The sequence below is a fragment of the Sphaerodactylus townsendi genome, linkage group LG09, assembly GCF_021028975.2.
Source record: "Sphaerodactylus townsendi isolate TG3544 linkage group LG09, MPM_Stown_v2.3, whole genome shotgun sequence".
NCBI lineage: Eukaryota > Metazoa > Chordata > Lepidosauria > Squamata > Sphaerodactylidae > Sphaerodactylus > Sphaerodactylus townsendi.
The window spans coordinates 82,502,201-82,574,289 of record NC_059433.1 but is presented as its reverse complement, the minus strand read 5'-3'; the positions used below and the strand labels follow the sequence as shown (position 1 = coordinate 82,574,289).

The 72,089-nt window shown below is 41.1% G+C and overlaps 1 protein-coding gene across 1 annotated transcript; it reads left to right on the top strand.

The window, feature by feature from the left end:
• The first annotated feature begins 19,288 nt into the window (after positions 1-19,288).
• On the top strand, positions 19,289-71,267 carry EMC2 (ER membrane protein complex subunit 2). The gene is made up of 11 exons (XM_048507917.1): positions 19,289-19,390; positions 30,496-30,609; positions 35,239-35,303; positions 40,896-40,981; positions 46,962-47,019; positions 54,889-54,974; positions 55,158-55,217; positions 59,045-59,126; positions 61,194-61,304; positions 62,339-62,443; positions 70,959-71,267. Exons 1-11 carry the CDS (start codon positions 19,351-19,353, stop codon positions 71,043-71,045), a joined length of 894 nt encoding a protein of 297 aa, XP_048363874.1. The 5' UTR covers positions 19,289-19,350; the 3' UTR covers positions 71,046-71,267.
• The last annotated feature ends 822 nt before the right edge of the window (positions 71,268-72,089 follow it).

Below are 72,089 nucleotides of genomic sequence, written 5' to 3'. Positions count from 1 at the left end.
TTTTGTAATCAATCCATGTTGTATACAGGTTTGTTTTGCGGCTTTTGCAGTTCTCCAGTATCATTTTATCAATCAGAAGCTGATCTTTGGTGCCCCTACTTCTTCTTTATTACCTTTTGTTCTACTTGGCAAGATGTTATTGTTGTATCTCCAAGTAATATTGGATTTGATCAGCAATTATGCCTGTCAGCAGATTTTGAACATTGTAAGGCAAACACGTTATTGGTCTGTAGTTTCCTGCAAAGTATTGTCCGCTTTTGCTGGAATCTTTCTGTATCCAAATAATGTTTTTCCAGTTACCTATCCATTCACTTGATGTTTCCAGTTTGCGTAGCATTTCATTGAATTATTTAGAGCCATTTTTGGAGTGCAGGCTGGTCAGATATATTTGAGCCCAAAATCCATGCAACTGATCATTGCCAGTTGTAAGGATGTCCAATTTTGACTTTCTCTTCCATCTTTTACTGATCATTTTCTGTTGTTATTTCCAAGTTTCTCATCTTGTTCTTTGAAAATTTCTTTTCAAAGTCTCTTTTATCCACCCAGCATTTTTTATTTGTAGCCTTTTCTGTTTCCCACAAATCTTTCCAGATATGTATTTGTAGCTGGCTTTTTTCTGGTTTTTCATTCTGCACTGAGCTGCCTGCGTGATTCAGACTCTTGGTAGAACCGCTTCTTTGATCAGATTGAAAAAGTTGATTTTGTTTGTACTGGACTGATTTCCAGCTTCATATCGTTCAATTTTTTCTGGCTGTTATAGCGATGTGGATTTGTTGTTCTTAGCAATTTCAAGTGCTTCTTCAATTTTTTCTTGTGTTCAGCCAGTATTTTTTTTTTTTAATCAGGTTATTCTTTTTATTTTGACATTTTTCAGTTTTTGTTCCTTCATGTTCTTCAGATTGCTTCTGCATCTGATCGTAGGTTCTTGATTTTAACTCCAACCCTGATTTTCCATTTTGGTTTTTTCCAGTCATTTTTCTTGTTGGCTTCAGTTTTGTATCCCCAATTCTTGTGTTACAATCACTGCTGTAAATTGTATGCAAGCTGGATTAGTTTATCCTTCCATTGAGGTTATCTGGATGATAGATTCTTATGTAGTGCAGCGATTCCACATCTCTCCATTAAGAGGTGCCAGATGTTTTCTTGGTACCGTATTTCAATGTTAGCAGATCTCTTTGCCTTTCTTCCCTTTGATGCAGCATTATTATTATTATTATTATTATTATTATTATTATTATTATTATTATTATTTGACCGCCCTACCCCCGAAGGGCTCAGTGCGGTTCACAAAACAATCAAACACTTAAATACATCAGATAGTTTCAATTAAAACAATAGATAAATTAAACATTAAAACACTAGCAGCAGTAATCTTCCACAATTAAAATAAGTAGGTGAAGTCCGGCATTAACCCCCTGGGAGGGGACTGGCCGATATTCAATCAGCAGATGACATATGGAGCTGTAAAAAGCAACAAAGAATTTATTTATTATTTAATTTATTAATAAATAAATAATTTATTAAATGAGCAAGTTAAATGAGCACAGATTTATATTTGCCCATTTGGCCGGAACTGAGGAGTTAACTGTGTGTTATTGGGGAGATGTGTGCATTAGTCCAGCATCAGTGTTTTTCAGTTCATCCTCAATATCCTCAATACCAGGGCCCTGCGGGACTTGCAGAGTTTCCGCAGGGCCTGCAAGACGGACCTGTTTCGCCAGGTGTTTGGCCAGCCTAACTGAATCCATCACACCCAATTCATCTGGCCTTCCGTGGGTGCTGGGGGAGGGATATCTGATGCCATCAGTTGTTTTATGGTTCCTGGTTTTATTGTATATATGCTGAAATTGTTTAATCTGATTATATTGTTATTATGCTTATAATTTTGTTTCCTTCTGTGGTTCACCGCCCTGAGCCCTTAGGAGGAGGGCGGGTTATAAATTTAATAATAATAATAATAATAATAATAATAATAATAATAATAATAATAATAATAATAATAATTCGTGTATTACAACTTCCTAGGCTCACCCAGAAGCCTAGGAAGTTGTAATGCACGAATACTACGCCGATACATTACAACTTCCTAGGCTTCTGGGTGAGGCTCGAATTGTAATGAAGGCCAACAACCAGCTAAAGATCTGGCAGCTGTGAAATCTACAATAGTAATAATAATATATATATACACTAAAAACAGCCTCAAAACAAACGTTCCTTCTGAAGCCTCTTGATTCTGTGCTCAAATTGCTTCTGGCTTATGTTTTAGACCTGGTTTATGGGTAGGGGTGCCAGATCCAGGTTTGGAAATTCCTGGAGATTTGGAAGGTGGCGCCTGTTGAGGGACCTCAGCAGGGCATTATGCTAGGGAGCCCACCCTCCAAAGCAGACCTTTTCTCCAGGAAACAGAGCTCTGTTGTCTGCAGCTCAAATGTACTGCTGGGTGAGGTCCAGGCCCCGTCTGGAGATTGGCAACCATATTTATGGGAAAAACACTGGGCAGCTGATAAACCCAAATGACCCTAAAGGGGCCTGCTGATGAAATGATGGAGCTGCTCTGTAAACTTGGAAGGAATACTGAGAATCCAGATAAGGTGAAATCAGAAACAAAGTTCACTGAGGCGAATAGCACTCTCTACCAGTCTGCATACTCCAGCGATACAGATAAACTCAGAAATAATACCAACACTAACATGTCCATAAGAGTTAGATTGTCTAAATGGAACATGTTCCACTTAAGGAGCAGAGGCGAGTAGATCAGGGGAAGAGCAGGAGATAAGGCAGAGCTGACACTAGCTACCTATCTGCACGTGTCTGGGCCTACTGAATGTACAGTAATAGTAATTTCTAATCCAAAATGATAAATGCAAAGAGATGCAAATAGAGCATGCAGTAGGACTGAGCACAGCAGGCAGTGTTTCATGAACACCACACAGTTTGAGTATGGATTTTGGCTTTGGTTACAGAGCCAAAAGTGTAAGTAAATATTCTTTTTTTCCCACCAGGCTTTGAACACAAACAGGGACAAGGTGAGATAGCAGATGAGTTTCCAGGTCTGTTGAAGAGATCCTGACATCTAGGAAACATTTCAAATAAGAAACAGGAGGGGGACCTTTGGGCAGAGGCATAGCAAGGGGGGAAAGTGCCCGGTGCACTGGTGCATCCTCCGCCCCCACTCCATCCTGGAACACCCCTGTTCTGCTCTGGAACGCCCCTGCCCCGCCCTCCGGAACGCCCCCGCCACACCCCCACAGGGGTGCGCGCCCAGTGCGTCGTGCCCCCGTCCCCTTGGAGCTACGCCTCTGCCTTTGAGTAATGAAGGAGTGGGTTTGGTAAATCAGTCAAGGTACTTTTGGCTCCTTCCGCACATGCAGAATAATGCACTTTCAATCCACTTTCAGTCCACTTTGCAGCTAGATTTTACTGTGTGAAATAGCAAAATCCACTTGCAAACAATTGTGAAAATGGATTGACAGTGCATTATTCTGCATGTGCGGAAAGGGCCTTTGATGCCCAGGGGATTTTTGGTACAGTAGCATTCCACCCTTGCAATGAGAATCCAGTTTACTTCGGCATTCATTGAAATTTTCTCCTCTCGCTTGATACTAGACTGGACAGTTGGTATCTATTTCTACTGCTCTACTTTTGAGTCATGCAGCTAAGGTCGCTGCTAACATTATTTCGCAGGAAACACACACCTCTCCAATCCGAAAGCTTGCCTTATCTGTAATCACCTCCCTTCCCCAAATGTGAGATAATCAATATTTTGTGTACTCTGTTCTTTCCCACATCCCCAAATATTAGGGGAATTATGCACTGGGACATATATCATGAACACTGAACACCAGTGTATCAGGAGAAGTGTATTAGGAAAACTGTATGTATCTCCATATCAGGAAAACTGTGGTCAAAAGTCCTAAAAATACTTCCTTGGGAATAAGCCCTGCTGAATAAAATGGAAACAGTTTCCAACTTCTGGCTGGGAAATTCCTGGAGATGTTTGGGGTACAGCCTGAGGAGGGTGGGGTTTGGGAAGGGAAGGGAACTCAATAGGGCATAATGCCATAGTGCTCATCCTCCAAAGCTGCCATTCTCTCCAGGAAAACTGATCTTTGTCATCTGGAGACTAGGTGTAATTCTTGGCCATCTGCAGTTCCCACCTGGAGGATGGCAACCCTTAAAATAACCTAGATAGCTTTAAAAGGGGCTTGGACAGATTTATGGAGGAGAAGTCGATCTATGGCTACCAATCTTGATCCTCCTTGATCTAAGATTGCAAATGCCTTAGCAGACCAGGTGCTTGGGAGCAGCAGCAGCAGCAGCAGCAGAAAGCCATTGCTTTCACATCCTGCATTTGAGCTCCCAAAGGCACCTGGTGGGCCACTGCGAGTAGCAGAGTGCTGGACTAGATGGACTCTGGTCTGATCCAGCAGGCTCTTTCTTATGTTCTTAAAATGGACTGGGGTAGTATTTCTTCCTGCGTCAGTTTTGATCCAGCTTGATTTACGTTTGATTGCGCTGCTAGGCCATGGCAACATGGGCAGAATATCAAAAAGGGCACACGATGGGAAGGCACATAAAACAAATATATATTAAAGGAGCAGAACACCAGCTAGGCTGTATTTTGCTTGTTGCTTTAAAAAAATGAGATTGAACTACCTGGGAGGGCTCAGCTGTGGGAGGTAAAGCCGCATGAGGCGACCCACAAGTGCTCTGTTGGGCTGTGTAGACTTTGCCCTGTCTACATGAGAAAAAGGAAATTAAACTTCTGCTGTGATTTGCTTTTAAAGGTGCTGTATCATTTAAAAGACTCTACTCCATGTTTAATTTACTTAATACTATGTTACACTTTTATGGATCTCATTAGTGTCTGCTAAGTATAATGAACATCAAACGTCAGAAATGAGTCCCAATTTAAAGTGTTTCTCAGGTGCATGAGCTTGTGTGTGTGTAGACACACACGCACACACGCACATTTATTTGACTAGGTGGTGGGTACATGAAAGACACTGTCAGATGACTGCCAACTTTTAAGCTGATTCCTCTAGTTTTCTGTTTAACAGTTCATCTATAGCATAGGTGTCAAACTTGCGGCCTTCCAGATGTTATGGACTACAGTTCCCATCATCCCTGCCAGCATCATGCAGAATAATGCACTTTCAAACTGCTTTCAGTGCTCTTTGAAGCTGTGCAGAATGGCAAAATCCACTTGCAAACAGTTGTGAAAGTGGTTTGAAAACGCATTATTTTGCATGTGCAGAAGGGGCCCAGGTTACAGAGATCGCTGCTTTGGAGAATGAACTCTATGGTATTATACCCCACTGGGGCTCCACCCCCAAAATCTTCAGGAATTTCCCAACTGAGATCTGACAATTCTGGGGTCAGACATTAGGTTTCGTGTACAGTTGTCACCCTTACTCCCTCGTGGGCCCAAAGGGAAAGTGACTGTTTTCTTAACAATCTGCTTCAGAGCAACAAGCAATGGGACACAGAAATGCTTGCAGTAAAGTTAGCTGAAACAAACCAGCAATTACAAGTATACTCGGTCCCTTCCTGCTATTGATGAAAGTGGTGACAGTATGCTCATAAAGAGCTCTTCTCGTATATCAATCCTCTCTGGTGCCAGAAATGCATGGGTCCTCCTTGGCATTTTACATTTTAAACCAAGGACATTTTGTCTCCAGCAGATTTTGTTAAACATCTCCAACGAATTACCTCTAAAGTGTGAGAATCTGGGCATGCTCAATACGCCAATAATTGTGACGTTCAGTTTCCAAAGATTTAGGAAAATGTACAAGTTTAAAATGCCAAATTAAAAAAAAAATTCTGTAAATTAGGAAGGCAAATGACTAGCCACATAAAGGGATGGTAAAATAGGAGAGAATCCTGAGAATATGACATCCCAGCTACGAAGGCAGGTCTATTTGCACTGGTGTTACTCAGCATAGATGATTCCGAACTGATGCCACATTCAAACGTTTCATTTGCTGCTGCAACAAGTCTTAATGATATAAAAGTTGCAAACATCTTTTATATAAAACCAGTTTGGTTGATACGAACACCTAACAGTACTTGAAAGTTTTTTCCTTTTTTCATAGGTCTCCTGATGACAGTGCATTTACCTCCATGTTTCCACTAATCCAAATATGGTCTTGGATCCAGTAATGAAAAGTTGCAACATTAATGGTCTGAGGACAGTCCCACTGGTGCATGAACTTGTATAACATTTAGAGCGTCCCTTCTATCTTATAGTATCCAAAAATTGCTTGGGCAAATCAGGGGTGGAGCGAGGGGGAACTGCGCCTGGGGCACAAGCGTGGTGGCGCCCACCCCACCCTGGAACGCCCCCGCCATGCCTCTGTACCAGGGCACGCCCAGGGTGTTGCCCCCCCTGTCCTTTTGGCACTACGCCACCGGTACAAATGGAAAAACAGTTCAGGGGATTTTTGTTTTTGCTTTAAGGGGATTTTTGTTTTGTCAAGTTGCAGCTGATCCTGTAGGGGTTTTCAAGGCAAGAAATGTTCAGAGGTGGTATGCCTTTGACTGTCTCAGCGTAGCAACCCTGATATTCCTTGGAGGTCTCCCATTCAAGTACTGACTAGGGTTGACTCTGCTTATTGAGATCTGATGAGGTCAGGCTAGCGTGACCTATACAGGTCAAGGGCAGTACAAGGAGGATTACCAACCTCAGGTAGGGTTGGAGATCTCTCACCATTACAACTGACCTTCAGGCAACAAAGATCAGTTCTCCTGGAGAAAATAACTGCTTTGGAAGGTGGACTCCATGGCATTTTGCCCCATTCAAGTTCCTCCTCACCCCAAATGCTGCTCTCCTCATACTCCATCCCCAAAATCGGTATTTCCCAACCTGAGGCTGACAACCCTAAGTACAGGATATACCAGTGTTGGTGAACCTTTTTGAGACCGAGTGCCCCAATTGCAACCCAAACCCCACTTATTTATCGCAAAGTGCCAACCCGGCAATTTAACCTGAATGCTGAGGTTTTAGTTTAGAAAAAAAATGGTTGGCTCTCTCTTCCTCTGCCCCACCCGATTGAGCAGGGGCCAGCCTGCTCTAGCCTCCAGCAAGTCCCGTGCGCACCGCTCTGTGCCTCTCTAACATCTCTGCCTCCTCTGTGCCCCCTCCCCCCAGGCAGCAGCCACCCAGAGCATAGGCACCAGGCCCACCAACTGAGTCCTTCCTGCTCACCGCGGTGTGCTCACGTTGTGTTCAGTGGCCCAGGCCAGCCTAGATGTGTGTGTGTGTGGGGGGTGATTTTCCGCCCCCCACATGATGAACTCTGTGTGCGAGTGCCCACAGAGAGGGCTCCGAGTGCCACCTCTGGCACCCGTGCCATAGGTTCGCCATCACTGGGATATACTCTTTTTAACTTAGCACATAAGGGGATGGCATGAATGGTTCCCCCTGATGCCCATACCTCTGCTTCCCAAGTACTTTAGCTTTAGCACATGCTGAAATATTTTGCTACATACAAGCCACATTATTGATATATAATACTGCTCTGGTTTCAAGGCACTCTGCTTGTCTGACCTGTCATTTAGATCTACTGGAATTAATGCATCAATCATTAGGTGTCTAATTTTTCACTGATGTTTGTGGCAAAAAATAGTTAAAAAAATTAGTCTAGGATGTACAAGTCAACACACGAGATGAAACCCATATGCAGCGCTTATTGTAAACTGCTGTTTCTAAATGTCCGGAAGCATTTTGCTCTGGAAACAAAGTAGCACATCCAGCAGACCACTATTTAGTTCATAATGTGGGGTTTGTAACAGGAAGAGGGCGATCAGCTTGTCACTTCAAAGCGTCTGGTTCATGTCCTTCACTGACACTTTTCCTATACAGTGTACCTTGGCCATCACTCTCTGCAAGAAAGATTGAATGTACATGGATAAAACTGCAGTATGGACGATACAAACAAATCACAAGGATGGTACTTTTCAACAGGCAAGGACGCACAAGGTAAAGGTGTCTTTAATTTTTCTATTTTTTTTACCCTGGTTGTCCAACTACAGTCACAGAACCCTCCAGATGTTTTCCCCCTTTGAAGCCGAGGAGAATCAAAGGCAGAGGAGAACGCCAGCAAGATTTCACATACTTCCAATGCTACCGAAAAGCTGAGCATACTGCCATCATGCTCTCAGCCTTTCTGGTTTCTGGCACCGCGGATGCCTGAAGGTGGAGCTTGTAGCATTTCCAGGTGATGCAGCAATGTGCTAGTACTCCGAAGTTGGTTGCCACAAGGCAGAGTCTCATGCCCAACTGTCCAACCTGCCAGTAGTTTCAAAGTTATACGTGGCATGCATGTTGTCTTCAATTCCTGTCCTCATGGCTGTCACTCTGGGTTGGGACCATGAGGCATGCACAGAATGTACTTCAGCCAGGGGCGTACCCCCCGGGGGATATATGGGGTCAAATGTCCCCGAGCTGCGGCCATTTAGTCACGTGGGGGGGCAGAAAATCGCCGCCATACCCCTCCTCCTCCACCCCGGGTCTATACACTGACCTGGTACAAAGAAGCGTGGTGTGGTCATGGTGGGGGAGGGCGGCCTCAGACTTCGGCCTTTCCCCCCGTGTACTGTTATGCCATCCTCCACAATGGGAAGATTGCTATGCACTCTATACTTTTGCCATTTTGTTGTATTAAGCTAAATGAGAAATCCATATCACTTCATTGGATGCTGGGCCATTTAGTTTGCTGCCTGTTAATAACTGGGCATTCCTTCATTTGACATCCTAAATCTGCATCTGAGCAAGCTGTCAGCACTGATTGATAAGATAATTTAAATCCCTCCACCCTGCCAGTATACAGAAAAGAAGTTTTATATTCCATTTGGCAGAAGGGGAAATGTTGCACAACTATACCCAGAACAGAGATTTTGGTAATTTGTATCTTGCTTCTAATTTAATGCCCTCAATAGGTTTAATGCTGCTTGAAACTGAACATGCTGACAGAAACAACCAGCTGAGCTTTTATAACACCAAGATTCAATTCAGTAACCACGATCTGAGCCAAACCTCACATGCTTTTATCTGTTTAGCTTTTCAGTATTCTAGTGAACTATACCATGAGCTCATTTTATATAGAATTTGTCATCAGATTGTAAAATAACAGCCCCAGTTGTCAGTGAACCGCAAAAACAAATAATCTTTAAGGAGGAAAACAAAAAAGCAACTTAAGTTAAGAAATGTCCTTGATTGGTTTTAAAATAATTATTTCCACGTATTTTTTCAGGGACCAACGTATTTCTGTGCACTCAGTAATTTTGAATAGGTAGGACTAGTATATGTGTGTGAGATAGGATCCTCACGGCATATTTCAGTTCTATTTTGGATAACCACATTTTTATTTGTGGTTCACACAATGAAACAAGCTTTTATTATTTTAAAAAATGTATTTTCCAATGTAAAGATATGTTAGCCGTACTCTGCTAAAAAGCTGTGGTTGAATAAAAACTGCTACACCCTTGTTTCTTTTTTTTTACAGTACAAGTTTGGTCTTCGTGTTCTACCACTTCAACTCCCAGGACTCAATCCAAAGTCTGTGGGCTTGGGGAGTTCACCCCCACACTTACCATGGCCAGCAGATGGAGGTGACAGCTACCTGCCCCCCTCCCCAGCAGGTCCCGCAGTTTGGTTTCACCTCCAACCTGGTGCACCTCGAGGGAAGTTGACGGATCTTTGAGCAGCAACAGTACCAAAAAATGCCAGCAGTGCTTGTATGGCTTCTTTAAGGAGCCATATCTGGTAGCTGAGCCTGTTGCCACATGGTCACCAGGCTCAGAACGTGACCAGGGGAATTTCCTATTTGAGGATGAAGCCCCATCCCCTTTCAGGTTTTGTAGGAATACTCTCATGCAATTTTCCTAGGACTTATCCCCAGTGGTGGGATCCAAAAATTTTAGTAATAGGTTCCCTCACCAGCCCCCCCCCCCACCTCAGCAAAGGGGGCACAGGCATACCTAGGCAAACCTGAGCCCTGGGCAAAACCTGAGTTGGATGCCCCCCCCAAGGGCAGTCACCCCACCATGACCCCAAATTTTTTTTTTGCACCAGGTCATTTCTAAATCATCATCACATTATAGAAAATGCCTCAACTCACAAATCTGAACACAGCAATGGTGAAACACACAGGTTCTTTGATAGAGGCTGGTGAGATAAAAGGTACGAAAGGCTGAGAATCAATGGATTGCAGTACCTGAAAGGGATTAACCCAGTTCAGGGAGTTACATTATTAGTCGCAATTGCTATATGGAACTTTCACGTTCAAAGGCAGTATGCCTCTCGGGGAGGCGAGGGCGTGGAGATGGAAAAGCGGACCCAATTAGTAACCCCCTCTCGGCACACACAAATAATTAGTAACCCACTCTCGGGAACTGGTGAGAACCTGCTGGATCCCACCTCTGCTTATCCCCCTTGATACTGTTAGGAAGAGACAACTGGTATGAAAACTGGTTCCCTCTGTTGGACAATAGCTCCCTGCCAGGCAAATGCACCACAGAGTATCACAGGTCTGTTGTGAAGGTACTCCAAAGGGGTTGTCTGTTCATTTTTCCTTACGCGCACCAAATGTTTATGCACATCTGTTCTGGGTCAGCTGCTCTTCTCCACAAATGATGTCAGATTGTTATATGCAACACACATTTGGAGACCTGCAACCAAGGAGAGAAAGGGATATGATAAAGTGTCGGGGTTCTGCACAAAAGTCCAGCTTCAGATCTGCATTCTTGGAAATGTTCCATATTTGTGGGCAGATCCCATAGTTTATTCCAGCAAGCCCAGTTTTTAAATAAGAACCATCAGGGTAATATTGCAAAAGACAGTTTGATCTGTATGACTCTGGCTCTCCTCTAAACCTGATGACTGGGATTCTACCAATGTAGGGTAAACTGGCTGAGATAATGACAATCAGTAACTGTATCTTCTATCTCATTTAACTTCTGTAAATAACAGTTGTGTGTGGGGGTGTGGGGGTGTCTCATTTGAATTGGGATGCCATGTTAAGTAAAGCGTGAAGGTGAGCCTTCACCCCTTCCCTTTCCCAGTTTCAGTTCATCTTGTGCTGCTGTTTCCCCAGGAAAGAAGACATCCAATAAACAATTGGGGGTGGTGTGTGTGCGTGAAATAATGTGACTGATTTAGGTAGCATGAAGGCGCAAAGGTCCCAACCAAAGTTTCAGCAAATGGGAATCCCACAGGTCATTTAATTTGAATTCCATCTTGAATTCTACCCCCTTTTTTGTCACAGTAGAGACTGACTTACTGTCCTTCCCCTTCATTAAACAATGATGGTGTTTAATTATGGCCTAAATGTATAGTTTGGCTGAATGTGAAAACCACTGTTAAAATATTATTGGCTCCTTTTGTTGAATTTCCCTTTGGACTGCACAGCAAATCCTAGAGGAAGAATTGGTTTTTATATCCCGCTTTTCTCTATATTAAAGGAGTCTCAAAGTGGTTTACAGTCACCTTCCCCCCCTCCCCCCCCATACACACAATAAGCACCTTGTGAGGCTAGGTGAGGCTGAGAGAGTTCTGAAAGAACTGTGATTGGTTCAGGGTCACACAGCAGGCTTCATCTGGAGGAGTGGAGAATCAAACTCAGTCTACCAGATCAGAGTCTGCTGCTGTTAAACGCTATACCACCCTGGCTCTCAGCAGCTGAGTCTTTTTGTCATTATTGGTTTGGGTTTTTTTTATAAGGGGGATTTTTCACTTCATTTTTTTTTTTTGCTGGAAAGCTTTGCTTTAAAATTTCCATCTTCAGTTTTGCTTTCAGATGCCAGGAGATGAGAAGCCCGACTGCAAAGTGAAGGCTTCTGACAGGAAGAGCGTGCACGAGCCAAGACTGGCACACAGTTTGTAATCATAACCACTCCTCTGGCAAAGGATTTTTAACTGAAAGCATAAACAATTATTTTATGCGGTTAAAGAGGAGTTTGGGTTTATGAGGTCAATGTGGTCCATCTGCCACTGCCGAGCAGCTGTGGATTTCAAAAACTCTGTGGGGCAGAAAGAAAACTGACCGTCTGTCATTCATATTTATCCTTCTCGTGGCAGTCCGTTTTAAAATCTCATGCATCAGAGCTTTTGTTTATGATGTGTGGGGCACATGCCATCGTGTTGTGCTCTGGGCTGCCTTGTGCAAGATCTTTCCGGCCCACAGAGATTGAATATAAAAACAAAAATCAAGCAAGAAAGTAGGAATCTGCAGTTTGCAACATGAACCGAAATAGTACTGCCTTCCTTGATATTTTACTAGTTTGCTCAAATTATGAATGCAAATTGTGGCCCTGGATCTACAGATACTAACACATTAACCTCATTTTTCCAAAGGCAGAGCAAGCAGGTGTTTCTGAGTATATGTTTGGAAGGCATACCTTTGGATTTTTAAGGGCTTCCTGGGCCAAGTTTTTAAATGGAACCAAACTTGTTCATGTGTCTGTTTCAGGTATGTGCTATTATAACATCTTCTTCCAGTCCAGAATTTCTTTTTCCTGCAGAAGATGGGATTCATTTTGTCTCGTTTTCTGGCTGGGTGGAAATGGCCAAAGTCTAGACTCCAGATTACCCTTGGACAGAGCTAGTTCTTTATGTTTCCAATGAATCCAGCCCTTGAGCAGATGGAAAGAGCCATAATTCAATAACTGAATGCTTGTTTTGCATTCCTGAGGTCACAGTCTTGATCCCTGCCATCTCTTAGTGAAGGGTGGCAAAGTTTCTCTGTAGAAGTGGAGAGCTTCTAATGGTTCTGAGTTAATTTCATCCCACCTGAACGGCTTCTTATTTTTTTTCTACTATTATTTATTTATTTATTAGATTTATAGGCCGCCTCACCCCCAAAGTGCTTGAGGCGGCTCACAGTACAACTGTTTCCAATAACAGCACATAAAATACATAACTAAAACTTAACCCCAGTAAAACAAATTTCCAACAGCAGCAGTTACTTAAAATTTAAATAACCATGGCCGTTTCCGCACGGGCGGAATATGGCGGCCTGGGGACGGCAAAAACGCCGTCCCCTTAGTAATTGATACTTCGCACAGAAGGCGCAGCTGCATCGCGAGCCGCGCCAGCCCTCAGCGCCGCCTCGCTTTCCATCCCTCATCATCGCCCGGCATTTTCCCAGAGCGCTGGGAAGCGCTCTTGTTGGGGAAATGCCGGCTGGAAGCGGCTTCCCGGCGCTTCCCCCCCCCCTCGCTTCCCTTACCTGCTCTCCGGCCCTGCGGCCAGCTGTCGCTGAGGAGCCTGGGGACATGCCCCCCTGCTCTGCGACCCGGAAGCAGGCGCGCAGGGCAGGGGAGGCGTGTCCCCAGGCCCCGGCGACGCGCCGGAGGGCCAGAGAGCAGGTAAGGCGCCGTCTCCCCGGTTCTTTCTGGGACCATCCGTATGATCGCGTCCCAGTAATGTCGCTACGCGTCGAAGTAGTATCGACTGCCGCCTCCGCGATTCGCGGCGAAACGGCCAAAGTTAAGAGCAAGCAGAATTTAAAGACAGGCGCCCGATCAAAACATGTATAATTGTCTCCTGCATAGTTTTGTGTATCTTCTGATTCGGGGACTTGAACAAGACTCTTGCCCTAATTGAGGATAAAGACAGGATGTAAAAGAAGTAAAACAAAAAAGTAAAAAAAGTATAACTGGGGAGCTTATAACAAATGAAAGAAGAAACATAAATAGAATAATAGGTTGTGCACCAGAGAAATGTTTTAAAAGAAATCTTACACAACAGGCAAAAATTGGTTACAGAGACATTCTAAAGTACGAGTAAGCAACTGTAGCATAAAATGCTCCATAGAGACTAGTTACGCTTTGCTATGTCTCTCGTTGCCGTAAATCACCACTAAAATCAATATTCTGTAAAACCCACACACGAGACAGTAAAATGCAATACCAGAATTAAAATGACTTCATAGTTTACCGTTAGCTGTTAAAACTAGCAAAATGGGGATTAAAAATATCCAAAGAAAGCCTTGGAACGCAGGATCAGCTCTGAATATTTCTTTGCCTGTAAGACTGAAATCCCACACATGTAAGAAGGCTGAGTTGAGATTGTAAGCCAGCTTTCCCACATAGTACCAACCGGTTCGGAGAACAAGTGCATTTAAAATAGGGAGATCTCGATTTTCACCAGTAATGTGAAAGTGTTCAGGAATCAAATGCATCCTGCTTCCAATGCCCATTTCCATTTCTGCTTTTGTTGATGATTTAATCAACTGTTTGAAATGTACCGCTTCTATCCACCAAGCTCCTACTGATACATGCTTGCAATATACCAGATCGCCATGATCAAAAAAAAAACAACCTCAGATCAGCATGTGTTGGTCATGCATCATTTAAAACAAGCAACATTTTGAGTGCATATACAGCTTGGGTCTTTGTGCAGAATGAGACATTAATCAGTCAATGCCATTGATTATGTTGGCGCTTCTTAGAACTCACTGGATTAAATTACAGTGATCAGCAGGCAGTGAGAGTAATTCAGGATAGAGTACTGAAGGAAAATCCTACCTTCTATACTCTGTCTCAGATAAAGATGTTAGTATGGTCAGCTGAGGTGCAGCTGTTGAGAAAATGGTATGCTTCCGCATTAGAATATAGTCCAGAACAAATATGAGAATTAACATTCATTTTTATGCACCACCTTAGTCAAAACCATTACTTTGTGCATTACTGAACATGGCATTTTGATACAAGAGCACTTATAGTTAATTGAACAACTATTGTTCAAACTTTCAAATAGATGGGGGGAGTAGGGCTAAGTAGGCACCAGGTGCGGGGGTGGGGCAGCAGCGAGGTGGGCGGAGCCCCGCCCCCTGGGAGACAATTTGTCTCAGGTGCCATTTCCCCCTGGTATGCCTCTGACCAAGGCAGAGCATTCTGCAACAAAGAAGGTCCAGCATGTTGAGTTCTGTGGCAAAGGAATATAAAATAAGGTTTGTTGTGTGGAGAGGAAGTGAAAGGAGCTTGTAAACTGCTTTGAGGCTCCTTACAGTTGAGAAAAGAAGGGTATAAATTGAAACTCTCCTTCTTCACAGTCATTTGGGAGACTCTCAAACACTTCAGGGTTCACATATGCATCTATATTCTAAAGACATATGCATGGCATCATGTTATATCTTTGATACAGGAAATTCCAGTGTAAAATCCATGTAGCTGAAGCATTTGTGCCTGCTGTGTAAGGTGTGAAGGTCTTCTAAACAGCCATTACAGGCCTTTGAATCTAGCCACCCAATTAAAATCTAAGCTTAGGGCCAATTCACAGGAATGGTATGGGGCAAGGGTCCCCAACACGATGCCCAGCAACTCTTTTCTGGTACCCACATTTAGAAAGTGTGCATGGCTAGGTGAAGCTTTTGCCCAGCAAGGCCTCTGATCAGCAGTGCAGATTAAAAGGATCCTGTTAAGCAGATCCTTACATTCTGCCTGTAATGTTAAAGATTTACTATCAGAGTTATACATAACGCCCCTCCCTGATATTTTGTGGTAGGCTTGGCCTCCTGCAACACTGGGACTTGGGCCCCTTCCGCACATGCAGAATAATGCACATTCAATCCACTTTCACAATTGTTTGCAAGTGGATTTTGCTATTCTGCACAGTAAAATCCAGCTGCAAAGTGTATTGAAAGTGCATTGAAAGTGCATTATTCTGCATGTGCAAAAAGGGCCAGAGAGATCTCCCAGAATTACAACTGATTTCTAAATGTCAGTAACCCTGGGGAAAAAATGGTTGCTTTGAAATGTGGACTCCAAGGCATTGTACCCTCCCCTCCTCAAACTCTTCTTTCCCCTTCCCATCTTTCTACAATATATCATCTAAGAGTGCAGCTAGGTTCCAATTAGTTCCTTGAAGTTTGAAAGCTCATGCAAGGTTCTGGGCAGATTCCCAAATTACCTCACTAGCTAGATTTCTAATGCTGCAGGAAACTTATCAATTTCCTATAGTGCAAGTGATATGATTCTTGTGTGTGCTCATAATAATATGATTCATGGGTGTGATCATAATCAATTCTACTACACTATTCACTCATATGTGTGTGTGTGTGTGTGTGTGTGTGTGTGAATAAAATACATATTCTATTATCCTCCAAATCTTCATTTCATTCCTATAGGGGCAATTCTTCAGCTTCCCTCTAAGTTAATTCATAAGACTCTTTTCTCATTACCTCAGACCTCATTAAAAGTAACAACTTGCACCTGTTCATTCTGAACTCATTCACTTAGAGCAATCATATATTGGACAGAAAACAGAGGGAGTGTTTATCCAACACTGGTTTCTAGGCTGTCTAATGAGCTAAATCAATTCTATCATATGCTAAGATTCACTGACCTATCTTAAGACTAAGAAAACTTTGGTCAAGAAGCAAAGGCTTTTGGTAGTGTCTCTTATTCTTGAATTATGTTGCTTGTCCCGGTCACTACAACAGCAGAAGTAGAAGAGGACCATGGAAGGCTTCACCATCTTAGTTTTACAAGTTTAGTGAAGAAACTGTCTGTTGCCAGTTCTCCAGGCTGTGTGGCCATGGTCTGGTTGGTAGTTGTTGCTTCTAATGTTTCACTCACATCTGCAGCTGGCATCTTCAGAGGTATGTCACTGTCATGTGCCTCTGAAGATACCAGCCACAGATGCAGGCAAAATGTTAGGAACAAAAATTCCCAGACCGCGGCTACCCAGCATAGAAAACCCAATTGATTCTGGTAGTGAAAGCCTTCAACAATATACTGGTATTAGTGAAGAAAGTCAGTACTGATAAACAACAACAAAAAGAAGCCCTTGGCTTTGTTGTGTGAATCAGCGTCTCAAAAAATAACAAGAAAAGGCTTCTGCTTCTGTGGATTGGATCCTCACCGGCCTTTTCATTCAGTCCTGCTCAATTCCCCTCCCCCCACCATCACAGCCTGCACCTCCCCCCGCCCCCCCATGACTTTTTGGCCCCTTGATCACCAGCATAGCATTTTTGGGTGGTCAAAAGGGACCCATCATTCCTTTTTCAGCAGCTGAAAAGTGGAGCCAATCCATTATGTATATGTGTGTATGTGTGAGAGATATTACACAGCAAGTATAGGGACAAAAGTTAAAAGCAGCTTTATGAGACTACGGAGGTTTAGTAGGTTAGAGAATTGTGCAGTGGGATTTGGAAAGTATGCTAACAAAGACTTGGAAAATATTGAGTCCTATTTTGTAATATATTATGTGAAAAGGACTGAAGGAAGATACGCATGCAATATTGTGAAGTGGGTGTTAGTGTAATGGTAAAAAAGAAAAACTTGGGCTGGAATTTTTTGGTTTTGTATGTGACAGAGATAGTATGTGACAAAGATAGTTAGGTTACCATTAGGTTAAAAGCCCAATATCTTGCAGACCTAAAGTATGAACAAGATGTAGATAAAAACATATGTATGAGCTTGTTCCAAGTATGAAATCATTGCCAGTTCATATAGCTGGCTATGGAATTAGTTAAAGTGCTGGAAAATTTGTACATTTGTGGGACAGATTGTACCTCACTGGACAGATAAACTCACAGGAATAAATGATGGTGGTTTATCTGTGTATAAGCTCACACACAAGATGTCTCTTTTGTTTAATTGCAGCCAGTTATACATAGAGTTAAAAAAAAAGAAACATTAAGAGCATGGACCTAGGATTTAGTCTTTGGGTGTCAACTGCTGCAATGTGTATGCAGTGATATACTTATTGCAAACTTAGTAAAAGTGTGCATATGTATGTGCCGGTCTATGCAATAGTTTGTCTCTCAGTCCATCAGCACAATACATTTGACCTATGTAAGGATTGTTATGGTGTTAGATAGCCATGAGGGCTGCATGGGACTTCCATGTTTAGAGGCAAGTTACCTCTGATTGCAGATTGTCAGAGAAGGGGGACTCTTTTTCTATATATTGTTATATTTAATTACTGCATTGTGTTAATTTATTGATTTTATTGGGTATGATATATGGAGAAGTGGCTGTATAAAATAACTGAAAGGGTTTATTTTTAAGATAAAAGGGCAGTGGGGGTGAACTCCCCCCAAGGGCAGAACTAAAGTGGGGAGTGGAGAACTCAGCTATTTGTGCTATCCCCGTACTGCAGGTGGGTGACTCAAGAAAAGAGTGTGGTTTAACCTAAACCTTACAGGCCAACACATTTTAATTTGTTTAGAGCATTTTTATCCCATTCTTCTTTCAAAATTCTGACTATTGCACCACCTGACTTAGAAACATATGTGCCCTAAAGGTCTAGGCTATAAACTCTGTCTCAGAAAAAAAAGATGTTAGTACTGTCAGTTTAGGTGCAGTGGCCAAGAAAAATGCATGCTTCTGCATTAGAATACAGTCCTGAACGAATATAATTATAACTTATTTTTATGCTCTGCCTTTGTCAAAACCATTATTTTTTGCATTATTGAACATGGTACTTTGATATAAGTGCATTTCACTGAATGACTGTCACCAATACTTTGCCTGTTCTGTTCCCCAAGCGAACTAATATCAGGTGCCTTGTGCTTGGCCAGAACAGAATGTATGACCCGTAGACAAATGAGCAACAGTTTTAAAAAAAGGTTTAACAGTATTTGCATAGCACCATCAAAACACATTACGTTTTATAGCCAGATCCCTGACCTCCAAGAGCTTAACATTTGTGAATCGACTGTTAAGAAGAGAATGGAAGACTAGAGGCTGGCAACTAATTATTATACGTAGTGGATTCTGCAGAACATATTTATAACGGTTTGCAATCGTTATAAATGAGCTCATTTTCCATTTGAAAAACGAGTTCATTTATAACGTTTCAATTTGGAAAATGAGTTATTTACAACTCATTATAAACATGCTCTGCAGAATCTACCTCAGCCCCTTTCCGCACGTGCAGAATAATGCATTTTCAATCCACTTTGCAGCTGTACAGAATAGCCAAACTCACTTGAAAACAATCGTGAAAGTGGATTGAAAGTGTATTATTCTGCATGTGCGGAAGGGCCCTCAGATAGGAAATCTGCGATTCTTTTTTGGCCAGATGTGTGAGGGACTAGAACAATTTTTATAGATGGGCAGTCACTGGTAGTCTTTTATTCCCTGGAAACATACCCTACAAAATGTAATGTCTACTTTTGAAAACCACAACACAACGTCTCTCTAACGACCTCCACTCCCCACCTCAGACTCATTCAGAATGAGCTGGGTTTGAGCAAGGCAGGTTCTGACTACCCTCAGCCCGCCCTCCGAGCATGTCCATCCAATCAGATTCGGGCCAGTCACCGGCTGTTGGACGGTGGGCGTGGCTCGTAGCAGTCACGTGAGCCGGGCGAACGCGGTTGGCGCGGCGGCGGCAAGATGGCGAAGGTGTCGGAGATGTACGATGTGACTTGGGAAGGTAACGCTGCGGCCGTTAACTCCGGAGGCGAACGGGCAGGCTGTGGGGAAGGCCCGCCGCTCGCGGGGGAAGGGAGGAGGTGGGGGGAGCAGGATTGACGCCTGTCTTGGCCCCGCCCCTTCCGAATCGCACTCTCATCAACAACTTCATCCACCGTGAAGAGCGTTTGTCAAAGCTTGGTATTCTCGAATGTCAGTTACGCATTTTCCGGAAGCGTTAACCCTTTAATAGCGTGCGGGCATCCTTTGACTATCTTCCCCCTCGCCTTTTCAGTTCCTGTTTGTGGGTGAAGTGGCTGGTATGTTTCTCATCCTCTTTGACTGTACGGAAATAGGAACGTGGGTGGGTGGGAGTTAGTAGTTCCCTCCTTCCCCTTTCTTCGTTCGCTCTGTTGTACCTGATCCTCAAGCCAAGTCGATAAGTATATGAAAAACATTTGCTTAAATAATTTGCTGCCAGCCTCTTAGGCTTCCTCTCATTCTCTTCTGAGCAGTCACATGCATAAATGTTAGGCTCTTGGAGGTCAGGGATCGGGATGTAAAACACCAGGCGATTTGATGCAAACGGGCATCATCACAGTAGTTGTAAAAAAACAGAACCATCAATATGTGGTGGTTAGATGTCACTCTACGATCTGGGTCAGAGGTCTGCAACCTGTGGCTCTCCAGATGTTCATGGACTACAATTTCCATCAGCCCCTGCCAGCATGGCCAATTGGCCGTGCTGGCAGGGTCTGATGGGAATTGTAGTTCATGAACATCTGGAGAGCCACAGGTTGCAGACCCCTGATCTGGGTGATCTGGGTTTAAATCCCAACACCAGCCATAAAGCTCTGTGGATGACCTTGGACTAGTCCTATATTAAGTATGGTGCTCGTGAAAATGAAATGGTGAAAGTGGAACTATGTTCCTTGCTCCTTGGTGGATTAAAATTTACTTGATAGGTACAATAACTGCAAGGCAAGTGTGACTTCACAGTGCTTTTTTGTTTTAATCGGAGAGAGGCTAATCCCCAGCAGTGTCTCCTTTCCCTTTTAAAACACATGAATTCTGGGGAAAAAATGAGTCCACTGACACCTTTAAGACCAACAAAGTTTTATTCTTGGGATACACTTTCTTGTGCACCCACACGTCTTCTGATATGTGAAAAAGTGCATGTCCATGTAAACTTATACCAAAAATGAAATTTTGTTGGTCTTAAAGGTGCCACTAGGCTCAGACTCTTTTCTGCTGCTTCAGACTAGCACAGCTGCCCACCTGAATCTTGCATGACTGTTAAATATCTCCATCTCAAACCCTACTCTCTGATCCTCAGCTATGAAGGTGAAGTGGGAAACAAGCAGAAACAGGGCTTTTACAGTGCTGCTGTTCTTTCCAAAGAATTATCTCCCTAAGGTTGCTAGAAATCTGGGGAATAAATGTACTGCTGGATGTTGTGTGTTTTCTGGGGTGTATGGTCGTGGTCTGGTAGATCTTGTTCCTAACGTTTCACCTGCATCTGTGATTGGCATCTTCAGAGGTGTATCACAGAGAGAAATGTGTTACACCTCTGAAGATACCAGCCACAGATGCAGGCGAAATGTTAGGAACAAGATCTACCAGACCACGACCACACAACCCAGAAAATTCACAACAACCAGTTGAGTCTGGCCATGAAAACTTTCGACAAATGTTCTGCTCTTTAACCAATGGCCAGTGGAACGGTGTTTACCAGGTAAAAAAATAAACGTAATCCCCCGTTCAAGCATTGTGTCTTTAGAGACCTGTGAGGTGACATCACATCATGATGTTTACTAGGCAGATTGTGTTTACAGGCATTTGTGGTTTGCCATTGCTTTCCTCGATTGTCTACGCTTTACCCCCAGCAAGCTGGGTACTCATTTGACTAACTTTGGAAGGATGGAAGGCTGAGTAGATCTTGTACTGGTTATCTGGAACTGACTTCCCTCAGGATCAGACTTAGGTTGTGAGCGCAGAACTTGGACTGCAGTTCTGCATCTTAACACTGTGCCACAGGGCTCCAGGGGATTACCAGGGAATGAGCAAAAGCTACAGGTGCTCTTTTTTCACACATGATACCTCTATTAAAGAGGCAAGTCTTTTTTCTCCAGGTGCATGGCAACCAAGTTCTGCCCTCTGCAGTTCTCCTGGTACCTGTTTTGCTGTCCTTTAGGCTCCATATAAAATTATCTTTATTTGCTTGGATTTTTAGTTGAATCCCGCCACGCCTGTGGTAACACCTGAGAGCTAGCGTGGTGTACTGGTTAAGAGCAGGTGCACTGTAATCTGGAGAACTGGATTTGATTCCCCAATCTGCTGTGGAGGCTTATCTGGTGAACTAGATTAGCTTGTGCTCTCCAAAACATGCCAGCTCGGTGACCTTGCCTAGTCACAGTTCTTCGGAGCTCTCTCAGCCCCACCCACTTCACAGGGTGTTTGTTCAGAGGGGGAAGGGAAAGGAGATTGTCAACCCCTTTGAGTCTTCTTACAGGAGAGAAAGGGGGGATATAAATCCAAACTCCTCTTCTTCATCATCATTCTCCAGTATTTCAAATGTTTTCTTTAGATGGCTAAGCTCTGTATGTATTACTTGCCGTATATGCTGGTTTTAGGTTTTTTAATGATTTGATTATGTTTGTTCAGAGTTTTTAAAAAATGAATTGTTTGCTTTTGTTATGTTACATTGTTTTATACCTTGGGAGTGATCTGAATCAGTATTCTGAATTTAGACCGGAATCAGAATTTTAGCCGCGTGGGTGCCTTTCCAGTAACGTACTGAAACCAGGGTTCTTTCTCCAGATACTCTCAGTCAACTGAGGTTTAAAATTTTTATTAAAAAGAAAGAAAAAGAAATGATAAAATCAGCTCTCTTTCAGCTGTAGACAGTTCCAAGTGTATAACCAATACAATACAAGGCTATTCAGTCTAAGGCATAAGAATCCTTATGAATTAATTTCTTTAGAATGAATGAAATTAATGAATTTCCTTAGAAATGGTGTCAGGGGTCTTATGGAATTGGTTCATCTAATCATTTGACCAATCGACCAACTGGGTATCAAATGTACCAGTGCGAGGGCACACAAGTGCCAGCAGCCGCTTGTCACACAGCTCTGCCGCTTTCTTCTAGCTTAGTCTTTCTTCCAACTTAGTCTAGCCCAAAAGATGGCTTCTTACATTGAAAAGCTGATCTTGCCACGTAGATCCATGTAATTGTAACATTGAGACTAGACTGCTTCAATGCCCTGTACTTCCTTTAAAAGTCAACTGGGAAAATCCATTTGGTTCAGTTTGCAGTAGCTTGGCTATTATCAGGAATTAGATGGAGTGTGCATATTACTTCCGTCTTGTGGGTACTTTATGGACTGCATATCAGTCACAGGGCTCAGTTTAAGGTATTGGCCTTGGACTTTCATATCTATAAGATCTTGTAACTCCTTACATTCCACCACCACAATTTCACTCATCAGAGCAGGATCTTTTGTAGGTGCAAATTTGCAAATGGGCAAAATCAACACCTGCCCATACATTTGCCTTCTCCATTTTGGCTTCCATTTTATAAACTGGCCTTGTAGACTCGCCTGCTTGAGGAGGTCGGGAAGGATCTCACTCTCCTGGCTTTCTGCAAAACCGAATTATTCAAAAGAGCTTTTTTGCGCTAGAGTTGCATCATACTAACTACTTGGAAAAATTATTAGGGGATATGGTCTATACTATCTGTACAGCTTGCTGAAACTAGGATCCCACTATAGAATTTTGCATCATTTAATGTGCCGTGTTAATTCTTATGCTTTGATTCAGTTCTGATTTTATTTTTGTAGGAAAAAAGTTTATTTCATGCTGTAATTTATGCATAAGCATAAACATTATATTTTTACAAGAAACGTTTCCCAAATTCTTTACCATTGTGACATATCTTATCCTCTCTTTGGATTTCTCAATTTGATTAGGAAAAGTTTTCCTTAGTGTAATGACTGTATTGTGTGTGTGTATGTGTGTGTGAGAGAGAGACTTTAAACTGAGAGCTGAGTTGGACAGAGAAGGGGAAGGTGAGGGGGGATGAGAGAGCAATATGATTGATTGATTCTAAAGGGTTTTAGAGTGATAGGACTGGGAGTGTCAAAACTCTAGTCAGAGATAATTAAAGCTTGGTGTGAACATGGCAGAATGTGTTAGGGCTTCTGAGTGTCAAAGCTCTGTGAGAGAGTTAGTCAGGAAGTCAGAGCATATACAGAGAAAGTCAGCCTCAATAAATTGTTGGACAAAATAAAGACAGAATCTGTGATAATAGAGAGAGAGAGAAGCTCTCAGAAAGTGTCAGAGTGAATTTTTGTTGAGTGAAGTCCTCAAAGAATGGTTCTGCAGCTCGGTTGTCTGTTTGATTTTATTGTGTAAATATTTAGCTTGAAACTTTGACGTTACCTATCAGTTATAAATAAAATTTCCTTAGGACCATGTAGGCCATCCACTTTGCCTTATCATTATCAAAAAGAGATAAAGGTGTTTGTTTCAAATTTATATTCCTGGTGGCACCTACCTTATGGGGAACAAATATTAGTTGGTACTTACTATAAACTGATAGGTTTACATAAAGCCATAGATTGGAGGATGATCAAAAGATGATGCAGCTTAACCAATTTGAAACAGATGCACCCAAATGCCCGCTCTTTCTGTGTCAGTGGCTCCTGTGATGCCAGAGCAGTGTGGAAACAGCTTCCATGTGGCTGCTTTCTGTGCCGCCCTGATAACATCTGCAGGAACAACCATGTGGCTAGGGCAACTTGTCTCCCATCCACACAGCTATTGCCAGCCCCCAGCGAGGGGCAGAAGTGATATCAGAAGGAATCATCACTGTTAGAAAACCAGTTTTCCTTGTTTTTGACAGCTGCCTGAATTAAACCCTGCAAGAGAAGAGACTTGTTAATAGTTCCAAACATTCCAGGAATTGTTTCTTGACAGCCCAACTATTTATGTGAGGGGAAAAAACCTTGAAGTAAGCAAACGAGTTGCTCAGTTGATCCCAGTTACATGCAGTTAAGCAGTATTTAAAGAGCCAAAAGGGTTTCACTCTTAATCACTTTGCCTTTACAGGTTACCATCTAGCCACGCGGTGAACTTTTGTGCCCATCTGTACTATGAACAGTAAGGTGAAAGTTGTGGCCCTCCCCCCACCCCCGGCCCCACATTCTTCTTTTGCTAATTGGTGACCTCTGGAGACCATGTTTACTTTTTATATTGTGTTTTTGCAATAGTTACATATGAAAATATGAATAAAACTTTTGGAATTGGGGGGTTTCTGTTCTCCTTTACTGGAATGATTCCTTGATATTTCTGAAACAAGCTGGGCTTGTTTGTCTTTTCTGTGATGAATTAGATAAAATTTGTTTATGTTAAAACACTTGCTTTGTATTATAATGTCTAAAATTAGTCTTCCTTGGTTCCCGTTCCCCATTTCTTTTTTTCTATTTTGTGGAATGGGTACGCAACAGAGACACTATTTTTAAAAAAGCAAAATCCATATGCATGTAGTGAATGTGCATAATGTGTTACACCATGAGCTTGTTTCAAGTCTCTGTTCAATTACATCCGTAAGTGAAGAACCAGGAAATAGCGTCAAAATGCTGTTACAGCTTAGAGATGAGGCAATAGAAATGATGGAATGTTGTAAAACCAGCTAATTATGTCCCTATTGCAACACTTCAGTGCACATTTAAATAGCGCAAGAACATCCCTGCGTTTCCACATCTTGTAAACTGTTTTGATAATGGCCTGCCTCATGTTTACGCAGCCCCTTTACATTATAATGCAAGTTTCTCTTTTTCTGGGGTGCTGTGTGGTTTCCGGGCTGTATGGCCATGTTCTAGTAGCCTTCTCTCAAGGACAGAATGCTGCTAGAACATGGCCATACAGTCTGGAAACCACACAGCATCCAAGTGATTTCGGCTGTGAAAGCCTTCGACAATACATTGAATTTCTCTTTTTCACTTTTACCCAGTTAAGTTTTCAAAATATCACTAGGTGGATGCATGAAGTTAAATACCTTTTATTTGGCAGAGTTTGGAGAGCAATACATATCTTGCATGGGCTTTCCTGTTTTGTCTTATTCATTCAGGATAGGATAGCCGTGCTTGTCTTTTGTAGAACAGCTAGATTCAAATCCAGTACCATCTTAGAGACCAACAAGAGTATAAGCTTTCAAGAGTTAAAAGGTAGAGGGAGCTTCGAATCTGGCTGTTCTACTGCAGACCAACGTGGTTGTCCTCTGAAATGATCTCATAGGGTCATTGTAAGCATTATTATAAATGCCAGATGTTATAATTATTAATGTAATAGAGCACAGGTGTCAAACTCACAGTCCTCCAGATGTCATGGACTACAGTTCCCATCACCCCCTGCCAGCATGATGGGAACTGTAGTCCATAACATCTGGAGGGCCGTGAGTTTGACACCTATGCAATAGAGGGAAAGACCCACGTAATTTTCATGCAAACCATCTAGAAAGGAAGGGTTTGACTTCTGATATAGAGCTTAAGTGTAAGAAGAGGTTGACCATACTTTCTGAAAGCAACATTACATTACCATTTACCAATTTGTATCCATATTAAATTTGGATGCATATTAAAAAATACTACCTTTCAGTTAACTGGGATATTCGTTTTACTATAATGTTCACAGTCCCGGCATTAAAATATGGCACTCTAATAAGTCTCTTTTTATGATGGCTACAAGAGGAACATGATGTTAAGTGAAAAGTACATTACAAAGGGCGAGAGACTCAGAGCAGTTGGTTTGTGGGAACATTCATTATTAGAATAGGCCAGTATACAATAAAATCTGATTTATGCTGGTTGAGAGATTTTTCACACGGAAACCCTGAGGCCCATCATGGAGGGGATCTACCCGGGGGGACTTTGTGACATGTCTAGACCTACAAGAAACTTACCTTCATGTCCCCATCTTTGCAGGCCACAGAAAGGTTCTTTGCTTTGCTGTGAATACCAATCAGTTCCAATTCAGAGTATTACCCTTACCCTTTGATCTCTCAACCTCCAACAGTTTTCTAGAAGATTCTTCTCTCTCCCATAGTATTAAGGAGACGAGGGATATACAGTCATCTCTACCTTGATGACTTACTGATCAGGTCAGACTCCAGGGACAATTCTATCATTGACACTCAGATGACCATCCAGTATCTACAGAACCATGGATTTCTTGTCTACTTCCAGAAAAGCTCTCAGATACCATCTCAGAGGCTGTAGCATCTAAGGGTACTGTTAGATACCTCTCACTGCTCCCAACAGGGGAAAGTCTTGTACAAACTGGATCAGATCCAGGTATTCATGAATCCCATATTGTGAAGATGGGGTGTCATTCTAGACGACCATTCATTACAGTGTTGTTGGTCACTTGCGGAAATCAAGGCTTCCAATAAACTTACTGAAATTTGCGTTGTTCACTTATCCATCTTGCACTTCAGGAACATGATCCTGGGAAAACACATGCTGATCTGGACAGACAACAGCTCTGCCAAGATGTATCTCAAAAGTCAAGGAGGATTCCAGATCATCTAGACTCCACACTGATGTGATGAAGATCCTGAGATAGACAGCAAACAACCTAGTCTCAATTCAGGCAGGATACATAAAGCAGTCCTCAAACATCCAAGTAGATTGGCTATGCAGACAATCCATACAAGAAGCAGAGTGATCTCTTTAAAAAGAGTGTTTCAACTGATCGTTTCATGCTTCAAGGAATCCATTGTGGACCTCTTTGTGTCTGCTGCAAGCCACCAAGTGGAGAGATTCTTCTCCCAGTTTTTCCACCCGAAGGCCGAAGCAATGGATGCCCTGACATCTCCATGTTCCTTGGAAATCTGACTAAATGGGCCTGTTCTGCTTTCTCCTTCTTGTGTGTGCAGTTACCAGGCCACCACTGTTGGATCAGTGTTAGCGCTATAGGAGAGGTAAAGAAGAATTTAGTCCCATTTCTTCTCAGCAGCAGCCATTTGTATGTGGCTTATGCTGCAACTCATGTGAGTTGCAAACTCCATTGAAGAGAGTCAGGCTCTCTTTGAAGTACATTTGTACAGAGCTAGACTTGTGTCTACTCTGCCATCCGAAGAAAGGCTACAGGGAAGTTCTAGTTGGGTGCAATCAGTAGAGCTTTCTCCCAGAAAAGTCTTCTTAGGGTTGCAGTGCCATTTTGTTATTTCAAATAGTTTCATGGTCAAACATGACCTGTCTTGTCCTGTTCCCCCCCCCCCCCCCGTGTTTCGATATCAACACTGATCTGGATAGCCCTGGATAGCCTAATCCTGTCAGATCTCAGAAGCTAAGCAGGGTCAGTCCTAGTTAGTACTTGGAAGGGAAACCACCAGAGAGGTCCAAAATTGCGATGCAGTGACAGGCAGTGCCAAACCACCCCTGCTAGTCTCTTGTCCTGAAAATCCTATGGGGTCGGCTGCAACTTGACAGCGCCTTCAACTACCACACTTTGATATCGAATCGTTATTGAAAGCTTTGAAAGTTTTACTGACATGGGAGTTTTATTGGTGGCCATGTAAATTAATGGAGGAAACTTCCATTAATGGAAGTTAATTAGTGGAGGAAACTTCCATGATTGTGTGTGTACCTGTTTGAACTGCCAGTCTCCGCAGTACATTTTTGTTCACTCAAATTCCCTCTGATTTTTAATTTTTCAGGGGTCGCCCTGCGTCAGGAACCATTTAGATTTACTTATGCACGTGAAATGTAACACTGTAGTTGGTTGACCTTCAAAATATAAAATGGAGACAGTAACAGAGCAGCCCCCGCCCCCCGTTCGCAAGAGATCTGTGTTCATTCTTTGTGGATAGAAGCATATGTGGGGGATAGAAAGTTGGGGGGGGGGATAGAAAGTTGTTTAATCTAAAGCTGTCAGTTTTGTTAGCGGGTACGTGTTGAAGTGACAAGAAGACAAGCAAATTCAGAATTGTGTGTTTAAATAAAGATCTTGCATTTAACATGCTCGTAATAAACAGAAACTTTTTAAAAAAAAAAACCCAGGTTTGCTTTTTTTTTTTGATGCTTCCTTTATTTACAGTTGTTAGTTTGAAAACAAAAGAGTTCTCGGTCTGTAATGCACATGGAGATTTAAAGAATCCAGTTGGATACCTTTCAAGAAAGGCACTTTTCAGCTTAGAAAATGAAATCAGTTAGTGGTGATATAACATGTTCTTGCCGTTTGGTTTTGTATATTCTTAAAAATTATTGTCTCCAAGATCCTTGTAAGTTGGAAATTGGGAGGTTTAGAAAATAGGATGAAAGTGGTATTAAATATTTACAATTGTACATGTGGACTTTTTTCCTCATAACAAGATGATGTAGTGTTCATGAAGCGAAATGGCTCGCTGAGATACTTAGAACAGCTGTCCTATAAAGAATTCTGTAAAATATGTGCATAAATATTGTCATAGATTTGAGCAGTAGTACTGAATATTTGCATCCCCCCTCAATTTATAATTTGTATTTTGTTCAGAGAATAATGAAGAAGAGATTGGCATAACACTGGTGTTGCCCTGGTAGAAATAGAAATCAGGGAGGCAAACAGTAGTAGAGGAATGTCTGGTTTATAGGACTGCTGAAAAGAGTGAGAATTCCCACTAGAGGTTGTTGAGAAAAAAATAGGATGTTTTCTTTCCCAATCTGACAACAATATTCCTAGTCAGTTTCCAGTATCTGTAAGAGTTCCTTGTCTGCATTAAGAAGTTCTTTTCAGAGCTGTTCTAAAATGCGGCCAGATATGCCATGAGGCAGAGGTGAATGCCTCACATAAGCATTGTAGTGAGGGTTCTTGGACCAAATGTTTACTATTATGTGTTTACAAATGTTTACTATTATTATAGCAAAAAGGAGTTGAAATTGTAAAAACCTGGAAACCTAGGTCCTTGTATTTCTCTGCACTTTTGACCCCGCCCAGATCTAAATGCAGTATGTGTGAGTAATCTCCATTAAAAATAGGTGGGCACGTATATTAGGGTCCTCTGTCCCCGTATAGTAAATGTGCTCTTAAAACTGCAACTGATTTCAATTTGTGGATCTCCTCTGACATCAGTGCAAATTTAGAGAAAAAAAAGTGACCTTACATTTTCTTACCAAATAAGATTGGTGTTTGGACTATGCTGCCACAGGAGGTGGTGATGGGCCACTAACCTGGATAGCTTTAAAAAGGGCTTGGACAGATTTATGGAGGAGAAGTCGATCTATGGCTACCAATCTTGATCCTCCTTGATCTCAGATTGCAAATGCCTTAGCAGACCAGGTGCTCAGGAGCAGCAGCACAGAAGGCCATTGCTTTCACATCCTGCACGTGAGCTCCTAAAGATACCTGGTGGGCCACTGCGAGTAGCAGAGTGCTGGACTAGATAGACTCTGATCTGATCCAGCAGGCTAGTTCTTATGTTCTTATGATCTTAAGTAATTCAGCAGCACGAGTCTTCTATTAAATTTCTTTTATTATTGTATATAATTATGTATAGCATATATATTGAAATGGTGGAGGGATCAGGAGTAAGAATTCTAATAGATGGAGGGAAGAAGAATTCAATTTAGGTGTGCTTCTGACTGACTCATGATCTTGAGATTGGTAGACAGGCTGTTGGAGCAGAGGGTGAAGATTGACTGTTTAACTGAAAAGGTTTGTCTGTTGGCGCATCCTTGTTTCCTAACGTCACCACCACAGTTTTTACCCTAATAGAAAAGGTCATTAGTGTCCTCCAATGTTTTGATACCGCACAATCACTTTATCACTACTGATCTGCATTGGAAAGTAACAATAGATGCTTTGGGAGTTCAGTTCTATACACCTTGGGAGCTTGTTTACCAATTGAGTCTTTAGCCCCAAATCCTCAAAAATCCATGAATCCGACCAGAGCCCTTTGGGGGAGGGGCGGTATATAAAAATGATTATAAATAAATAAATAAAATAAATAAATCACAAGTGTGATTTCTGAATCTGAGTTCTGAAGCTGCAAAGCAGTTACCATCAAGGTAACTCTTGGTTCTGAAGGAGATCTAGATTACTTATCCCTTCCGGAACTGATCCTGTGGTATTTTATTATTTGTCTTTCAGAGATGCGAGACAAAATGAGGAAATGGAGGGAAGAAAACTGCCGAAACAGTGAACAGATCGTGGAAGTTGGAGAAGAGTTAATTCATGAATATGCATCTAAGCTGGGTGATGACAGTAGGTCAAATTCTTTCATGTCTGTAGCTTTCCTTTTTTTATTCTACGCAGCTGGTTTTGTTTATTATCCCATTAATCCCCTTATTAGACCCCTCCATATTATTTTACTTTTTCTCCATTTTCCTGGTGGTGTGGTGCGCACATTATTTTTGTAAGCTGAACATCTGCCAGTGTTCTTTGACTCTTGATCTGCTTTCCAATGGAAGGGTGTGGGCAGAAAGATGTATGCCTAACAGGACGTATAGCCCTGGCCCCACTACCCTTGTGAATACTTCTGAGAAAACCTTTGGCCAAATGCTGTTGGACACATTTCACTCAAAGGTTGTCTTCGCTCTTCTGAGGGATAGCTAGAGGTTGGAAACAGAGAGAAAATGTTATTCCTGAAACCATAACTTCAGCTACGTGGAATCGATATAAGGGTGGCTTTTATTGTAGTGTTGCGCGTGAGAATCTAGGGCGTGCCTGGATTTTCATTATATACAATATCCCTGCGTTTGAGGGGAGTCATAAGTGCACGGTACTAATTCTCCCTAGACAGAAACTTGGCACGTGGCATTCTATACCAGAAGGGGATAGTTTAAACAGAAAGTCACAATACTGCAATACCTCTTTTTTATATAAGCAAAGGATAAAACATCACAGTTTTTTAATGGCAAAAGAAAAAATTAACTGTAGAGGACTGAGCAAGGCCGTTATACAGGCAGGAAGGGAATAAGCATCAGTGATTTGTTTTTAATGAGCTCATTTCTACTTTCTCTTTCTTTCCTTTCTATAATTCAGTTAACCTAATTCAGACAGTATGAGGAGTTCGTTTCTGGCAGTAAGCTCAGCGTTCCAAGCAGGTTCCCGTCTTTATTTAATTTTAGGAAGTTTTGGTCTCGGTAACACTCCAGTTTTGTAAAAACCTGGAGGAATATTTTTGAAGTGGGCTCTGTTCTTTTAATACTCAACCTGAGGACTTTCACTTTTGGAAAGTTACCAGAAGATGCCAATGAAGCGTCTCATAATGATACATGCAGCGATCTCTTTCCCCTCCACAGGAAAAAAACAGGACACATGAAACTTGCATATTGATACTGTTATGGTATGTGAAAAAAAGAGGGTTCATCTCCTAGGCAGCAGATAGAAGGGTCAGCAACAGAGCCGGAGCCACTTGTGATAGTCGACCTTTAACGTGATTGGTGCAAGAGACTGTGACTCTGCTCCTATGGAAGACTGTTGCTGGGCAAAGTACTAGCTTGAACCTTATAAAGGCAGTGTATAGATCTGTATGTATCTTTAGGCGTCTTAGTGATCTTAGTGCTTAGTCCTGTGTAGGTTTAAAACTTTGCATAGTGTTTGTATAGTGGAACTATCAAGTAAAGCCTTCCTGTGGAAAGAACATATCGTGTGAAGTGTCCTAGGTGGGAGGCTGATGAGTGTATAAAGTTGGACTACTAGACCTCCTTGTCTACTATCAAGTCAAGTCAAGTAGTATTTATTGTTTGAGCCATTGGCTGTAACATCCAAAAATACATACAGTTAAAACATTCAGATTAAAATAATAAACTTATCTTTAGGTTAAAATATAAATGATTTATATTCACTATATCCGAATTAAAATGCCCCATCAAATACTTTCCATGTCGTGTGTTTTTACAGCTTCTTCATACTAAACTAAGTTGACCACAAGCTCATTGTCTACTATGGGTATCTCTGCTCTACTCTGCTGATAGATACATCAGTCATCTTTTTATTTATTAAAATATTGTCTGTGGGATGAAAGTTTGAAGTATCTGGGAAACTGGTTTATAAGCACTTCTTTGCTCCTGATCCTACTATAAAACTCACTGGGTGGTAGTGAGGACAGCAGTCTCAAAAAGAGAAAGTAAGCCTGCTCATTTTCACTGTAATTTCCTTTGCACGCTTGCAGTGCAGGTTCAAATTCTAAGGTTGTATTCAGATTTCCTAACAAGCCAAGATGGGCATAAACCTGGCTTGTTAGCCATGTGTGTGTGCATGTTCCTCCTCTGTTCTCATGTTACAAAACCTTGATAGCTATCTGGGTGGCCCTGGTCAGTATTTGGATAGGAGACCACTGTAACAACTCAGGGCGCGGCCCACGTCTGAGGCGATCGTTTGTCCCAAACTTCCAAGCCACCCTTATGTCACCAATGTTAACAAAAGCACAAACAGGGGCAAAGGAGAAGGAGAGAAAAAGGAATTCCCCTTTCCCTGACACCTATTTCAAAGTGCCAAGCCCCAGGGAGATATTCCCTCAAGAAACTGTTTCCTCTCTAGCTGGAGGGATCTCCCCTAATAAGACAAAAATATTAAAGTTCGCTGCCACCAAAAATATAATCTGTTCTATAGCCCATAAACTGATAAATGGGCACCACTCTTTCTAGGAACACCCACAGACAAAATAGACTGGAACGGTTGTAACTTAAACAAAACTTGAAAAGTTTATTACTGGCTTAAATGTAGGATTCTCAGGTAACCTGAGAGGATTTTAAAGCTTGTTGGTTTCAAAAACTTATTGGTTTCAAGAGCTTAATGGTTTCTAGAGACAAGTTAAGTTGGCAATCTTCAGTTTCAAAACATTCACAGACAATAACGCAGGTATCACTTAAGAAAAAAGATTTTACTTCAGAAAAGGACTTGACTTTTAGGAGTATCACACTCCCTCTTCTGTCAGACACTAGTCTTTCTTGTACTCTAACCACACTGGGCAAACCAACACACACCCCAGTCTATTCCCCTGTGGGATTCTGGCACACAAGCCTCCCTCTCCCACCATCCTGAACTGGCTACACTCTGCCACTGACCATCTGGGCCTCCTAAGACTGGGGCTGTAATTGGTTAGGACAGACTTCTAGTCTGGACAGAGGTTTTCCGGCTAATAAACACCGGAGTGGCGGGTCACTCTCCACCAAACTCAGGGCTTCCTGATGTCTCTGATAAGCTTCCTCAGCTTACAGAGTACACTGTCTGACTCCTGCCAAACCAACAGCAGTGACAGATCTCTGCTTGATCTGCTCACTCTGCCAAAAGGCACCAAAAGGCACCAAGAACCAAAAGAAAAAGCCTTTCAGCACTCTGGCTGACTCCTTTTATATTCTTGCCATTTCCCTCTAGCCAATCAGGGCTGGCCAGGGCTTAACCCCTTTAGGGCAGACTCTCACCCTGGAAACTGAATGCCTTATAAGGGCATTCGTCACACCACCAAGCCGAACCAGGGTTGCTTTCCAGAGGCAGGCAGTGGCAAATGGCTTCCATGAGTCCCTTGTCTTGAAAGGGGTTGCTGTAAGTCAGCTGGGTCTTGACGGCACTTTTCACCACAAGTTACCTGGGACATAAAAATGCTGAGGAAGTTAACCAGGCAGGAGCTGGGGAAGTTAACCAGGCATTCGAAGTCTGGATTGAGGCCTTGTTTGGAATCGTGGGTCATAAAGGGAAAACTGATTCTATCCATACCTCATGGGTGGATTCTCTGTAGAATTAGTGTCTAACACGATTCTCTCTGAAAGAAGGGAGAGTGAAGCTTGTATGAGCCCACAGTAGGCTGGGCTTTGTACATATCCCTGCGTAGTATTGGCTTTTTGTGACGTCTGAATACAGCCTAAATGCTGTCCCCATATTGATTACTAGTCAGCAAATACATAATTACTCCAGAGGGCAGCATGAGTAAAGTCTGTCAAGCGGCATCCTTTACAGTCATATCCTTCATTTTTTATTCTAGGTTTTAACAGCTTGTGTTCCAGTTAGCCACAAAGAGCAATCTAATTTTCACTGAGTAAATAAAAGAGCAACAGCCAGTTCATCCATTCACACTTGCATTTATTATCCAGTTGTGATGCACTTAGAATGGTGGAACTTGGGAATCTCCCTTTCAGGCGCCCAGATCCTTTTAACTTTGATTTTTTTTAAATAGAATTGTAATTGATGTGAAACACAGAGGTCTGTACAATTCAGTGCCAAACACTGTCAGTACAAGGGCAACTGAAAATAGTTTGTTTTGTCAGATTAGATGATAGTTGGTCAGTGGGCAAACCTCAGTGAAGATGAAGGAGGAATGCGTTATTTGCCGGACTTGGAATTCCTGAAGCAGACAGGCCACAGAGGAGGCAGAGATGAATCCTCTGTCAGATGCTGTTTCCATGAAGCCATGGAATTGAGTTCAAGTGGTAGTTTGAAAATTTGAGGAAAAGAATTATTTGAAGTGAATATTAGAGAACAGTAACATTCCTGGCTTTGGCCGAAAGTTTCCTTTATGAACTGGGCTTCTTTTTGAAATGTAGGATCCCACAGTCATGATATCACAGGTAGTACTTGTGCATTGTAACATAGCTTGGCTTCTAAAAGTGCTCATGCAGTACTATAGCAAAACTAGTTATGCAATTTAGAGTTTTTACATATGTAACCACAAGCGGTATTATGACAGGTTCAAATTTCAATAAGTAGTAGTCAATCATCAATCAATCAATTTTATTGAAAGCCATAGGCCATTACAATAAATAAGTAGTAGTCATTACAGAAATGTAATAGGGGATTCCATTGATCTTACTCGGTTTGTGAGTTGAGTACTTGCTTCGAAAACCCAGTTTACCTATGTTTCATATTATTTTCTTTGTGTTTGTGTTTGTCTAGTCTGGATAATTTATGAACAGGTCATGATCGCTGCCTTGGACTGCAGTCGAGATGACTTGGCCCTGGTAAGTGCTCCCGACTTTTTATGCAGCTCTTCTATCTTCTTGACGAAAAATACGACAGTCTTTTCATGTGGGTTAAATGCTGAAAGATAATTTTGTGGAGAGGCGCTGCACTTTTCTGGATGGCCATTTTTGTTTTTGTTTATTCATCTCAGTGATGTGCTTTTTGAGGCAGTCCTTCTGTTGCAGGTATATTCTCTCGGCATTCAGACGGCTTGCAGACCGATACTCTTTTCCTCTTCTCACCTGCTTTCTATGCCTTTTGCAGTTGTTCACACTGCATATTTTTGCAAGTCTCGGGGCAGTGAGTGACACAGCTCCTTCCCTGGGCCCGCCCCCTGCCTTTTTGTGAATTTTATAAAAAGTGTCATGGTCTGTACACAGCACAGTGTTCACACATCCTGTTGATTTCCTCACTGTTCTTAAATGTTTGGCTCTAAATATTTGCTCCTAAATGTTTTACTGGATCATTTGGCTTTTGATATTTGGTTCTCAGAAAGCTGTCTTGAAAGCTATGGTGCTAAAAGGAATGTTCCCTGCATGTCACCTTCTAATAACTCAGTAATGCTCAAAAGACCAGATATCGTAATATGAAAGTCTAAATGCTGCAATCCTGATTGAAAACAGCAGCAAACCAATTTTTAAATGCGATGTATAAGATGCCTCTGTTTGCTTTTTACACCTTCTTTTCAAATCAGTTACCCCTGAGCTGATGCGAGAGCTTTCCAATGGAAAATTCTGCATAATCCCAACAGTTGCATAGTCTTTGACAAAACAGACTCAGTGTTCCCTTAACGTCTATCTTCTCTTTTTTGAAAAAACATTGACATTATTTTGATGCGGACACTTCTAAAGCAACTATGCAACGAAGCAGGCTTTGACAGCAGCTTCCAAGAAAAAACCCTACACTACATTAAAAAAAAAAAGGATACTAACTGAGAAGGTTTTAGAATCAACCGCTTCTTTTGCATAGGGCAACTTCAACATTCTTTTGGCACGCAGCTTCTATCCAGTTAGCTGTAAATATTTTTACAACTGTTGAAAGACCCAAGATAATTATAAGCAAAAGTCTGAATGCAGGCACAGATCCTTTAAGCCTCAGGGTCTTTCCAAACAATAAAAAGCCAGACTCCCCCCTCCCCACCGCTTACCATAATGCCACCTTCCATTCAAACTAGCACCGCAATATCCCACACCTACATAATGGAAGGGAGCCTTGCTGTGATGTGTTTTTGTGTAGTAATGTATGTATTTGTGACTGTTGTTTAAAAAAAGAAAAAAAATCAGGGAGAATGGGCTCATTTGTTCAAGAGATCTTACCAGTATCATCCAGCCAAAAGAGTGCAGTGATCAGGTATCAGCTGAACGCAGAGCACACAGATGAGATTTATGCAATGTAAAAGCGGAGAAAGAAGAAAATCTTACCTTTACCGCTGCATTATTTTATCCACATCGTTTTTACCTTCGACAGAAACCTTTGCCCCAGTAATGCATTTTAAATGAACGGATGCTTAGTTCATTTGTAAATGGAATTCACATTGACTTGAACTTACAGTAAGAAATGCCCTTGTTGTTTAAAGTAGTAGTCAAATAAAGGAACTTTTCCAAGTGTATTTCCAATCATTTAATAAAAGGCTTGGTTTCAAAAGCAGTCTGTCTTATTAAAGACTAGATACTGAATTATACTTATTCTGTCTGTTTAACGAATACTATTCAGACGTTGCCACACTGAGTGTAAATTTTGATAGACACCTCCCTTTTTTGTGTGTGTAAAAAGCATTTAAACATTGCTTGAATTAGGTTTGTGTAGGGAGAGTAGAAATCATATGGCAAAGTTCACCTAGACCAAAGTAGGGAAAGTGTCAAGAAATCGCAGATTTTGAGTGTGTTTGGATTTAGTAGCACATAACAGATTGCGTGCACTTTTAGAAACTATATTCATTTGTTCCAAATACTTTTTCTGCATCATAGTAATCAGGATGGTGACTAGCAGTATGTGGATGGTAACAAAGATGAGTGGGGTCTAGAAACTGTTTTTATGATTGTTTTAATTGACCTTGAAGGCTAATAAACACTTCCTGCTTTTCTCGGTTGAGCTTTTATTTCCCTAACATCCATAGACAATGCTGCTGTTTTCTGGTTCGCACCATAAGCCTTATGCGGTGTAACCGTGGCCCAGCAAATTGCTTAGACTATTATAAATCAGTGTGGAAGAAAGAAACTGAGAATGACACAGAGGACCCGTCTATTAGTGGCTACCAGGCGTGGTGACTAAAGGGGACCTCCACATTCAGAGGCAGTAGACGTCTGAATCTTTGTGGCAGGAGGCAACATAAGGTAAAGGCCTAGGTCTGTATACCCTGTTGTTGAACTTCCAGAGGAAATGTTTGGCCAGTGTGGGAGACAGGGTGCTGGACTAGATGGACCGGTGGTCTGATCCAGCAGGTCTCTTCCTATGTTCTTCTTAAGACACGTTTCTTGTGTCTTTGGTTGTCTTCTAGACCCTCTGCAGCCACTAAAATGGCCAGCTGATTGAGCAGAAATGTGTGCCTGAGCATACCTGTGGCTTTCCAGATGTTCATGGACTACAGCTGGCAGGGGCTGATGGGAATTGTAGTCCATGAACATCTGGAGAGCCACAGGTTGCTGACCCCTGCTTAGATCATGGTTTCCAGTTAGAAGCCACACTGAAACATTCAAGCTAAACACTTGTGAGATATGTTAGTCTGGCAGTTCCGCTAGGATTTGTTGGGTAGGTGCTGTCATGAAGCAGCTGCCGTCTTCTGGGTATCTTGGAAACCTGCCTTTTATTTCCCGTAGCTTCAGAAGGGCAGCAGTGAAGCGTTCAAGCACAAATCCTGTATTATTCAACTGCTGATCGTATTGTAACAGCAATAGAGTGGGAGAAAACATAATCATTTTTACAAAACAAAAAAAGATGTGAACCCATTTTGTGAAAATTTAAAAAAAAATAAGGTATCTGAATTATTTCTTCTTAAATACACCTGTAAGTTTCCTAGAAGAAATGGCAATCCAACGCATGTGCATGTTTTGAAATGCTAATCATCATAGTAACAGTTTTCAGGTTTGAACCTGTGGCCCCAAAGTGTCCTATAAGAAACACAGCATGATTCAAGGAGGGCAGCGGTGTCCGCGCAGAGAGTGCTTTAAATGAAAATTTTAAAAAACTTTTATTGGTCTGCATGCTTTGTTGAAGATCATTCAACGTAGCCATCGTTGGCCTTTTCCCCTGTAGCTGCTGGCACCAGATCGCTCAAGAGGGTTTGCACTGTTAACACCTGGCTGCAGAAAGCTGAACAAGCAAGAGGCGTGCCTTGTGAGGAAAGAGGTGCCCTCCATTCTGGAGGAAGTGTGTTGAGAGCTGTGGACTCTTAGCTGATCATCTGGACTTTCTTTTAGACTTGTAGAACTGTTTCGTCCTCAGCCTTGATCACAACTAGCCGCCTAGTCCTAGTCATCTTCCACCTGGTGTGTCTGTACCTGCCACAGCAAGATCACCTATTGTTGGCAGCCGCCTGCAATATCCTTGAGTGAGATTCTCTTGTCTGCATTTTTTTTTTGCTTTATTCAGGTTCAAGTAAGACCTTTTCACAGTTTTCTTATTTTAAGTATTATTAATTTCCTCTCTGGGTGTTCCCCCCTTTTCTTTATAGGACAGAGTAGGAGATGAAAAAACAGTCTGGAAAGTGTTAGAATTTTAGACTGCCTTAATGGAACACCACTAATGCAGGGGTTTATTATTATTTTTTTAAAAAAAGCTTTTTTGCCTGCATTTTGCAGTACTGAAGTTTTACAAAGGAAAAAAAAAGACACCTTAATGGGAACCATGGGCTTGTTTTCCGTGGTGTGGTTTTCCTCTTCATCCTTGTAGCTGGAACTCTTGTTCATGCTCTTGTTGACTGATGATTATAATAATTAGAATTTCTGTGCCACTTTCAGTGGGTTCCCCCCCCCCCACATATTCTCTTTACAATAGTGTTGTATGGGAGTCCAGTGTTTATCCCCACATTTCCACCATGCTACAAACATTTGCTTCGCTCCAGTGGGGGATTTCTGCAGACAGGAAGATGGGGACCATTTTTCGTTAATTCCTCTACCTACAGCATACTTATCTTCTTTACTCTAACATTTGAGTAAGGGAAAAGGCAAGGAAATCACTCTCTGTGAATTAGCAGGTCCCAACCAGTCTCTATTTTGGTTTCTTTTGTCATATCTTGTGCTCTTTGCCTCTTTTGCAAAATAGTGCTATTGGACTTATCCACTTCACATTGACCTTGTAAAGGTTCTGCTCCAGTGTGCTCTCAGTTAATTAGTTAGGAGGGTCTCTGGAAAGGCCTCTGGAAAGATGTTGAAGGCCTCTGTTGAAGGCCTCTGGAAAGATGAGAAAGGGATGGACTGAACTCAGAACAGAACAGGGCCCCTGCTCATAGGCATAGCATCAGTATTGTATAGCAGTGCCCTTGCTCTGCCAGTTTTTCAGCATAAGCCACCATTTGGCTGTATTTCCTCCACCCCCCTCTCCCCCGGGGAGGTCCTACTCAGTTTCGGCAAAGATCAGAGAATTTTCCAAGTGAAACTGGAAACCAAGGACTGTGTGTTACTCGACTATTTTTTGTCACATGTGAACATATGTGAAGCCATCTTATACCGAATCAGACCACTGGTCCATTAAATCAGCATTGTCTACTCAGACTGGAAGCACATCTCTGGGATTTCAGGCATCCAAATCCTTGTTTCTACATTTTTCATCCAAGCCCTACCCTGAACCTCTGTCTCTCTTTGGTGGTAGCCAAATTGGCTGGTGTGGGCTCTGGCACCTCCTCTTGCTGAATTCCATATTCCTCTTTTTATTGTTCTTGAGCTTAAGTTTTTTAGTGGCTCCAGAACTTTTCCTAAGTTTGTGGTCTTCCATTCTGTCACCAGCTTCAACCATTCTTCTGTGCTTGTCTTCTGGCTGCAGAAATGTCCTGTTGCTGTTTATCTCTTTGATTTCCTCTTCAATACCTTCTGTTTTTGCAGATTCTGACATTTCCCCCCTGCTAATAATGTCTCTAAGGATCTATAATCTCTGTTCACCATGGAATTACTTCTCTGTCTAAAACTTTTCTGTATTTTTCTTTAATACCTTTTGTCAACTTATTACATAAACAATTGATGGCAGATTTAGTTTGTGAATGGATTTTTGTTCCCGTTTTCTGGACATTCAATCTGCATGAGTGTTTGTTAACACTCTTGTAGCTTAGAAAAAAAGATACTTGTTTATAGAAACTCTTTTAGAAAAAAAGATTCCTGTTTATAATTCATAAGGTTAATTTTGGCTTATTTGTTTACTGATGACAGGGTATTTTTATAGCCTGAAAACTAGAAACTGTCTGTGTGTCTTAGTATCTCTTAAAACAGCACTGCAAGAGTATTGACTTGATAATTTAGGTTTAAAGGCTTCTGCCAGGAGAACCTCTCAGGTACTGTAAACAAATAAACATCACTCAAATGCTGGTGTCCAGCTTTGAGAGAATACTGTATTCCTTACCTCTTTTTCCCTGTATCTGATTTTCTTATATTTTTAAAATATAGTTTTGTCTTCAAGAACTAAGACGGCAGTTCCCTGGGAGCCATCGAGTTAAGCGTTTAACGGGCATGCGATTTGAAGCCATGGAGAGGTATGCAGTCTGTATAAAAATTTAAGAATATGAATAAGTTTAAGTGCTGGAGACTAAAAAAGCATCTGTTACGTCAGCAAGATCTATTAAACAAATGTCAATTGGAAATAAGGAATTTTTTGAACACTAACTGGGGAAAAGGTGTTGAAACCAGAATAGTTTGTGATGCCTTAAGAGCTTACATGAAAGGATTTTTTCATCCAGATAAATTTCTCAATAATAAAGACTAAAAAACAAAATGAGAAAGTGATTTTTCCAGGAAATTAAGGAGAGTGAAAAAAAGCACTAAAGACGGATACCCTGGAGCAGAGGGGGTTACCTGCTCTGTAACCCCTGCCCCCCGTAGCGCCCCCCCCAAACGGAGCAGGCTTGAGAAGAGGCCTGCTGCCTGTGTTCCCTTCCAGGAAGTCGTTTGGACTTAGTGGGAACTACATTACTCTACTTACTCTTACTCTACTACTCTACTCTACTCTACTTACTCTACTAATTTTACTTTACTTACTTCTACTTACTTATTTATTTATTTTATTTATTTATTTATTTATTTATTTATTCTGGTTTATAGACCAGGGTCTCCCCATAGGGAAATGTAGTTCCCAGCAGGTCAAGCTTTCAGGCCTGGAAGGTTGGGAACACAGGCAAAGGCTTCTCTTCCTCACAAGCCTGCCAAGCGCTTTGTTGCCAAAGTAAGTGTGTGTGGGGGGGGGCTTTGTGGGGGGTGAATCACTGACTCGTGTATAAGTCGAGGGGGGCATTTTTCAGCCTTAAAAAAGGGCTGAAAAACTCGACTTATCCACGAGTATATATGGTAATAGTCAAATGGAAAATTCTGAATAAACAAATATCCATGTTCTATCTGGGGGAAATACAATCTAAGCTTAGGTATTCGAAATTAAGATTTTTTGGATAAGCAAATAGATTGGGTAAATGGCTAGCGACTACCGTGTTTCCCCGAAAATAAGACAGTGTCTTATATTAATTTTTGCTCCCAAGCATGCGCTATGTCTTATTTTCAGGGGATGTCTTATTTTTCTGTGTTCTGTTCGTTGGGCATGCTTCCAAACAAAAACTTTGCTACATCTTACTTTCGGGAGATGTCTTCTATTTTGCACTTCAGGAAAACATCTACTACGTCTTATTTTCAGGGGATGTCTTATATTCGGGGAAACAGGGTAGGTTAAAACAAGGAAAGTGAAAAATTATACCCCAATTGAAATTAGGAGTTATTAAAATTTCAAATTTTAAAAACAGGTATAAAAACTGTTCTTTGACTATTATTCCAATCTTTATAAAGAAGCCTAAGCAGAGGAATCCCTAAAAGAATTTATTTCAAAAAATTAAAAAATGGAAATTTCGTAAAAACACAAAGAGATTTTAAATTCACCAATAACTGTAACTGAAGTAACTGAAAATATGATGAATTTTAAAATGGGAAAATACCAGCTGATGGATTTTCAAATCTATTCTTTAAACTCTTTAAGGACAAACTTTCTGTTCCTTTCCAGGAACTAACTAATAATTTAAAAACAAAATATCTTCCTTACCCTTGGAATGAAGCTTTTATTACTTTGATTCCAAAAGAAGAACAAATTAGAGAAGTTCACAACTTTAGGCCTTTATCTTTATTAAATGCAGTTTGGGCCCAAAGACTAAAAGAGGTTTTAAATGAGACTATAGGGAAAGAACAATGATTTCCTTCCAAAGTGACAATTAAGAGATAATGTTAGACTTATGGTGAATATTACTGAATATTTAAACCTACCTATTAAGAAAGAAGCAGCTCTCCTGTTTATTGATGCAGAGAAGTCATTTGCTAATTTATATTGGAGCTTTTTAATAAAAACGTTACAGAATTTGAAGATTGTTGAATTTTTTTTATGTTGGATCAAAGCAATATTCACTAACGCGTCTGCTAGAATTAAATTTAATGATCAAATTTCAAAAGAATGTTCCATCAACAGAGAAACTAGGCAAAGTTGTCCTTTCTCACCTATTTATTTTAAGTAAATAACAGCTTAACAAAAAAGATTTTATCTGACAAGGCAATCCGGGGTCTGAGGGTCAAGTCAGAAGAATATAAAATTCTTCTAGTGAGTGAAAGTTCAAAAGAAGGCAAAATATTTGGGAATATACTTGTCAAAGAAGAATTGTTTATTATTCAACTCTAATTATTTGAAAACATGGAATAAGATTAAGACCTTACTGAAGAATTGGGATAACCTCCAATTATCATTAATGGAGAGAATAGCTGCAATGAAAATTGGCAAAAAATCCAAACTTCACATACACGCTACAGGGGTCAGTGCTATCAGTCACAGACCAGGAAAGGGATTTAGGCGTCTTAGTTGATAGTTCCATGGGAATGTCAACTCAATGCATGGCAGCTGTGAAAAAGGCAAACTCTATGCTGGGGATCATTAGAAAAGGAATTGAGAATAAAACTGCAAAGATTTTCATGCCCTTATATAAAGCAGTGGTGCGACCGCACTTGGAGTACTGTGTCCAGTTCTGGTCGCCGCATCTCAAAAAGGATATTGAGGAGATAGAAAAAGTGCAGAGAAGGGCAACAAGGATGATTGAGGGACTGGAGCACCTTCCCTATGAGGAGAGGCTGCAGCTGCTTTGGGACTCTTTAGTTTGGAGAGGAGGCGGCTGAGGGGGAGACAAGATTGAAGTCTACAAAATTATGCATGGGGTAGAAAATGTTGACAGAGAGACATTTTTCTCTTCTCAATGTAATTAGAACCAGGGGCATTCATTGAAAATGCTGGGGAAGAATTAGGACTAATAAAAGCTGGAAACACTTCTTCTCAATGCCAACGGTGATTGGTGTTTGGAATGTGCTGCCACAGGAGGTGGTGATGGCCACTAACCTGGATGGCTTTAAAAGGGGCTTGGACAGATTTGTGGAGGAGAAGTCAATTTATGGCTACCAATCTTGATCCTCTTTGATCTGAGATTGCAAATGCCTTAACAGACCAGGTGATCGGGAGCAGCAGCCGCAGAAGGCCATTGCATTCACATCCTACATGTGAGCTCCCTAAGGCACCTGGTGGGCCACTGCGAGTAGCAGAGAGCTGGACTAGATGGACTTTGGTCTGATCCAGCTGGCTTGTTCTTATGTTCTTATGTTCTTAAAATATTGATTCTACTGAAAATTATCTTTCTATTTCAAACTATCCCAAACACAACATCTGAAAAACCATTTCATCATTGGCAAAAAGACCTTTCAAATTTTATTTGGCAAAGGAAAAAATCAAAGATAAATTTAAAAATGTGAATGCAGTTAAAGGAAGGGGGGATTTAGGTGTATTAAATCTACTATTATATTACAAAACAGTGGCCTTTGTATGGCTACAGGAATGGATAATATTAAAAGATAGATATTTACTGAACTTAGAAGTTTATGATCTATGTTTTGGTTGGCATGCATATATTGGTTATGGAAAAGTCAAAGGTAACTAAGATTTTTGCAACCATTGCATAGCAGCGGCCCTATATAAAATGTAGATGAGATATATTTTAAAAAGTATTCTTTGAAAAAATCCCAAAATTGTTTTTACTCCACAAAGCCTTATTCGGTAAGCAATTGGACCTGAAGAATTTTTAACGTATGGAACGATTCTGAACTAGTCTACATCAGTTAAAATTAAATAGGGAAGAAATAGTGGTAGGGGAGAATGTCTGTCGCTGGTGTTTGTATTTACAGCTGTCAGAGAGATGGAAGGTAGACATGAAAAACTACCAATTTGCTAAGCAGGAGTCAGTATGGGAGAAGAATTTCTGCCAGAAAGTTGATTACCTGATCAAATTTATGTACAAGTGGTTGGTGTAATGTGATACCCATTCAGAAATCATAAAAGAAGTTATGATACATTGGGCAGAAAATAGGACATACAATAAGTTTTGAAGATTGGGAGAGAGCCTGGAATAATAGAACTAGATTCTCTGTTTGTGCGAAGCTTACAGAAAACTTTTATAAATGTTTTATAGGACTTACTTAACTCCGATAAAGTTTTCTTTAATGTATAAGACAGTATCTCCCATATGTTGGCAATGTAATAAGAGAATGGGTTCCTTTTTTCCACATGTGGTGGTCCTGTAGACAGGCCAATAAGTTCTGGACTATGATACACAGACTAATCAAAACTATAACTAAGGTGGAAATAAGTTTCTCTCTGGAAATATTTCTATAAAACATGGTAAGAATTGGTAATCCGAAACTGAACAAATTGTTATTATATATGATTACAGCTGTCAGATTATTAAAAACCCAGTTATGGAAAGATTGATGATTACTCTTCCCAGAAGATTGGATATTAAAGATAATAGTGTTTGCTGAAATGGAAATAATCATACTTGCTAAGAAATCAAGAGTTAGATATTTTATGCAGAGATTTGGAATTCTTTAATGTCATATCTTAAATCAAGATATCCTACACAACATTTCTCTGGCTTTGATGTATAAGCGGCATGCAATAATTTAGATTTAAAAGTTTTCCTTGTTTTTTTTAATGTAGGTGGTTTAAAACTTAAGAGCTAAATCAAGTACAACTATTGTATCTGTTATTCCTTTGCTTAATACTTCAAAGAACATTTTTTTTCTAACATAAGCTTTTAAAATTTGTGAAATCTAAATTTGGCAAAGAGAAAGTAATTTCTATCTGATTTATTGCTTTCCTGTAGGTAACTAATTTTACGCAAAAGATATTTGGTGGGGCAAAGGTTGGAAACTTGTGTTTTTTCAAATTGTGAATGTAGGAAATGGTAATTCAGATAAATGTAATTAAGTTAATTCAGATAGATGTAATTAAGTATTTATGATTCTGTTTTAATGTCAATTTAACTTAATTCAATAAAGTAAATTATTATAAACCAAAAAAAAAAAGTCACGGAGAGTTAACTGAATTAAAAAAATCTTTTCCTGAATTAAAAAAATCTTTCCCAAGCTAAGTTCTCCCACACTTCAGAACTGATACTCTTGTCCCCCACACTAACTGTGGCTGGCCGAAGGGTGGAGTACATCGAGGTACCAGGAAAATATTGAGCCATGGCTGTTTTTTAAAAGGAATTTCTTTGCAATTAAACAACAGTTAATTTATGGGAACCCTATAGGCTTTTCAAGGCAAAAGGTGTTCCAAGATAGTTTGCTGTTGCCTGCCCCTGTGAGGCAACCCTGGACTTCCTTGATGGTCACCTGTGCAAATACTAAACAGGTTTAGGGTTACTAGCTCCTGGTTGGGAAATTCCTGGATATTTGAGGGTAAGATCTGGGGAGAGAAAGGACCTCAGCAGGATATAATGCCATAGAGTCCACCTTTCAAAGTGGCCATTTTTTTCCAGGTTAACTGATCTCTGCTGTCTAGAGATCAGTTGTAGTCCCAGGAGATCTCCAGACACCATCTAGAGTTTGGCACGCCTAATCAGGGCTGACCCTGCTTAGTTTTCAAGGTCTGATGACATTGGGCTAGCCTGAGCCATCCAGAACACAATTGCTGGACCAGGAAGAGGGCTATATAAAATTGGTCCCTGATGCTGGTGATAAACGGAGCATAGGACTTTCATACATAAAGTCCTCCAGCTTGCATCCTTGGCATCTCCAACTAAAGCATTTCACAGAGCAGGCTGTCAACAAATCTCGAGATGTAGGTTGGTCAAGGTGGATCTGTGATTTGACAGCCTAAAGCAATTCTAAATGTTACAGTGCTGAACAGAAAATAAAATGGATTGAATTTGAAACATTGCGCTGAGCACAATTCTCCCCCTGTCTTGGTGGATATGCAAATATTCATCTGGATTCTTCAGCTTTTCTGACCAGTCAGTTCACCATGACTAGACACTCATCCTGTTGTTCCCCCGCATTTCCAAAAGCTGTGTCCATTCCTCTGCCTCTTGTTATATCGGGGGAAGGCTCTACTCATACGGAATTGATGGAACTCTGTATCATTCACCTGCAAATTTTCTTTGCACCTTGTGACAGGTATGATGATGCAATCCAGTTATACGACAGGATCTTACAAGAGGACTCAACTAATACTGTAAGTCGATCGGGGAAATAATGGCTGTGTTACATGTATTGTGGTAATAGTTTTAGATCTACGTTTTAATTATTTTCTTGTTCGCGTGGGGCTGCAGTAGGAAAATAGATGCTTCGTGGTTTTAAACTGAAACTATTGCTGAGTTTGTTTTGGCACTGACTTTAGCTTAAAGCAGTTTCTTCTGGTACGCTGACACATGGTGTTGCTTAGCTATATTAAACATTTTCTCTTTGGCATGTGAGATGCAGGCTCTTGTCCACATAAGTCATGTAAAAATCATGCATTTGCGGGATCTGACGGTTTCAAACAAGAAAGATGGGGTGTACACAAGGATGAAAAGCAACTTTAATATCTAACATCTTTTCCCACAGGGGTAGCATAAAAGCGCCTATTAGTTATGATCATTGTTAAATTCTACAGCTATTAAAAGAAAGTTTAAGATGTTTTCAAAGATCCGTTGAAATAGATTTTGATTTTTGTGATGATATGAAAGGGGCACATATTCTCCTAAATTAAAAATGAGTGCTTGAAAGTCATAGTTCAGGTGCCATGTGAGAAGTATATTGCCTCAGTGTGGTGAAAGTGATTCTCGCCAATCTGTCTGATATATGTCCAAGTTTTATTATTCTCCATTAGCTTCAGCAGTTTGGGTGGAGTTGATGCCCTTCTATAAGCTCTTGATCTCTCTGTCTCTCACAGATTCCAACTTTTTCCTTTTTCCTTTTTTTTGCTTAATTTTTTGCTGTATTGGCCAGAAAACAATCCTGGATTATGGAATCAATAATTAACTGCAAAAGAAGTCAGTTTATGCAGTTGAATTGTATCACAGGAAACTGAATGAAGTGAGATGAAATGTCTACTAGATGGTTCTACCAAATGTTGGTTTCCCCTCTCTTCCTTCTGACTTTAAGCTTCTAGAATCGGATCTTTCCATCAGAACACATTTATGATTTCTTTAATATTTTAAGCCATTTGATTGAAGATAAAGTGAGTACCTTTAAAAAATGAGAGTACAAGAATATAAAATCATATAGTTCCAGTTCCAGTGATTAACAAGGCCCTTTTGAGACTACCCTGGGCTCGGTTTGTCAAAGTGTAGAACGCCTTTGAACTGTGTTGCAAAACAGAGTAACAAATGAGATGCACCCACACACTCTGCTTTCCCCATTCAGTGAGCTGATTGATGTAAAAATTATAATATTGCAGAACTGGAATATAAACTCTAGTGTCTCAGGATTGTACAGTGGATTAATTTACTATTTGGGCAAGCCTTTAAGATTTTTTCCCACTGTGTTTTGGTTGTTTGTGACAGAAAATGGATAATGTGACATACAGGTCCTCACTGGATGTCTTGTAAAGCTTAGTCCAGTGGTGGCGAACCTATGGCGCTCCAGATGTTCATGGACTACAACTCCCATCAGCCCCTGCCAGCATGGCCAATTGGCCATGCTGGCAGGGGCTGATGGGAATTGTAGTCCATGAACATCTGGAGTGCCATAGGTTCGCCACCATGGGCTTAGTCCATTTTGATAAAGCATCCTCTTCAAGAGCACCATCTGCTGAATTTGTAATTGTCCAGTATATAACCCATCACATAGTTAGGGGGAAAGAATCCTTTCCCGTAAGCTCAAACCATTGTTGGATAATTTGAATATGCCATATATACTCGCGTATAAGCCGAGTTTTTCAGCCCTGTTTTAAGGCTGAAAAATGCCCCCTCGGCTTATACAAGAGTTGCTGCTTACCAGCCGGTTCTTCAGGCCTCTGCTGAGGCTGGGGGCGTGGCCGGGACTACCTCCCTCGGCTGCACAAGCTGCTTCACTTGTTGCTGCCCTCCTGGAAGGGTGAAGGGGAACCCTGGCTGGTGGGCTTCCTTTCGAACTCCAAAGCCGGGAGGGTGGAGGGAGTTTCCATTTCGGCAGATTTCTGATGTCATTGCCCAAATAAGGAGCTCCCTCCACCTCCAGGCTGGGTTTGAGGAAGCCCAGCCTGCCAGGAGGTGGAGGGAGCTCTTTATTTGGGCAATGACATCAGGGGGAGTCACTGCCCAAATAAGGAGCTCCCTCTGCCTGCGGGCTGGCTGGGCTGCCTCAAACCCAGCCTGGAGGTGGAGGGAGCTCCTTATTTGGGCAATGACATCAGGGGGAGTCACTGCCCAAATAAGGAACTCCCTCTGCCTCCCGGCTTCCCACCTTTGGCTTATACTCTTATGCGGAAGCATACAATTTTCTCGACCACTGCATCTCAATTGACTGTACTAACATCTTTATCTGTATAGCCAGATTGAACAATCTCTGTCAGCAAAAATCAAGGGCACTAGACCTGTAGGATTGAAAATAAGTTTCAGTCAGTAGGTGAATGCCAGTAGCCACATGCATATCTCCAAAGAGATCACCCCCAGTCTCTAATCTGAGAAGGGCGTTTGGAATATATTGGGGGGAAATCCAAAAATCTTTCGTAAGAATTTACCGGAGGTTGAACAGCTTCCAGTAGGTGCCTTTCTTTATATATACAAAGCTGGGAGCCATACAGGAGCTGGGTAATGGCTTTTCCTTGAAAAACCTTGATTGCTGCATGGATTATGAGGGCCCCCTTTTGTGAAGTGAAATCTTATAATGGCGGAGTTTGTTCTGTCGGCTGTTTCTACAGATTGGAGTACCTGAGCTCTCCAACGTCCAGACAACTGAAAGACTATGCTGAGATACTTGAAAGATTTTTTGTTTGTTCAATAATGTGACTCTCTCCTTGCCATCTTGTTTCTTCTTAGCGAAACCTGGTTGCTGATTGCAGGTTTAATACACGAATTAAACAGAACATTAGGATTGCTTCTTTTTTATTATTTATTTTAATAGATCTAACCAAAACAGAATAGAAAAGAGTAAAGGAAAAGAAATAAAATTAACAACTCGTCTATCCAATTGTGATTACGATCCAACACACACACACACACACACACACACACACACACACACACACACACACACACACACACACACACACACACACACACACTATAAACAGTGATATAATAAGCAGTAAACTATAAATGATAATAGTTAGGAACAGTAAACAATAATATAATGGCAGAAACAACCCAAAGAAATTGAACCACTCCATGTATTTATACAAGCAGAGATCTTCCTTCAGAAATGTACTTATAGGCGGAGAAGCGTACAAAGCTTAAAACCAGCCCCTTGAGCTGAACCCAGAAACTTACGTTCTTAAGAAGATGGCAAGTGTGATCTCAGCGGTTAACACTTGCAAAGAAAGTCAGTGGCCAGTATCCTACGATTTGGAAAAGTGTCTTGGTCTTCACTTGGAAAAAATAACAATTTTTAATGGATTGTGTAACTTAAGTGGATATATTTCTGTTCTTTTTTTATATAACTTACAGAACAGGATTGGATCCAAAATGTGGTAGACATTTTTTTAATGAGACATTCGTCAAATTCAAAATCTATCTCCTGGTAAAAGCTCTTTCTAAACAGAGTCAGTTTGTTTGGCTAATCAAATGCAGGAGGAGGACAAATGTTGAAACCCTCTCTTCACTTTGAGACGACTTAATACTAATTAAAAAAAATCACGAGCAATGGAGGATTAGTTCTGGAGCCAAATTGAGGATTATTAGCTCTTTTAAAAGGAACAACTTGGAATGGTTCATTGTTTAAATAAAGAAACAGGGGACATACTTAGCGCACCTTGGCTCATTTGATACTGATTATAGCATAAGTGTTTCTTTAAGATGACATATATCTTTCCGTTAAGAATGATGGCTTTGCAGAGCCAGCCAGTATAGTAATCTCTATAGAGTTTTGTTCTGAATGCTGGGAAATGGATAGGGGGAAATTCCATGTCACCAGTTCTGCATGGTCAAGCAAAACGGATCTGGTTTCAGAGACACACACTTTTGACCAGGTCCGCAAATACTTTTTGAATGAAAAGGGAGGAAAGTATCCGTTTTGTATGTCAAGCTGGTTCTCAAGAATCTCTTGTTTTGAGAAGAATTCCAAATACTTTTACAGAATCTTTCTAGACTAACTATTGAAGTGAACCATTTCTCACTTTTCTAGCAGTCAAAATACTGCCTGAGGAGATCATATACACTGGTTTCACTTTTTGGTAGAAATGTTGTCTTTAATTTGCTACAGTACAACTATAAAAAGGCTTTCGTTAAATTGTTCTTCTGATTATTCTAACCAGCCAACTCTTAATAGAGCAAATGGTAGAGAGAATGATTTCTTATCGTAGGCAGAAATAATAGCTGCACTTGGCAATGCTTGTGTGATAGATGGATTCGATCCTGACTTTTTGTTTTGAGAAGAAGACACGTGGATATCTATAGGTCCTAAACTGATTGTGAAGCTCAGGTTATCACGTTTCTTGAAAAGGATACAGACAAAGGCTAAAGTAAGTTTGCAGTACCAAAATTTATCATTTGATTGGACAGTAATGTCGTTTAAAAGCTTATACTTTGGATATTAAAGTTTAGTCTGGATGTCAGCTGAGACATAATTCATACATTATTATTTTCTACAGAGAGGGTTTAATTTCCTTGTATGGAAATATATATATATATACATTGTAATTAATGAGTGGCGGTTTCCTTTCAACTAGCATATGGAGTGTGCAACACCTGCCTGAACTTTTATACCATCAAAATTCTTCATTTACAGCGTTCTCACCTTTTCCTCCGCTAAAATTAATTTTCCTTTCGAGAGTTGGAGTTCATGAAGTGGATCTGTCCATCCAAATCTGATATTCAGGGTTCTGAATATTTTTTTTCAAACTATTATTAGCTTCATGGATTACAAACATAAGAACTTTTCAGTCAGTCAGCAAGTGAATTACAAAGTGTGAAAAAAAAAAGTTTAACTCCAGCCACAGAAATTCCTCACAAAACAGAGTAATCCAGTGGGGCCAGGCAGACTGCAAGTATGGGAAAATATTCAGTCGGACAGTGAGTGGAGTATAAAATAGAATAAAACAAAGGTTCTTTATAAGAAAAATTGGGACGGGGGATGAAGAAAAGGAAAAACAACAGAAGTAGACAACGGCTATCTAAGGCAATGAAACCATCAGTGTAGGTAATATTTGTGCACTGTCAGGTTTCTTCTATCTTATAATGGCCCTACGAATTAATGGCCTCCAAAATGTTAACACCCATTCTCAGGTCTTGCAAACTGAGGGTGACTTCCTTGATCGTGACAATCCATCTCATGTTGGGTCTTCCTCTTTTCCTGCTGCCCTCAACTTTTCCTGGCGTTATTGTCTTTTCCAGTGACTCTTTATCCTCTCATATTGTGGCCAAAGTACGACAGTTTCAGGTTTATCCTTTTAGCTTCTAGGGAGAGCTTAGGCTTGATTTTATCCAGAATCCTTTTATTTATAATAGGTATCCCTTACATAAAGCAATTCCATCTAAAGCAAGATTCTTAATAAAACAAAAGTACTACTGAGAAATGCCCTCTTTTGACCAAGGAGTGAAAGACAGTATTGGTGGATGGGGAACAAAACATGTAATGTTTCTTAGTAGCAATATAATTAAAGTCCATTAAGGTTCAGGATAGCTTAAGTTATGACTCCACTAGGAGTTGCTGGGAGAAAGGGTGGAGATCTCTATCCAGAGAGGGCAGGAGTCACAGGTCCTTAGCTGCTGGGCGTCTAGCAAGTGATGAAAGTGGTATGGAGAGCAACGATGTATAGATGCTGGGCAGGGTTGTTTAATAAACCCAGTGAAGCTGCTTGGTTCAATCAGTGCAGGTTTGCCAAGTTCAGAACTTCATCACTTTTGGAGACTTAACTCAATATAAGTGAACTGAACTTGTCTATTAAATGCTGGAATCGCAAATTGATATTTCTAATTAGGATATAGGTGACCGATGTGCATATTTGTGTTTCTGTATTTAAGGGGTGATAGGTGATGGCACCATTTATTATATGTATGGACAATAACGGCATTATTGCCCAATTTCTGTAATCCAGTTTCTTTCATTTCTTCATTGTATACTCTGCTCCCCTCCGCACAGCAAATGTATAACAGGTTGCAGTCAGGATAAAGTAACCCATTTTTTTCTGTTTTTACATTCACATGCATCCGTGCAGGCAGCGATTGCAGCCCACGGAAAAAAATCTGGGTTGCCGTTCCATCTCTCTTTTTTAAATTTGCTTCCCATAGATGCGTAGCTATGCAGGCAAGCGCAAGTGAACCCCCACAGCCATGCTGATGTCTCATGATATGACTATCTGCACCTGCGTAGCTACGCAGATGTAAGCCACAAAGTTTTTTAAAAGGGGCAAATAAAATGCCTCCTGCCTGGCTGTTCGCTTGTGAGTGGCTGCAACCTGGGATTTTTGAAAAGACTCGCTAATAGCGTGATTCTCAACCTGGTATGGGGAAAATAATACGGGGCAGACTTGGCTTAGGGACGGGATCTGTGCGAAGTTCAAAACGTGTTTTTTTACTGTCCTACACCCGTGTTTATTGGCCCGTGCGGAACGGACCCGTGTTATATTGTTTTCTTACTTTATATTCCAGTCTTATTACACAATTATATTTCTACTGTGCCTGTTGCATTGCTAAATTTTGTAATCTGCTTTGGATTTCAGTGAGAAAGGCAGATAATAAACCACTCTTGTAGAAGGCAAGAGGAATGCAGAAGGGGGAAAGGGGGAATTTTTAAAAAATGTGAGCATTTCAAGAAAATCTTTTGGTCATGTTGTAGCGCAAGGAATTCCACGGATTGCTAAATGCCGGTGACCTAAGAATTAGGCATTAAACACACTTGATCAAACTCCGTAGCTATCTGATGTGATCAAATGTCTGCTAGGAGTTAGTGCGAGATAATGATCAGTTTATACATGCGCTCTAGAAAAGGATATAGTGTTTCCAGTAGTAGGAGGCTTAGGGGTCTGAATGGTTTCTGTTGTGTGGGAGTGCTGTGGTTTACAAATAGAGCAGCAGCCACTGGAAAGTCTAATTCCAAATCATTTGAGGAGGCCCTGCTTGTGTGTTTCTGAAGGAATGGCATTCAGAGGTGGAAAGAAAGAACCCTTCTCATAGTGACGAACAGTCTACTCCAGTGCTGCAAACTACAGTTGTCAAAAAAAAAATAGAGGATCGTTTTGGTGGATGGCTTGTGCTGTTAACCCGAGGTTCTTTGGGTGTGTTTCTAGATTTGTTTCCCGTTACGAAGTTGTTAATTTGAGGGAACAGCTGCCATACAACTTAAAGGGTTTAAATAACTGCCAGGAACTGACATTTTCCTAAAGCCTGTCAAACTGCCAGGAACGCAACACCCAGCCTTGCCCGTCTTTTTGTATGGTCATCGTAGTATGTGGCAATTGCTTCTTCAAACCCGATGTCTCTCTTGAAGTTACATAATGCTCCTGTAAAATGACAATCTTAAACAGAAAGGCAGCATCTTCGAAACTTACGAAGAGTTCTCCTGGTAAAATGGCCGTCACTGTGGCACTGTGATATTTTTCCCCCCCTTCAGTGTCTTGACTGTCTCTGGGACACAGCACATGAATGACAGATTGGTGGACTTTGGGCTGGATAAAGATTAGGATCCCCCCGCTGCTTTGTAATTATCAGAATTTGGACAGTCACTTATTTGGATGAAACGATGCATACAGTTTGCACATGAAAAGTAAAACCCACGTAACTTGATAGCAAGAAGATTTTTTTTTAAATGGTAAATCTCTCAGCAGGATGTCATAGGGCACATTTATAAACTCCAGCCAAGCAGTTGCTCTGCAGTGGAATTCTGGAACTGAGATAATAATTTGCACAGTCAAATTGCCTCCTTTACAAAAAAACCAACCCAGGGAATTATGAGGACATAATCCTCTGTTAATGTCAATCTGCAGGCAGCAAGAAAGCGTAAGATTGCCATTCGAAAAGCCCAGGGGAAAATCACAGAGGCCATCCGGGAGCTGAATGAGTATCTGGAACAGTGAGTGTTTTTAGAGAATACGGATTGTGTTTTGCTGTTCTGATAAATCTTTTTTTAATTAAAATGGAATTTACATTTGATTTACTCCTTTGCCTCCATGGTGTTCATTTTACAGAATTCTGCCTCTCTTTTTTCTTCTCTTTTCTTTTCTTTCTCTTCTTTTCTGTTGCTCCCTTTGTTTAGGTTTGTTGGTGACCAAGAAGCTTGGCATGAACTTGCAGAACTTTACATCAATGAACATGAGTAAGTTATTTGCAGAGCCCGCTTCACAAAGGGCCCCAAGGGAGTTTTCCGATGTGTAAAGAATGAATTCCAGTGACTGCTTCTGCCTTTCTTCTGAAATACAGTTTTCATTTTAGTGATAGGACAAGCATTGTGCATCTAAAAAGTTTTCTGGGTAGGCTTTTAGATTCCTTAACGTGTTTATTTAAGTGCGAGAAAGCTTGTCTTTTTATCAAAGTTGCTGATTTGGAGTAAATGTCACCTATTTGTCAGACAAATATAATTTAAATGTTCATAGCTTGAATACATGGCTACCCACATTTTGTTTGTTTGTTTTACCCGTTTCAGGTATAAATGCACTACATTTAAGAAATCCGTTGCACCATTTATGTTCTAGGAGATTTCCTCTGTGAGGAGATACGCTATAAAGATATGAGTTGAAAACACACATTGCTGTCTTTATCGCGATTAGACGAAATCTTGTGGCTTCAAAATAAGGAGGTTCAGTTGCCTGGCTACAAGGCCCTGTGCAGTCAAATATGTTGAGTGGTGTCGGAACTTTCTTATTGGATATTTAATGTTTTTGCTAGCTTTTTATTGCTTTAGTGACAAGAGGAAATCCCAGTGTGAGTGGATTAGCTGACAGCCTTAGTTCTAGTTTTCTAATATCACCACATTAATTTCACCACATTCTAAAGCAAATCACTGTGCCCCCCACTTTAGTGTTTTTCCTCCAACTTGAGTTGTACCACATTGTTTCTTTCCTTTCTGTTTTTTTCTCCAGAGAGTAATAAAATAATGAGATTCTTGAGAGAACTTTCCCATTGGGCTACAAAAACAATTTTATTTCTCTCAGAAAATAAATAAAAATAGCTCCTGTTAATGTCTGGTAATTTTAATGTGCAGATTTTTAATGTGTTTCAGGAAATAGGCTAGGAAAAAAATTAAAATAGGTTTAAAATGTGCTTTATAATATTCAGCTTAATGTATTTAAACAGCAGACACATTGAATTCCAGGTAATCTGCTGTAGCAAAAAACCTGGTAGTACCTTAAAGACTAACAGTTTTATTGTGGCATAAGGTACGGTGGACAGTAATTGACTTTGTCAGATGCAGGAAATGTTATCCTTGCTTGGCAAACATAAAATAAATGAGCAGAAAGTAAAAAATAAATAAAGACAAACTATTGAAGGCCGAAAGTATGGTGGTGATTTTTTTAAAATCTAGGTAATTTAAAATCGAATTTGAAGTTTTCTGCTGAAAACCGGTTACATTAAATTTTTATATTTTTAAGAGACACTTTCAGAATGAAATCTGCCCTTCATATAAATATGCAATTCTCAACCCACAACTAAACAACATCCATTTCAACCTATCAAACATACTGCGTTTAACCCTGACAAAGGGGGCTTTGACTCTTGAAAGCTTATACCCAAAAAATCTTCTTGGTCTCTAGAGTGCTACTGGACTCAAATCTAGCTGCATTTAGCTCTGCTTTCCTGTTTAGAAGAGAGATCTCAGAGGTCAAATTTACCTTCCTTTAGGGTTGGTGCATTACCAAAGTGGCACAACAGGTTATGTACACTATGGTCAAATTAGGAATATTTACAACTGTCCTGCGGAGGACATGGACATTTTATTTCTCACAGGAAAAAGAGGTGTTTTTTTCAGCTGTTACGAGCCCAAGTCTGTGGAAGGTTTGGGGCACTTCGGTCTCAATCCATTGACGAATGAAGCATTTTTAAGCTCACTGATTGCATCTTAGTGAGACTGGCTTAGTTTCTTGCCAGATTGTGTACAGTTTATAGTTCTACAGTGGAAAAGCATTCAGGCTGCTCTAAAGCTCTGGATTATACCCCTGGATTGCTATCCAGTTTAGGTTAATTGTTCAAGCTTGTTTAGGAAATGTGTTAATCATAAGATGAGAAACAAGGTTGTCCCGGAGGCATTTAAATAATCTGGTAAAAAGGCGGCCACTAAATGGAAAAAGGAGTGGAACGTCTGCTTCATTTCTGTGGAGATCTTATGTAGGTATGATGTCAGTGACCTATTCTTTCAACAGTAGTCACAGCTGATAACCCCCCCCCCCCCTCCTGCGTGTGATGCTAACCTACCACCACAAAAGGGACTAGTTTTTGTAGTAATCTGTTAAGATTACTACTGTGGCTACTTTCATCTGCAAAAATGTCTTTCATTATTTTCATCTGACCATCAATTACTGAAGAATGAGATAATCTTTAGTTTTGCTTTATGTGTAGTTTATTAATAATAACATTGATCTCTGTAGTGTTTAACAAGCACTTCACAAAAGCTGGCAAGCCCTGTCCATAACAGCCCAATAGCTAGTAATAGCACAGTACAAAAATACCATACAGGCAAATGGCGGGAAATACATACATACATACATACATACATACATACATACATACATACATACATACATACATACATACATACATACATACATACATGTATACAAAATGAGTGTGTTTACAAGGTTCTTTGAACAAATTATGAAGCTGATTTTGTTCTTTGAGTAACGTATTTTGTCCCCTTTTTTGGAAAAATAAAATATTTAAAAATAGCATCTCTTTATTTTGCACACTCTTTGCTGGTGAGTTGTTATCTGTTTGCTAAATGGGCACATTAAAGTGTTTTTAGTAATCTCCCACTGCCTGTGTAGACTAGAATTGTGAACACATTCCATGTTGGGATTCCATGACAGCTCATAACGCTGACTTAGCCCAGTAGGTCACCCCAGGTATCTACCAATAGGAACAGTCAAGGCAAGCAATGACCAGAAATATAAATAATGCATTTTGGCTGTTAAAATTTCAGCTTGACAACCTAGCATGTTTAATATAACAAGTAGTTATTTAGATTTCAGGGTTTAGCATAGCGGGTCTCTGTGGAGTTGATAAGATTTTCTGTTTTCACTGAGGCAGGTTTCTCACAGTTGATTAGAGCATCGGCCTAGCGCCCTCCCCATCACTTCACATAACTCTTGTCACCGATGAATCATTGCCTTTCCCCATTACTTCTGTTTCTAGAAGGAGAAGTGGAGACATGGATTTTTCGAGCTTGGTGTTTATCTTGTAATGCCAAGTACTGAAGTGTATTTGCAGGGAGTGGAGTGCTGAACTTCCCCACCCCCTGATTTTCTCATCAGAGTGAATTGCCGCTCCAATTTTTAGCTTCCATTTTTCCGAGTCAGGTTCCAAGACCAGAAACAAGCACAGCAATCGTGGAAATTGCTTGGGGTGTGTGTGTGTGTGTGTGTATTTACACAGAACATTAAGTCTCTCCGACTTGTTAAAAATAAAAGAGATCTGTTTAGAGACTTATCAGGATACTGTAGTTAACCATCCATTGTGCCATTCACACAAGCACCTCGGCGACTTTTTCTCCTTGCTATTGATCTTGAAGTTCCTGGGAATCATATTAAGAAATATTCTGAAACCAGATGTGGGTGCAAGTGGTTGACAGCACTGGAGTCATGGTAGCTCTTTGGCTGCTCCTGTATATTCAGGACTCACTGCTGGATCTGTTCAGTCACTAAGCAGGTCCCAAATGGTCCTCTGCCCTGTGACCAGTGTCAAGGGGGGGGGGTATCCCATGTGGACGCCTGAAGTGGGCTTTTGAAGTAGTTTCAGGCCATACATAGAATTGGAGAGCACGAAGGGCAAATCATTTTCTCTAGAATAGAGCATTCCCTATTAGCCTCTAGACTTTATTGTAGAAATCCTGACGCATTTTGATCAACTACAGCTGTAAATGCGGGATGGCAGCTGGAGCCTCTGTCTTCTGTAGTTCTCCTTTAAATGCTGCTTTCTGGTTTTGTTCTCCAGTTATGCAAAGGCAGCATTTTGCTTGGAGGAGCTCATGATGACAAATCCACACAACCACTTGTATTGCCAGCAGTTTGCAGAGGTGAGTACTTTGAAACGATCTGGGCTAGTTAGTAGCTGCTGCCCTGGTTGAACAGCCAGTTGCCGAGGTTGCTAGTCACTTCCTTGATATGATTCAGTTACAGCATCTCCCCCAAAGATAGCTGCTTATTCAAGTGAAAAATTCAAAAGAAATGATATCTTTTGATAAGTTGCATTATATGATGATTTTTAATGATGATTTATTTTTAATTTAGTACATTTTTATCCCACCGCTGTACATGGTTCACCCCTCCTTCATTTTATCCTCAAGCAACCCTGTGGGATGGATTAAATAGCAGGAGTATGACTGCCCCAAAATCACCCCACAGCAGGGAGTTGAACTTGGGTCTGCCAGATCCTAGTCCAATACCTAACCACTACGCAACACTGCCTCTCCCTTTATCCTGCAGTTAATTAAATATATTGTTGAAGGCTTTCACGACCGGAATCACTAGGATGTTGTGGGTTTTCCGGGTTGTTTGGTCGTGTTCCAGTAGTATTTTCTCCTGACATTTCGCCTGCATCTGTGGCTGGCATCTGGTGGAAGTAAAGCAAGTGGAGTATATATACCTGTGAAACGCCCAGGGTGGGAGAAAGAACCATTTGCATTTATTAAAAGTGTTAAAGGTGCAGTTTTGCAAGTGTAATTTGCATGTGTTAAGTGTAAGTGTTGGACTGTGTTAGAATGAATTGGGGAGTTCTTAATCAAAGTGTTGGTTTTCCTGTATGTTGTGGGATCCAGATCAGACAATGAGTAAATGACTACCTAAATGCTCAGGCAAACTGCTATGCAAATTCCCTTACTAATTGATTATGCAACTTCAGTATTACATACAAATGCTAAAATGGAGGAATTCCACTTAACACATGCAAATTAACACTTGTAAAACTGCACCCTTAACACTTTTAACTAATGCAAATGGTTCTTTCTCCCACCCTGGGCATTTCACAGGTATATATGCTCCACTTGCTTTTCTTCCACCAGATCCTCTGAAGGTGCCAGCCACAGATGCAGGCAAAATGTCAGGAGAAAATACTACTGGAACACGGCCATACAACCCGGAAAACCACAACATCCTATTAATTAGATACTTTTACACTGTTTTGGTTCATTATTCAAGCTCCATTAGTCTGGTACTGTTTTCAGTTACAATAAAAATACCAAGTTTGTAAAATGATAGTTTCAGAGGGTTGGTCTGTTTTAGTAAAAAGACACTTAGGTGTCTTGCAGCATGGTGAAGACTAAAACATGTTTATTCCAGCATAGGAGTTCATAGAGCGAGTGCCTTATGCATGAACTGATCCTTGCTATCCAGTCATTTTCATAGAAGTATGACAAAAGCCAACCAGCAAGGTCAAAATGCCTTGAAATGCAGGAAATAAAGCATTAAATGTAATTACGAAAAATTCAGATCTGTATCGATATTAGCAGTGATCTAAATCAGTGGGTACCTGAAATGGATGGGCAGTCTTGGATTTCACTCTTATTTATTGTAAGATAAAACAGCTTAATTGGTGTATTTTTCTTGATTAGCCTTGAATTTTGCATAATTGCTTTTCACCCTGTTCTTCCTGTGTTTCATGGCCCGTTGACCCTTTGGTTTACAGTTTGTGTTGCCTGTATCACTTACAAAAAAACGCAACCTAGTGTTGACCCACTCATTACATTTAAACTAGTGGTCTGTAGTCCACAAAAGCTTTTTCTGGCCTGTTCTAATCTTTTGTGTGCCACAAGACTCCTGTTGTTTCTTCCACTATATACTGGTGGTGGAAAGGCCGATCAAGTCACAGCTGATTTATGGCAATTCGATAAGGTATTCAAGGCAAGAGGTGAACAGAGATGGTTTGCCATTACCTGACTCTGCCCTGCAACCTTGGATTTCCTTGGTGGAATCCCATCCAAGTACAAACCAGGGCAAACTCTGATAAGGTTTTATGGTCTGACAAGATTGTTGTGTTAACCTGGATCATCGAAGTCGGGGCTACCATATGCTAAGGTACCTTATATCTAATGCATTCTCATGTGTTAATTAATTGGTTTATTGATCAGATTTTCCTTGCACAATAGGTCAAATATACCCAAGGAGGGCTTGAAAACCTCGAGCTTTCCAGGAAATATTTTGCCCAGGCACTGAAACTGAACAACAGGAACATGAGAGCTTTGTTCGGACTGTACATGGTGAGCTTGAAGAAATACTCCCCCACCTAAAAATAATTAAGCTTTTACATTTGGGCACAGTAACGCACCCTTGTTGCAATTCCCGCAAATTCACTTCAAGCAACAAAGCATGGAGATGGAAGGAACCATAATTAAAACCCAATGCAACATATTTGTACCTCTATAAAAGTGTAGATGTTGATTAATAATCTTACCAAATTGCAAATAAAGCTTCTTTTTCCTCCCTCAAGGTTACTTGCAACTTTGCTTTACTATCTGTTAATAAGATTTGGAGTCCTTTAAAACTGCCAGATTAAATGAAAGCTCTCACAAAACGAGCAGGCAGATGGTTTTGCGCAAATGTTTGCATTGCTGGAAACAAGATCGTTCCTGCTTTGGATGTGTTAACAGCAGTTTTTCTTTTAAAGTTGTCTTAATATTTTATATTTTAAGATTTGTAATTGAAATAACATTATTTTAATTGGGTAGTCAGGCCTCCTCTTTAAATGCTTCCTCCAAAGTTCCTGAACCGTTACCAAGATGATGGCTGGAATCCAAAGAGTTGCTTTAGATGTACCTCAGAGCTCACAAAGTGTGTGTTTTTTTGAATTTTTCTTTGAACAGCAGACTTCTGTGCTGTATCACAAACTGCTTTAGAAAGTCCCCAGAGTTTTAGAACAGCACAGAAAACTGTTGTTTTAGAAACACAAGCTCGGAGAAACACAGAACTTGGTTATACAGTTCATATACTGGTAGAGTTCACTGGTTTGCCCCTCAAGCAAACGAGAGGCTCTCCTGTCCCATAGAAGTAAAATATCCCCTTTTCCCAGACCAGGGTTTTGAACTCTTATTCACGAGAAGAAGAAGCGGGGGAGGGTATTCATATTCACAACATTTTCTGATCTTTTTCCCCATCTAAGTCATTGATCAAGCAGTGCTTGATTTGGAATGTCGTTCTTCTGTTGTGGTGGTTCTTTGCTTTCCGTACCTATATTTGGCATTTTGGCCTACTTGTCAAGGTTTTGCTATTGATTGTTGCCTTGTTTCCCTTCCAGTCTGCCAGTCACATCGCTTCCAATTCCAAGGCAAGTGCAAAAATGAAAAAGGATAATGTGAAATATGCCGGTTGGGCAGCAAACCAAATAAATCGAGCTTACCAGGTGAGTATTAATTGCCTGCGTTGCAGTAGGCCGGGAGGAAGGGGCTTCAAAAATTGTGTATGCGTCTGTCTGAAAGTGGAAAGGGGTTTTCACAGGGGCCAGAAAGAAACTGTTGCAGATTGTCATATCAGTTTTTTTCATATTTGGATCATAGAGCACGTAGCATCCCCCCCCTTTTAAACTTTTTAAAGTGGTCTCATATGGATTGGAGAAATTACCTAGTATCTTACTGTTTCATAGGATCATGCTATTGAATCCTTTTGCATTTATATGTATAACACTTTTTTCTTGCTGTGAAGCAACCCTGTAGGGTTTTCAAGGCAAGAGAAGTTCCAAGGTGGTTTGCCATTGCCTGCCTCTAGGTCACAATCTGAGAGGCCTCTCATCCATACTAGCCAGGGTCAGGGTCAGTGTATGTCTGATCCAAGGTCACCCAGCAAGCTTCCATAGCACGGGTAGGGATTTGGACCTGGGTTTCCCTGTCCTAGTCTGACACCTTAACTGCTACACCATGCTGGTTCTCTGTGTATATAACACAGCTGCTTAAAAACACTTGTCGATAGAAATGCAATTAACCTCTTGCATAGTACCTTGCTAAATTATGGAATTCTGTTTCTGGAGAGATGGTAAACTTTCCTTATTTCACCAAAAGGGTCTAGGCCAGTGGTGGCGAACCTATGGCACGGTTGCCAGAGGTGGCACTCAGAGACCTCTCTGTGGGCACGTGTGCACAGAGTTCATCATGTGGGGGGAAATCGCTTCCCCCCCACATCTAGGCTGGCCTGGGCCGCTGGACTTGATGTGCGTGCACCTCAGCGAGCAGGGAGGACTCGGCTGGCAGGCCTAGTGCCTGTGCTCCAGGTGGCTGCTACCCGGGGTGGGGGGCAGAGGCAGCAAAGATGCTAGAGAGTCGCAGAGCGGCGCATGTGGGACTTGCTGGAGGCTACAGCAGGCTGGCCCCTGCTCAAGGGGGTTATTCAGGTTAAATTGCCGCATTGGCACTTTGCGATAAATAAATGCATTTTGGACACTCGGTCTCGAAAAGATTCGCTGTCACTGGTCTAGGCCAGGGGTAGGGAACCTGCGGCTCTCCAGATGTTCAGGAACTACAATTCCCATCAGCCTCTGTCAGCATGGCCAATTGGCCATGCTGGTAGGGGCTGATGGGAATTGTAGTTCCTGAACATCTGGAGAGCCGCAGGTTCCCTACCCCTGGTCTAGGCTATTGCCTCGATTCAGCTATTTAGTCTTAAGCACTGGCACTGTTGAGTTGCTTTAAGTACATGCTTTAATTTTGTTTCATATGCTTTTAACGATTTCACAATCTGGGAAACACTTTCTGCTGTCAAAAAGGGAGGGAAAGGCAGCATATGCATTGAACGAATAGCTTTTATTAGGGGCAGATTTAAATTTTAACTTGAACGAAACACCACTTAAATCTCAGTTGTCAAAATTTAGGTTTCATGATATATGCTTTTTATTTTGGTCTTACTACAGCTCTCTGACCGTGGCAGAGTAAAAAAGTGCTGCTTGGGTTTTTATAACTATATGGTCTGTATATGATTGTGAAGTTATGTTGGAGTTGGATCAAAATGATTGCAAATTGGCCCCACTCTTTGTTGATACTTACCAGAACAGATCACATTTTTACACAACCAAAATATATTTAAAACAAATGTCATAACTTCTTTGTGACTTCATATGTTTGTGATATATTGCATACTTCAGCTGCATTTGAGCAGAAGAGTGACAAATACCATATCTAGCTGAAAACTGCAAAGGGAATTTAAGAATGCAGGATGTAATTACATAAATTAGAACTTGGCCAGAATCTCAAGTTAACACCCTACTCTGGCAAAAGGTACCACAAGAAACTTTAGTGAATACATATCGAATCTTGTTTGACGTGTTGGATGTTGCATGGTTTGGCCTGCTCCTACATTTGCATTTGAACTGTTGACGAACCTAAATGCCCCAGCAGATAAGGTTGGTGAGTCTGTATATAGCTTCCCTACCTCAGAGAGGACATTTTGGCATGAGTCTGCCAGGCTGCAGAAGGTTCATGTCCTGTCAAGAAAACACATGGCAATGTGGGGGCGGACACTGGAAAATCCCCTTTGAGACCTCGCTTTATTTTGGATTTCTTTCTCAAATGTCATATTTGATAGAACTGAAATTACTCAGTTCTTAGCAGAGTAAAAACGCCACAGAGTTTAAAAAAGAATTTATCCTTTAGTAGGATTCTGGTTATAAAAAAATTAGGCTACAAAATATATACAACAAAAAGAGGAAGACAAAAAAAAAAGTGCAAAAATGTGCAAGCAAGCTAACAAGCTAACGTAGTAACAAACGGCGAAACAGCATCAACAGCACACCACAAGGAGAAAAGAACAGCAGGAGAATAAGATAAAGGGGTAAAATGAAAGGGAGGAGTAAGAAGCATACAAAACTACCCCATTATATCGGGGGGAGGAAGGTGACCCCCAATTTACTTATTAGCAGCTCACCTATCCTGCATTAACAGAAACAACCAAGTAAATGCAGCTATCTTACCCCTGCAAGGACTTAATGAAAGAATCACTAGGAATGCCAAATAGCCTAACAATATTTTGCTCCACTGTTTAGTTGTGGAGCTACACGCTGCAGTAGATTGGTGTTCTTCTGTTGCACAGTAGTAAATGTTCATGGCAGGTGCTCTTTGAAGGAAGCGAGATATTCTTCCTTGGAAGCTCTTCTTGTCACTACTCCTGATAATTAGTTTTGGTTTGGCTAAATTTATCAGGCTGGTTAATTAAAAAAAAGAATTATAGACACTAGTTAAGAGGTTATATTCTTAGATGGCTATCAAAAATCATCCCATTCCTTGTTTACTAATCACTAGCCAAGTAAAGTTGAGTGGTCCGATTTTAGCCCCAAATATAGAAATGGCTGAAATGTGTAGGAAAAATGGTAAAAAGTTACCTTGCAGTGGAAAGATCATTTGAATTTTCCCTAGCTGGCCAACAAACTGTAGACGTCATATAAATTTAAATATATTTGCTTAGCTTGATTCAAGCCCAGTAGCACCTAAGTAACCAACAGTTAATGACTCTCTGAAGCTCATATCCTAAAAATCTTGTTGTTGTCTAAGGTGCTAATGGACTCGGATCTCGCTGTTCTACTGCAGATGAACATGGCTATGTTCTGAAAATGTATTTGCTTAGATCGCATTAAGCCTTCTCCTAGCCATTGGAAAGGCCTATAAATCTATATAAGGTACTGAAGTTGTCCCTGACTACCAGTGACTACCCTGGTCACTTCTCGTCTGGCTTCTGGCATCTCTCCAAAAGTTGCACATTGTCTAGTCTATCTTTACTGTCACAAGCGCTAGAAATTTAAGTTCATTTTCAGATCCTCTCTGTGGCCCCACATTTGTCACGGCGCAAATACAGGCTGGCTACAGACGTTTCCAGAAGCCATTCAAGTTCTAAGTACTCTGCATCCTTCAAAGGGTTTTAACTATTTCCTGGTCACGTAACCATGGAGGGAGACTGACTCTGCCACCATGAAGAGATGACTGTTTGCAGATTTTGTCATTCCAATACATATCGAAACAAGCACAGAGGATGTTACCATTATTTCTTAAGGGAAAAAACTCTGTTCCATCGCACCAAAAATATTTTTTCAACAAGTGTGCTAATTGGGCAAAAATGTTAGGGTCTCTTATCTTCTGTGTACTTGGGCACAATAATATTGTTGCGCAGCCAGTATGCAAGTCGTTCCCGCTGAAGGCTAAAAATGGCCAAGGTTCTCATTTGAAAGCTGTTCTGTTGAGGAAAAACATTGGAATGCCAGTGGTACTGTTGAACAGACTGTGAAGACTCCAAGAAAGAGAAGTCTTCAGTGTTACTAGAAGTTCCATGTCTTCAGGGGCCTTGCTTTAGGTATCCTTATCACCTGAGACCAGGTGTGTGGCAATCTAAGAGCCTTCTTGGTGGTGCCACTAATACATGGAGTTCCCTCTGCGGAGAGATTCCTCCATCCTGTCCCTCTAGCGTTGTCTCTTGCCAGAGGCTGGGGACTTTTCTGTTTTGTTCAGCATTCCTTCACTCAACCTTCATTTCTGTTGTTGTTTTGTTTTATATATTCTAAAAATTGGTTCTAATTTTTTTATTGATCATCACCTTAGGGGCCCTAAGTTGGTGGAAAGATAGTGTTAAAATGTTTTAAATAACAGTAATAAAATTAGAAATATGATAAAATAAAGATATGAGTCGTTAAAAGTGAAGACTTTGTTTTGTCCGTAATTTTTGTTGTTTAAAATGTGTAGCAAAAATGAATTTCCCTACTGCTCCAGTTAGATAATTAGTTTAGTATGTCTTAAAACAGCGACACTTTAAGTGGAAGTTTAATCTTCAGTTAAAAAATAAAGTAGTAACATTCCATTCAGTGCCAGTTTCCTGATAAATGCTTTTTGGATACGCTGCTGTATTCTCTAGGTTAGAGATCCATATTCTGTTTACGTGAAGCAAGGTGATTTTGTTAGAAACCATTTGGAATCGCAAAATAAATCTCTTTCTCAAGGAAAAGGGGAGATATACATTATCAGCTGAGCTGAAATGTAATGCCATTTGGCAAAATAATAATTAATGAAAAATTGGAACAATTAAAAAAAATTATCCTGTCTCTTTTAATTTTGTTTTGCTCCAACTTCCAGAATGGGATACTATCATTAAAGGCAGCCATTTTGCATGTTACTAAGGAGCTCTTCTCATGTTAGTGCCTTAGGTCCTAGTTGCTCTAAGCCAGTGATGGCGAACCTATGGCACAGGTGCCAGAGGTGGCATTCAGAGCCTCTCTGTGGGCGCGCACAAACAGAGTTCATCATGTGGTGGGGAGAAAATCGCCCCCCCCACACACATCTAGGCTGGCCTGGGCCACTGGGAACGATTATTAGCATTAAACCTAAGACCTAGTTTTTGGGAAGCAGTGTAGGTTAACCCTGTTAAGCGTCATGCGAAGAGCTAAAGCGCGATCCTTTACCTGGATGTAAGCTCGGTTGCTGGCAATGGGGCTTGCTTCTGAGTAAACCCTCCTAGGGTCGTGAGTTACCCGTTGGAAGAGTTGCACGGTTGCTTCAAAGCAAAGCCACCTTCTACCACCAAGCTTACTCCCGAGTAACGCACGCCTCGGAGCCAACCGTTTTTTCTAAACTAAAACCTCAGTATTCAGGTTAAATTGCCGAGTTGGCACTTTGCGATAAATAAGTGGGTTTTGGGTTGCAGTTTGGGCACTCGGGCTCCAAAAGGTTCGCCATCACTGCTCTAAGCAAATGAGCACAGTGATATTTATTTTGAACTCCCTTTTTCCTGCTGTGCAGCAGTGTCTCTTGACAAGTCTTCTCTGATGTCTCTCTGTATTTTTAAAAGACTTTCCCAAAGCCAACAAGCACTCCTAAAGTTTGGGATTTTTCTGTAATCTGTCTCTTCTCAAGTGGTTAGACCTCTGTAAGTATTTGGTTGAGACTACTCCAGCTTGTTTTTGTTGGCTTTTGTTCACTTTCGGGGTGGTTTTTGTGTTTGCAAATCTTATTTGGAGTTTTTCTTTTTTTAAAAAATTACTCAGGTTTGAGTGTAGCCCAAGGGGGTCAAAGGCAGGTTAGCAGTCCCGGCATCTTGGTTTAGCTGGGATATTACCTGTCTGATCGCCGAATTTTGTCAACAGGTCACATTTGCTGAATTGAGTTAATTACGAGAACAGGGGACACGTCGTAAATCCAGGGAGCAAAGTATGCCAGACAGCAGCAATGCTTGAAGAAAAAAGCATTAAGCTGAAAATTTATTGGGTGCTCAGAAGTGAATGTTTAGTGGAAGAACAGGCTGTTTTTCCTTAATGAAACATTTCAGCTTATAGTGCTTTAAAGGAGAGAACCATACTTAATACACTCATGTGCGTGTGTGTGTGTGTTTGCTTGCGTTCAGTTCACTAAGTGCAGCGATGTACGGAGTAGCCAGAGTTGTCCATTTGGAACTTCTGTTGCACTGGCCCATGTGAACTGATTGGAACTTGTCTGAATTGTATTCAAAAAGAGACATCTTCATTAGACAAAAAAAACCCTGATGGAGCTGCTGTGCAAAATCAGATGAGTGGTGGAAATTGTGCTAGAATCAAAAAGCTAGGAATTGGAAGTTCTCCTACACCCAAACCCAGCGTGGAAAGAATAAGGTCGACTTAAGAGAGCTGTCTGTCTCTCTCGCTACCTCCTTTTAGAGTTAGCTTTTTAGATTAAAAGTTGGACTTTGAGAATAAAAGGGGCGAATGCTTCTTCGGACCAGTAGCCAAGAACATTTCTCCAGTCTAAGACTGTGTTAAACTTCAGAGGCTAATATGTTTTTAAGTTTCTTTAATGAGCTATCAGACCATTCTTAATTGTTCTAACTGTCATTTCCTTGGTCACAATGCAATGTGGTAGTGAACTATAGTTTCCTTGGTCACAACACAGTGCAGCAGTGAATGTATTGGGTTGGATCTGCAGAGCTGTTGTGCATGGAGAGGCTGGAAGGAAAGGACCACAAAATCCAGCCTGTTATATTGCATTTAGGGAACAATCCTGAACAGCTCTACTCAGAAGTTAGTCCCTTTCTGTTCAGTGGGCCTTACTCCCAGGAAAGCAGAATTGCAGCTGCAACCAGTTATGCCAGGAGAAATGTTGACAACTTAATTTTTTCCCCAAAGGACCATGAGAGAAATTAGGTGTACTCCTCCTATAACACTTTCTTTGCCTTCCTGCCCCCATTCAGTCAGAATCTGTTATTCCACTTAAATGGCAACCATAGCTCCCGTTGCTTCCAGACTGGAATCGTGTGGCTTGTGCTCTTCCTGCAAGCCAGGATTTCAAACCACAGTTAGTTTGTGGCTTGTAATTCTGGGGTGTGGAGGAATAGTGCAAACCATAGAAAGCAATTTGGAAAGAAGTCAAACTATGGTTTGCCCTTAAGTGGCAATATTAATTGACAAGTTTCCTGTCTGCTGAAAATTGGAAAATTGCAAAGAGTTTGTAATATAATAACAATACTTTTTATATATATAGCAATTTTTAAACGTTCGAGGCATTTTAATAACCCCTACAAGAATTGTGTAACAGAATAATGATACTGACAGTATTATTTCCTGTTGTGGACGCTTAGCTGTGGTTCAGACACACTATCTTGCCTAAGGCCAGCAAGGGAGAGCCTGACAGATGGCAAGTTTGAATTAGGCTTGTCTTGGTTCACCGCTTGGTCTGTAAGCTATACCAGCTCCCACACCTGTCAAGAAGGTAGGCTGGGCAACACTAGGTAAGATCCTGCAAAACATCTTTCAGAGGGAGCTGGCAGAGTAGATCTTCTTCACTGCCTTGCCCTCGCTGGCTGCAGCTTGTTCTGAAAAGGCTCCATCATATGGCAAGCTGTGTACGGAGGCTGTGGAACCTGTTGAAAAGGAATACTAGCAAACCTATGTTGGCGATGCTATGGTTATAGATCACACGGTACAGCGGCAGAGCAGAATGTCCCAGATTAAGTCTTTGGCATCTCCAGTTAAAAGGATCAGGTAGTAGGTGATATCAAAGGCTCAAAGACAGCATTTAACTTACCTGCTTGCTTGCTTGCTTACTTGCTTGCTTACTTATTACATTTGTGCCCTGCCTATATGAAGGATCTCTAGGCAGCTGCAGCATTAAAAAAATCCCATTAAATAAATATATCCATGAGAAACCCAACGTGCAAAAGTTAAAACATCCACCCTAACCTTCACCCCCACCCCACAATTAGCAGCATTACAGAGGGGACTTCCAGGGAGACTAACCAAATGCCAGGTTGAAGGGGAAAGTCTTCGCTAGGTAACTAAACCCATACAGGGTAGGCGTGCATTGAACCTCAGTGCGGAGATTATTCCAAAGCCTGGGGGCAATCACAGAGAAAGCCCTCCCATGTGCCCTCACCCCCTTGTATCTTGGCTGGTGGCACGGGTGTACCACAAGGAGAGCCTCCACCTCTGACCTTAGTGTCCGGGCAGGTACATACGGGCACAGATATTCTTGATGAACCAATGGTCTGATTCAGTATAAATGACTCTCTCAAAGAATGTGTCCAGTCCTTTCTCGGAATTGAGAATTGTCTTGACTTTTGTAATAATGTATCTAGAAATCATTGATTGTTTGGTTTCATCTCAACATATAAACCTCATGAAGCCATACCAACATTTGATTTGTGATGATAAGTATGTGTTGGTTCATTGAACCTTCCACTCAGTGGCCATTTATGATCTGTGAACACAGGATTATTCCTCCCACCAAGCCAGCTAGAACTTAAGATAATACAAAAATGGGTATTAGCAAACTGGATTGGTATACCTCTACAGTCAACTGTTGGTACAGATTTTTCCCCCTGTTGTACAACATTAGAAAAACTTTGCCTGCTTAACTGTTGTAATAATATTGCCAATTGACTACTTAATGCATGTTTCATGAAATAGAATAACCTTTCCTTTTTCTTAGTTCGCTGGTCGCAGTAAGAAGGAGACCAAGTACTCTCTGAAAGCCGTGGAGGACATGCTGGAAGCTCTACAGATCACACAATCGTAAACGATCGCAAATCCACTCAGCAGTAGATCACTCGCCCCCAGCTTCATGTCCAAATGTCAACCATCTAAAAGTCATGTCAATTTTAAATTCCGTTACGTTAACAGCAGTTCTGTGTAAGTTAAAATGACTCTCTTAAAAAATGTTTTATAAAGATGTAAGATGCCTATTTATTGCTGCTACGATGAAAGCCACTGAAATGAATAAAAAGAGTACATTTATTGATCTCCAGTCTCTTTGAATCTTATGTGAGTAGTTGAATGCTTTTAAGTCGTAACCCAGTGTAGAAATAAGGCTAAGGGATGATAAAGTGGATCGATTTATCTAATTTGAGTGGGAGTGTGACGGGACCAGTATATGACAATGAATAACAGATGGCACAATAAAAACCTTGTTAGCAGAACAACTGGTGGAGCAATAATAAAAAACTTTTTGTTCTGAGCAGGGCTCTGCAACGTTGACCATTTTCCATCCATTGACTTTTTTTTTTGCCATCAAGTTTGACTTCTGGTGACTCCCGTTGGGTTTTCAAGGCAAGAGCTGTTCAGAGGTGGTTTGCCATTGCCTGCCTCCATGTCACGCCCCTGGTGTTTCTAGGAGATCACTCATCCAAATACATTCATTCATCCAAATACTTGCCAGGGTCAGGGCTGAGAGTGGGTGACTGGCCCCAAAGTCCCACCCCAAAGTCCCACAGCAAAACTTTCATGGCACAAGTAGGGACTTGAACCTGTGTTTCCCAGGTTCTAATCCAGCACCTTAACTGCTACACTCGTCTGGCTGCTATTCACTGACATGCTTTATATAATAAAGTAATGGGTTGTATCTTGCAATCTGTTGAGCTCACCTTTGGAGTTTTCCTCCAGAGAACTTCTTCCAGTGCAGGGAGCCTTCACCTGGAGGCAGAGCCTCTTCCTCTAAGGCACAGGTGTCAAACTTGCGGCCCTCCAGATGTTCTGGACTACAGTTCCCATCATCTCCTGCCAGCATCTGGAGGGCCGCAAGTTTGACACCTACTCTCTAAGGGAAAGCTCCACACAAAGTGGT

Coding starts and splice junctions, on each gene's coding strand:
- EMC2 (XM_048507917.1), top strand. CDS start 19,351: ATGGCGAAGGTGTCGGAGATGTACGATGTGACTTGGGAAG. Junction 61,305..62,338: donor CTTTGTTCGGACTGTACATG/GTGAGCTTGAAG, acceptor TTTCCCTTCCAG/TCTGCCAGTCACATCGCTTC. Junction 62,444..70,958: donor AAATAAATCGAGCTTACCAG/GTGAGTATTAAT, acceptor CCTTTTTCTTAG/TTCGCTGGTCGCAGTAAGAA.